General features: G+C 33.3%; 3 protein-coding genes across 3 annotated transcripts; 1 reads left to right on the top strand and 2 right to left on the bottom strand.

Annotated features, from left to right (window-relative positions):
* Positions 1 to 12,925: 12,925 nt before the first annotated feature.
* LOC108484750 (sphingolipid delta(4)-desaturase DES1-like) lies at positions 12,926 to 15,089 on the bottom strand. The gene is made up of 2 exons (XM_017788652.2): positions 14,734 to 15,089; positions 12,926 to 14,040 (listed from the first exon to the last, which is right to left on the bottom strand). Exons 1-2 carry the CDS (start codon positions 14,902 to 14,904, stop codon positions 13,219 to 13,221), a joined length of 993 nt encoding a protein of 330 aa, XP_017644141.1. The 5' UTR covers positions 14,905 to 15,089; the 3' UTR covers positions 12,926 to 13,218.
* Positions 15,090 to 40,880: 25,791 nt separating this feature from the next.
* On the top strand, positions 40,881 to 43,933 carry LOC108483908 (uncharacterized). Its single transcript, XM_017787441.2, has 3 exons — positions 40,881 to 42,879; positions 43,093 to 43,183; positions 43,596 to 43,933. The coding sequence occupies exons 1-3, from the start codon at positions 40,960 to 40,962 to the stop codon at positions 43,784 to 43,786; spliced, it is 2,202 nt and encodes a 733-aa protein (XP_017642930.1). The 5' UTR covers positions 40,881 to 40,959; the 3' UTR covers positions 43,787 to 43,933.
* A 278-nt stretch (positions 43,934 to 44,211) lies between these two features.
* On the bottom strand, positions 44,212 to 45,865 carry LOC108483909 (CBS domain-containing protein CBSX5-like). Its single transcript, XM_017787442.2, has 2 exons — positions 45,373 to 45,865; positions 44,212 to 45,260 (listed from the first exon to the last, which is right to left on the bottom strand). The coding sequence occupies exons 1-2, from the start codon at positions 45,729 to 45,731 to the stop codon at positions 44,396 to 44,398; spliced, it is 1,224 nt and encodes a 407-aa protein (XP_017642931.1). The 5' UTR covers positions 45,732 to 45,865; the 3' UTR covers positions 44,212 to 44,395.
* Between the last annotated feature and the right edge of the window lie 26,224 nt (positions 45,866 to 72,089).

The raw sequence follows: 72,089 nt of genomic DNA, 5'->3' as shown, positions 1-72,089 counted from the left end.
CCCATTTTCATAACTCATGTAAGCACGCACATTTTCACAGCTCGTGTGAGCATACATGTATAGGAATTGACGAATTACAGTTATATGAGTTAGCACACAATGTATGAGTTATACTGGGTACCCAACAGTATTCTAAACGGTTTAACGGACATTATTCAGATACGAAATTGTAACATTCTGAATTTGGGCCTAGTCAGAATAGTGGTTTCGAGACCATAAATCTGATATGGAAATGTTTATTTTATGATTATTGTAAATTCTATGATATGTTTCTATGATTGTATGGAAATTTCATGAGGAAATTTTATGTGAAAAGTGCCTAATTGAACTTTAGGGACTAAATCAAAAAATTTGTAAAATTTGAGTTATAGAAGCAATTTTCATGAAATTGAATTGGATTATTAATTAGAGGTCCTTAATGAGGAATTTGACCAAGTTCTAAATATTTGGACAAAATGGGCTTGGAAGGGTAAAAATTTAAAGAATAGTAAAAATGGCATTTCATTTAGGGGTAAAATGAGCTAAAAGACAAAATAAAAGCCAAAAATCTTTGTCCATCTTCTTCCTTGGCCAAATTTTTCATGGAGAAACCATGTCTAGGGTTTTTTCATCTTCCAAGCTCAATAGTAAGTGTTTTCGAACCCCGTTTTTAATGTTCTAAGCATTTTTGAAGTCCCGGTAACATGGTCTATCTATTTCTACCATTATTTTGAGCTAGGGTTCATGTTTAAAAATTTACCCATGCATGAAATGTTAGTATTTTGATGTTTAATGGTAGAATATGAAAGACTGGAGTGTGTTTAACATCTTTTACTAAGTGATTTTTCATGAAAAAGCCTAAAAAGGACTAAATTGAAAAAGGTGTAAAATGGGTAACTAAATATTTGTTTTAATGAGAAATGTGGGCTACCGTAAGCTTGAATATGGTTCAGCTAGGCTTAGGTAACTAAGAAATTGAACACATTTCATTTTACGAGCCTAGGGACTAAATTGCAAATATGTGAAAATTTAGGGGTAAAATTTTAAATTTTCCAAAATATGATTTTTTGGTCAATTTGAGTAATGTGAGTCCTAAATAGGCTATATTTGAAATGTTAGATCAAGGAAATCGAGATTCGGGCTTAAATCGGAAAAGTACAAGGTTAAGGGCTAAATTGATAATTTTGTCATTTTCGTATTAATAATAATAATGCACTATTATGTATGAATTATATTTCTTGTTATTGTGGCATAAATTGTATAATGGACTATATTGAAAAGTTGATGGAATGAGTATATGGTGTGAAAATATGATATGAAATAATAATACATGACTAGTAATGTATGGAATATATGATAATTGTATGATTAATGTGTTATATGATTATTTGATGATATAACATGTTATGCAAATGTGATGAAAGTTATTTCAGTGATTTATGAATATGTGATTATTGCCTTGTGAAATGAGGCCTATATTCCGAATACGTCCGATTAAGCTTTGTAAGTCAGAAATCTCGTTTGAACATTAGGAATAGTTAAGGATACGAGTGACTGTCACTAGGAATGATCTGTCTGTTATGAGCTCAATTGATACCTAATACATGCTAGGGTTTGGGTGCTTTTGAGTAGCGCCGTTGAGAGGCATGTGATTATGTAATACATGCTAGGGTCTAGATGCTTTTGAGTAGCCCCGTTGAGAGGGATGTGAATATGTGATACATGCTAGGGTCTGGGTGCTTTTGAGTAGCCCCGTTGAAAGGCATGTGATTCTATGATCTGTGGCACTTCGATGCATTGTTTCTGTGTGTCCGATTCATATTCTAAGTGTTCAACGGGTAAAAACGATATGAAATCTGAAAGTAAAATAAGTAAACTATATATGTGTGAGCGGGCACAGGTACATAATTGAATTCATGTGAGTACCTTGGCAAATGATGGTTTTGTGGAAGGTATGTATGTATGTATGTGCTTTTGTGTATATGTATGGATGAGTTCATGTATATATGGGTATGAAGGTGCATAAACTTATTTAACATCATTTTGACACTAAAATAGCTTTGGAACAGTAGCAGTAGTCCTATTTTCAGGAGAAACAGACGGAAATATTATTTGAGTCTCGTACTATGAGATATTTGATTTTTAGTAGATAAAGGTCGAAGTTGTCGGATAGCGAAACAAGGGAGAGTTTAATGAATAAACTGTGCTAATTGGCTAAACCAAAAATTTTGAAAATTTTATGGTAAAAATATATGTGAGTCTAGTTTCTGGGAAAATTAACGGATCTTAATTTGGAGTTCTGTAGCTCCAGATATAAATGATTTAGCGACCGAGACTCGAGAAAACAGCCTAACTGGAATATGAATAATAACGAGAATTTGGCAAGAACTCGTTAATAATTTGCTTATTATTTTCATACAAACTTACTAAGCGTAAAGCTTACTCCCTCTTTCCTTTTTCTCTTAGTGTTGTCAGGTCGGCTCGGGGTTGGAGATCGTTGGAGGTAGTATCACACTATCAAGTCACCACTTTTGGAGTAATGATGCATATGTTAGTAATTTCAAGTGAGTGGCATTTATAGGGACTAAGCAAATGATATGTGTTATTATGATTTAGTCAAATATGTTGGCTATATTGAGTTATTTGTATATGGCCATGAGATGTGGCTCATATTGATTATGGTTTGTAAGTTTAGCTAATTATGCTATGTTTAATGCTTATGATGTGATGATGAAATTATGTGGTTGCCTTGCATGATTGATAGTATGTCATGTGTGTTGGATGTATGCTTTATGACCATTCGAGATGGTCATAATTTCGAAGTAATTGCATGATTTAGAAACAAGATGATGATGGTTAAACATGAGTGTTTGATGGATAAGTTGGTAACCTTGATTTAATGGTAAAAGTGGGCATCAAAATGACAAGTCTTATTAATGGGGATTAATGAATCTGGACTTGGTATTCCATGAGTAAGTGCATTATATGAAAAATGATATGTTAGTATGATAAATGTGTCTTAATAAAGAGTGTTTAATTATTAAAATGATGCCATAAATTGTGATTTGGATGTGTGCAAGGTTATAAGGGATTATGAGTAGCATAAAGGCTTGGAAAATAGCCTAAGTGTTGGCCACACGAGCTGAGACACGGCCGTGTGTCTCAACCGTGTAAGGGATACAGCCTGGAGACACGGACGTGTAGCCTGGCCGTGTGGTTCAATTTGTATGCTGACGTCATAAACAGAGAGTTACACAGCCTGAGGACACGGGCGTGTCAAAGGCACACAGGCGTGCCCCTGTGTCCACACGGGCATGTGACTCTATTTTATGGTAAAATTTTTTAAGTTTTCTCAAAACTTTCCAAAGTTCCCGGTTTAGTCCCGAACCCTCTCTAAAGTATGTTTTGGGCTTCGTAGACCCAAATAAGGGACAATATGTATGTGTATGAAAAGTTTTGAATTAAAAGAAATTTTATGGATCGATTTTGCATGTTTGTTTATGCTTAAGTCCGGAAATACCTCGTATCCTGTCCCGGCATCGGACACAGGTAAGGGGTGTTACAGAGATGGTAAGAGTTCGATATGAATTATGACATGGACACATGTGAATTTCATTGAAATGGTAATACATGATATATTGAGATTTGGGATCGATGATATATGTATATGATACATGATTAAATGTTGTGCTCATCCATGATTATGTTGCCTTTGTTATATGTTTAAATGGCTAATATGTTTGATGTACATGCTTAGGCTTTGGTCAATTTGTGGTTGGATTATGCCATGTTTAACTTACCTATTATGTGTTGAAATGGTAAGTTGTGTTTTACATTATATGAACTTACTAAGCAGTTATGCTTACTTTGTATTATTTTCCGTGTTTTATAGTGAATCAGAAGCTCGTTTGAGTTGGAAACTTGTCGGAGTTATATCACACTATCCATAAACTATATCAATACTTTTGGATGTTTCTAAGTTTGGTTATAATGGCATGTATAGGTATTTTGGTTATTAAAGTAACCATTTGTTTTGGCTAATATATTTTGGCTTGAGAAATTCGTATTTTGAATGTTTGAAATGGTTGAATTTATAGTTTATGGATGCTTAGATGATGGAAGTGAATATAGTCATTTTGGTCTGAAAATGTAGTCGACATATATGAGTTATGATGCTATTTGCTAAATGATAGATTTGGTATTTGTGAGTGTGAATTTAGTATGTGATCAAAGTGATAATTGTTGGTTAAATGATGCACATGGTTACATATGTTTATATGTTGTCATTGATGTGCCTTTGAGCATATTGGTTGTATGCAAATTTATCATATTTGGTTATCTTGATTATGCATGGTTTTGGTGCATTTTGAAGGCTTGATTTTATGTGGAAAAGTGATTGTAGGTATATACATGAATGGGTGAGAAAAATGGCTTGAAAATGACTTATTTTTGTCCACACGGGCGTGTCTCAATTGTGTGTAACACACGACCAAGTAACACTGCCGTGTGGCCCCGTAGCTATCAAAGGGTTGCAAGTCAAGCTATTACACGTCCTAGCACACGGCCTGACACACGGGTGTGTGAGGCCATTTCGAAGGGAACACAGCCTGGCACACGAGTGTGTGGCCTGGCCATGTGACCCAAGTTAGTGAGTTACACGAGCATGGACCCAGCCCGTGTGATCCCTACAGTTTTGAAAATTTTCATTGCTTTTCTAAAAAATTCTATATGTTTCTGATTTACTCTCGACTTGTTTCTAATGTGTTTTTAGAGCCTCGAGGGCTTGTATAAGGGACGATATGCATATTATGGTTTGGTTTTGATATGATTAATGACATGAATTGAAATGTTTATAAATTTTGTTCGTTTTGAAATGAAAACTTCGGTAATGCTCCGTAACCCTATTCCAGCGACGAATACAGGTTAAGGGTGTTACAACTTGCATTCAATCTCACTTACACTTAACCCTTCATTAAAGCTTTTTATCATATCGTTTTATTTCACACATCAGCTTTGTACACTTTCCAATCTAGTTCTTTTTACTTTAATTTCACGACACTTAGTCTATTCACTTTGTTATTAAAACCAAGCTCATATATCTATTTTTTTATAATTAATTTCATAATAAACATTAACTTTTTCACATATATATAATTAAATCTTAATAACTTTAGCATAACAATTTAATTAAAAATCATACATATCTTAATTAAGTAAGGTAAGGTTCTTGATGTACTCACTTCTCTTTTGTTAAAATTTCACTATTTTGCTTTGAATTCTCTTTCTTCCTCACTTTTGTCGCCACCTGCACTTTATTTCCAACACTTTCATCATTTCTTTTATTTTTTTACTTCATGAGCACATCAAATACATAATCAATTTCTTTACTAAAAATCGCTTTCTCATATCTCTACTTCAAGTAAACATAAATTTCATAAGAATACACTTGAATTCTTACCTTGTCTCTTTAATCTATTCACTCGCACCTCTAATTTCTTGCTTCCAAGATGATTATAAAACTCTTTAGATCTCTACTTCATTTTTTCTTTTTGGTGACTATGGAGATTCTCAAGAATTTTTAGTGAAAATTGTGACATTGATGAAAAAGGACTAATTTGTAAAGAAAAGAAAGTTTCTCTCCTCTCCCTTTTCTCATTCACATTGGAAAGATAAGAACTTTCTCCATCTTTCCTTTCTTTTATACTAACTTTACATATTTAAAATATTCATAAAACATTTAAATAAAATATTATTAAAATAATAATTAAATAATTAAATAATGTAAATATCGCCAACATTATGATTACAATCTAAGAGCTCGTATTTTATACTACAAGGCTAAGCAAATCCAATGGTCACAATTCATCCACATTTCCAAGGGCATTTTGGTAAATTTTTCCAAAATTATATTTCTTGCTAAATGACCATTTTACCCTTGGTCAAATTTTATATTTCCATTTATGTCTTTTCCACGTTTGGTTATTTTCTTTTTAGTCCTTCAAATTTTCAAATTTACACTTTAACCATTCAACTTTTTAATATTTACACTTTGATCCCATCACTTTTTACTTTTTCACAATGTAGTCAATACCTCGGACTTATATCTTACAATATAGTACTTGTTTCAACTTTCTCCAATATCCAATGCCTTCCTCTATGAACAATAATGTTTGTTATTTCATTTATGTGATAATTCAATTATACACATTCCGAGTATTACACTTTATAAATTTAGCATGATGATTTTAGGGGCATTACAAATTAATTTGTCCTCATGTGACATGTCACATGATTGATGGGAATAAATATGTTAAAGTTGACATTTTTAACAAAAACAATCAATGACAATAATGACTGAACTAAAACTTTTAAATTTTTTGGATTGAATTTTTAACTTTTAAAGAATAAGGATTAAATCTCAAATTCTATAAAAGCACAAGGGTCAATAGCATATTTTAACCAAATTGAAAATGTTCATTATCCAAACAGCTTTATTTAACCAATTTGGATAATAGATGTTCAAATCTACTTTTTTATATTTATTTAAAAATATTTTTGTATTTACTAAGACCCTATTTAATATAAAGTGTTAAAAAATTTTAATTGACTGAAAATTAATATTTTCAAAAACTTAAAATTTTTAAACACATTTGATAACTCACAATGAAATTTATTAAATATAATTTTTACACAAAAAGTGTAGAAAATGATAGGTAGATAAGACCTACTTATCACTTAATAAAGAATAAATTTAATTGTTTTATTTATTCTATTTCTTTTAAGATTATATTATCATTTATCAAACAATCTAATTATAATTAATATTTAATTTTAAGTAATACACCAAACATATTTTATAACTTATATTCAACACTTAATTTTTAATATTTATTTTTCAACACTTATTTATCTTTTATTTTTTCAACTCTTAATTTTTTAATCATCAAAGAAATTGAAAAATTAAATCAATTGAAAATATTGATTTTCAGTTGATTTAATTTTTACATAGGTTTGATAATTTAAATAAAACAATATGTTAGAATTTTTTTCTATAAAAAGTGTGGGAAATTATAAGTAGATAAGAGCTACTTATCACTTAATGGAGAATATTTTCAATTAAATCTATTTTATTTTATTTATTTTAATATTATATTATCCCATATAAACTTTATGATTAAAATTTAATTTTGTTTAGAATAAAATAAAATATTTAAAAATTAAGGATAAAAATTAGAATATGTTATAAAATAAAGAGAGATGGAGAGAATAAATAACAAAGAAAATATTAAAGCAATAAAGAATGTACTTTATTGATTAAAAGTGGTGATTATAATACTTCATCGAGTCTCTATTTATAGGCATAAAAAGTATAAAAAAGTAGAGATCTAATTCTAATATCTATTAGAATTTAAAGTATATTAAAATTTTATCTTGATCATGATAGATATCCACTTAATAAAATATTCATAACAGTCCCCCTTTGATGTCCGTTGATAGATAAAGTGCTTCGTTAAACCTTATTAGGAAAAACTCTGTGGGATAAAAACCTAATGAAGGAAAAAGAGTACACAATCTATAATACGCATAATATGATGCCTCATTAAAAACTTTATCAGGAAAGCCCCATGGGACAAAACCTCGGGTAAGGGAAAAAGAGTACAATGTGTATTTACTCCCCCTCATAAAAACATCACATACTTTCTCATATTCCACGTATTCAATCTTGAATACTAGTTTTTAAAATGACTATTTGAATGTATTGCTAAGCATTTATAGCACCATTCTTTTGAAAATCATGAGTGAGGGAAAATTTTGGGGAAATATATTTTGATCTCTTCAGGAGTTTCAACAATAATCATAGCATACTATAAATATTATCCTTCTATAAAAATACAAATAAATGTTTTGGATCATTTTATAATTCTCTTTCAACTACTATTAATTAAATCAAATTTACCACATATGTTCAATTATTTCAATTCATATAAATGAACAATTTCTCGAGAATTTCAATATGCTTCTAGCATCCTAAATCATCCAAGGATTTTAATATATACTTTACTATATAGTGATTCATAAAAGGTTGTAACAATAACCATTAAATGCAAGTTAAATCTTTTATGAATTGTCAGTTTAATAATATATCTAAAGGTTATTGCGTCCACCACAAAAGAATATTACATCTTTTCAGAATCAATGCCAGGACTTAGCAAAATACTTCATATTTTTATTCCGCTTTTGCACAACCACTTCAATTGGACCCTTACTGGCTTTATACCTTTAGATATTTAGACTACTAGTCCAAAAACTCTATGAATTTAATTGTACTTAAGTTGCATCTTTCTATTTTGATCAATTTATTCGATATCTATATTTCTCAATAGATTTATTTAAGATCCTCATTTTATTTCATTATTTAAATAATAATAACATTGCATGCAAAATCATTGTCGACCACTTTTATTATTCAGTTTCACATTTTTTCGAATTAACATAACTTATCGAGATCTCTCATTTTCATTATTTTAAAAATTTAGTTTCAGGTACTTGAATCTCTTCTGAAGTTTTACTTATTAATTACGTCTTGGGTCTCTTCTGAAGTACCTGCCTCCACTATATGGCCATCTAAAAGAATTTTCATCTTTGGAAGCGATCAATCTATTATTTATTCTAACTGATTGTCCTACTAGGACTTTGATTCAAATTAAAATATTAGATGGTATATAACACTTGGTTATTCTCATTAAGTTTGTAAATACATCTAACAGTTAACTTGTAATGAGTTATCCTTATTGAATTTCTGGTTCAAATTACTCTCCCCTTAATTCATTACAAGATATTATTTCTCTCCCCCCTAATGTTGGGAAAACTATTGAATCAAAATTGTAATCACAAATCATGTTATAATTGAATCTCGAATACATTTAAAACATCTAATAATATAAAGAAAATTGTAATTAAGATATATTCCCAACTTTCTTTGAGGATTCACTCATCTTTGTGCGTTGTGGTGGAGCAATTGGAACATATACGCACATATAAAAATTCAAAGATGAGAAATATTTAGCTCTTGGTGAAAAACCAATTGTAATGAAGAGTATTTATAACTTAGTGGCTTGATGCATACAACACGTAAATTAATATAATCTCATGTTAAATAGGAAGTTTAGTTATCATAAGTAATGGTTTAGATATTAATCAGAGATGTTTAATCAATAATTTCTCTAAATTATTATGCGTAAACTTTTACAAAAGTTTTTCAAACTCAATCAATAAAAGATTGAGATATAAACTCATCAGTATTAGAAAGATGAATTGTCTTAATTGCATGATCTGAAATTAATTATTTAAACAAGCAATCTTGCAAATGACAGGTTGTAAATTGATAACACATATGTGATTATTTTATAGATGAATCTACCAAAATCATATAATATCAAAACCATCCACATGATGGATGAATGGGCTCATATTCGTTTCAGAAATGCAAGACATTAAATCTCAACTTTAGCTAGTGAGTTTCTAATAATCAATTTTCATTGAGAATAAGTAACATATGATAATTCTTTTAAATTAAAGAATCTTACGGTTCTTTAATAAATGTAAATATGGATTCTTAGTTAATTTTTGCATCATATATGATCCATGATAGTCTAACTAGTTATGCCAAGTAGTAAAAGCATTTGTATTAGTAAACTTCGGTTTACTTTAACATGTGTTTCAATTATACTAAATTGTAACAAATTAATAATTTTACTATCATTCATTTTAGTTTGTATCCACATATAAGTGCTATTGTGACATTTACTACTAGAAATGTCTAAATCAATGTGAATATTATAATGTCACTAAGTCAACAAAATAAATATAATTTCCAAACAATTATATGCAATATTCGCTTTAGGAATATACCAAAATCTTCAAATATCTAAAAAAAATTGCAACTTCAAATGCATCCAACCATAATGAGTTTTAGACAAAATTATCATATTTTATTGCTCATAAATAGATCTTTCATAGTCAAATATTTTTCTTCCAACCCTTAATGGGGATGATGACAAAAGGTCACAAAGATTATAAAATAAATATAAATTAATAATACAATCGTCTCTTTTTCATCATTTCAAAATAGATATTTATAGCAATAGTGATTCATATGAAATATAATATTTTCCTCATTCACAATCTCAGTAGAATATTTTCCTCATTCATAATCTCAGTAAATATCTTTTAAAACCAATGGATTAATCATCATAAGATATTAATATATTAGCTCTTTTAGAGCTTTCGACTAATTTTGTACTATCAAATATTGGAATAATATTTGTTTGTTTTAGTACCATAAAGCGATAAATACTTTCTATCTATAATGATAGAATTTATTACTACATTTTCATATCCTTCCTCAAATAATATTAATAGAAACAAAATATCTATGCATATGCCACATATGTGGCCAGTAATCTTTCATATCACATTGGTAATATAATATGAATATGCCACATATGTGGCCAGTAATCTTTCATATCACATTGGTAATATAAGTTATCTTTATCCTTTGAAGAGTTATCTTCAGAACTCTCATTGTTCTCTTATTTATTACTATGTTTCCACTTTTAGTTGTCCATGATTATATCTTTTATTTTCTTTATTTTTGCATTCACTTCAGGGGATGCAATAAATGTAGTAGGATAGACTTCTAAACGCCTCCATTAATTCTTTATTTCATAGTCACCATCGCAAAATATGCATGGATTTAAAATCAAAATTTATTTATTCATGTTGTCATGATTAGTCTCCAATCATATCCTCAATTACAACAACAATCATAATCTCTATATTTTCATTTTTTATAACTATTATGTACTGCTACATTCACTTTAGGAAATGAAGCAAAACTAATGGGAAGAATTTTATAGGTTTTTTGTTAGTAACTTACTATTTTTCTTAGCCACTAGAATGAATGAGATCGTTCGAAAATACTGTTAAAGTCATTTTCACAATATTGCTACTGCAAGAGCACATTAGATATTTCAATCATATAGTGTAATGTATTCCTTCGGGAATATATATAATCCAAATACATGAGTATCTCATGTTATTTATATATATGATTTTAATGTAAAACACATGAAAATTTTATTCAACATATATCTTCTTGATCTGAAAAAGAATATTATATTTTACAAAATTTTACATCACAAGGACTTAAAATATAAGCTCTTAAAGAGCTTTTTACAGTTGATGCAATATTAGCTCTTGGAAGCATATAATTATTTTATTGTATAACCTTAATAAATGCTTAATTTATTTTAAATAAAATTTTATTTATTCATATAAAAATAAAATGAAAAGGTATAAATAAAACATATATTAAACGTAACAAATAATAAATTCATGTCACAAATAAATCATTGTGGTTAGATAATATATATTTTATATATCATACCACAAAAAATACAAAATATTATAATGTCAAATTAAGATAATTTTACAGTTATAAAAATTTAAACATAAACATTTTCTCTTATGACATAATTTTATCTCAAATTTTACAATGATATGAAATTATCACAAGCAGGTGAATATCCCAAAGTTTATAACAAGTAAGTATTTTTACTCACATTCATAATAATCATATAATCAAACCAATCAATTCTATTAAAATGAAAAAATATTTATCTTCACATAAAAATCTCAATAACTAAATGCTTGAAGGGTTTTATAAATTCATAGAGATACGGGTAGTGAATTATATAAATTGAACTTTTTAATAGAAATCAAATCAAATTTCAAAAGAAGTTGATTAGATTGACTTACGTTACCACAAGAAGTGGTGATTATAAACATCATTTGTAATGAAGACAAAGAGATCATCCTCAAGCAAATTTCGAAAAACAAAAGCTTTGAGAGTGAATCTTATTTCTTGATTTCATATAGAAAACGGTATCAAATCTTTCACCATCCTTAAGAACAAAAAGTAAAATAAGTTAATCAAAATAATGATAACGTATAATAAGAGAAGAATAAAAAATAATAATAAGATATGGAACATTAAATAAAAGAAACTTCCTATAAAAATATTGCATCTTGCTGTCGAAGATATTGAAAATCATGAAGGATAAATTTGATCGTCGATAAGAAGAACTATCACTTTTGAGCAAGATTGTGTTGAAAACATGTTATCAAATAAAGAGAGATGAAGAGAATAAAAACAAAGAAAATACTAAAGCAATAGAGAATATACTTTATTGATCAAAATGGGTAATTACAATACTTCATTAGAGTCTTTATTTATAGGTATAAGAAGTATAAAAGAAGAGAGATCTAATTCTAATAACTATTAGAATTTAAAGTATATTAAAACTTTATCTTAATCATAATGGACATTCACTTAATAAGATATTCATAATAGAATATATCTTTTTATAATTTAAAATTTATATTTATTAAACGATTTAATTATATTCCGTAATTAATTTTAAGTAATATATGAAACAATTTTATAACTTAAGTTTAATATTTAAATCTTCAATATTTATTTTTTAGCACTTATTTTTCAACTTATTAAATAGCACCTATCAAGCATAATTAATTTAAATTTGGATAATAGTAATACTTGAATTTTTGTGGATAATAAATTGATTTCAATTTTAAAGTAAATTTTCAGATTTGAAATTGGTTTTATAGTAATAGATAGATAAATATATATTGTTAGTCCTCGTACTTTAATATAATTTGAGATTTAGTCTCTATACATAAAAACTAGAAATTAAGTCTAATTGTTTTGATTTTTGAGGAATGAATTATTTTGATTTAAAACCTCAATCTAATCAATAAAAGGATAAGTACTTATTTCAAAATTTGTTAAATACTACCAATGACGATAATGATTAGACTAGATATTTTAAAATTTTAACTTTTAAAATAAAAGGACTAAAACTCAAATTCTATAAAAGTAGATTGAAAAACTTCAACCCGCTACCAAAGGAGAGAAGCAGCGAGTCTGATATTATTTGCAAGAAGAGATATGAAGAAATGAAAGCAGAACCGAGGAAGGGGAGCCCTTCGACCCATATAGCATCAATGCTATTATTAGCTTGAATGATTAATCAAGTTTATCGTCTAAATTCTAAATCTACATAAAAGAAATTTGATTGCTCAAGAATTTTACAAAGAATACTCCATAATTTAACCAAGAAGGGTGAACAACAAAAGAGATACCAAAATGGGAAATGCCTATGCGGATTTTTTCGAGAGCTTCCTCTTCATTCGGCTAAAAGGGCCGATGCTCCGATCCATTATATACATGTAAATAACCTGGCTCCATGATTTATACGAATCCAAGCCTTCGTAATATTCGGAAGCAATCTCCTTCACCTTGTGCAGTTTGTTCCCAGGGATCCTTGGGAAATCATGGTGTTCATTATGATACCCAACACACCATGTCATAAGATTGAGCGGACCATAGTAAGAATACGTCTCTTGCTCAGGATTGAATACATAATGCTCGGAGATGAAATGACCGGCCATCGGATGCATTCCACCACCAACGAACGTTGAAAGGATCAAATAAGCAAAAGATTTCCAACCCCAAAAGTAAAGTAAGATCCCATCCAGAGCGACCTGAATAGCTAAGTTGATGAACTCCCAATAACCAGGGGGTTTTGGTTTGAGAAACAGAGGGCGGAGCGCGTAGAAGAAGAGTTGGAAGATGACCCATATGGCTTTCGAGATAGTATTAGTCACGAAATGGGCTTCGGTGCAGCTTGGGACATCCATGTCGATGCCATCTACCCCTTGAAAACGATGATGCTCAAGATGATACTTTTGGAAAGTAATAGACATCGGCACACCAATGGGGAGGTTAGCAAATATCCCGAGCCAACGGTTGTAGACGGGGGTGGAGAAGGCAAGATTGTGGCTGAGCTCATGGATGGCCAAGAAGAGGTTGTGGTTGAGGAAAGAACCGAAGAAATAGGCAATTGCCAACATTTTTAGCCAGCCAGCATCATGGAGAATAATTGCGGTACATAGCTGAAGTGAAACCACCACAGCAATCTGAAAAAAAAATTAACTTCATTTGAATGTTACCATAATAGAGGGAAAGCAATAATAATGACACCAAATAATCGACATACTTTTCGTAAAAACTTGATTTTGACTCTAACTAAACCTAATGTCAACCTCTGCACTTGTACACCTGAACAACATAACAAGAAAGAAAATAATGGAGCTAAATTACGCTCTTTCCTAGAATACTATTTTGGAGATGAATAAATCACAACTAATCAAAAAAAAAAAAAAAGAGGCAAAGCTGCTCAAGTGTTTGATATAAAATCTCACCCACTCAATAAGTTGGCAAAGCAAATGAAATTGAAAAGAGTGATATATTTAACACCATGTTTGATGTGAATTCCAGATTAGGAATATGAATTTCAAAATTAGTTGAGATTCAGTACACAATGATAAAAGCATGAATTTATCAAATCCAAAAATATTTTAAAATTTTCAAATCCATTCCTAAATAAGTATCTAACAAATCCACAAATATCATATTTTTAAATAGTTTACTACTCAATTTATACCATTTTTTAAAACTCAATCCAAATTCATATTTTAAATCTCGAAAAACCCAGTATCCCCATTGAGCTAAATAACAAATCAAAATCAAAACCGGATTAAATGTAGTCGCATTTGCGTTACCTCGGATCTAACAGCAGTAAAAGGAACAATTCAAACAATGTGGGATACCTTAAAGAAAGCAAAAGGATCAGGGCCAAAGAGCTCTTTAATTTGAGGGTATTGAGAGAGGATCTGACGTCTCCTCGAAGCATGAGGCTCATCTGTATATGACCAGAAAAAGTCATTCGCCATGACTACTCCTTCATTATCTTCCTCTCTCATTTCCCCTCCTTTCCTCATCTCTCTCTATCAACCTTTCCTGATTTGTTTTTTTTACAATGATTTTGCTTTTCTGTCAATAACAACGAGGGATATATTTATAATTTACTAATTTATCAACAAATTGAAAAATTTAGGAGCGTTTTATGTATGGACGTTGTTCGTGCAGTTCATGGTTCCAACTTACAAAATCTAGCTTCCAATTTAAACCTTTTATTTTCTTTTTCCTTCTTAATCTTTATATCATATTTCTTCTATAAAAAGAAAAAAAAGGAACTTAATATACTATTTCCAAGTCTGGGTCTTTCCTTTTTCTTTTCTTTTTTTTGGCATTTAACCATTTTTTTTAATATAAAGCCAAAAAATTCATTAACGAAAGAATAGTACAGGCAAACAAAGAGGTAAACCAAAACAATGTAAACACCTCTAAACAAAATCCTTGACTTTCGAGGAATTGACAAAGACCAAATAGTATGCCAAGAACCGTTAGCAGTGTGTAAAACATGGGTGGAAAGCCTTTTTTAAGTCTAGATAATATCTCAATTTAACCCTATAAGCTCCATTATTATAATAATGTGATCTTGCAGTCTATGGGAAGTAATACGAATCTTAATATTTCTTTGAAAATCATATGCAGCCATGATGCCCTCAACTATATACTGTCCCACGTATGACAATCTCCATGTAACATATCCTAAATTCTCAAGTGTTCCATACCCGACAAAAGAGTGCCTTTGACAAAACACTTGTCATCATTGCATAAGCAAGGGTCATTAAAAACCTCAATAGAAGCGCAATTGCCAATTCTCCAACGAGTTTCCAAATCCCTTCTTCTTGAAATATCGCCATGCTTCTCATTTTTGTTTTTCAAGTTTCGGGGTGCCTAATCAGACCTGAAACCTGTCATCATTTGCCTCAAGAAGCTAGCCGCTCATCCCTCTTGTTTGGTCAAGAATCCTCACCATTCAGATCTTCGACAGGACTCAAATGGTGGATTCTAAGAAGGAGATTTAGAGCTTTCCAAGGCTATCATGGTGGTCACCCACTTGGCTGTTGAGTAGCTAGTCACAATCCACTCTTATCATCTTTGTCATACCATCACCCGACCATCGACTAGTTTTCAAGTGTTATAAGGACCATGTGTGAAATAATAAGTTTTGGACTTAGATTCGTCCTTTGCCTTCCTCACTAAATGCTATTATCTTGGTGTTCGCTCTTCGCTCATCCTTTTCTGAGATTATGTCTTTTGCTCAAGCGCAAAGTCTTTTTGTTTTGCTAATGATGGTCTTTGCTCGGCAAGTCTTTGATGACTCGTGTTTTGTTTGATCTCTTTTAGGTTCCATACAATTGTTGATTCTGGTTTTAAGGCCAAGACTTTATCACTACAGAAGCTACGACATACGAAAGGGATTCATCGCATCAAGGTGATTATTCACTTTTTGATTTAGAGGTTTTTTTCATTCTAAGGCTTTGAATCCTCCTTAGCTCTTATTCATGTTTAGTGATGGAGGCTTGTATCAAGTGTAGGATCCTCCTGAGTTGGTCGACTCAAGCTTAGTGTAGAAGAGATGATAACAGTTAGTTAAATTGTTGGTGATAGTAGTTAGTAGTTAGCTATTAGTAGCAGTTAAAGAAAGAATAAATGCATGCACAATGTAACTTAAAAAGTGTGGTTTTATTGTCTATAGCAATAAAACTGATATTTTCTCTAAGCTTCAATATTAGTTACAGGAGGTTGCAGGAGCTTAACACCTCGTCACCGCTAGTATTTCAACATGGTATTAAAACCACCATCAGGCATCTGTTTCTAGCCGTGGTAGTTGCTCGTTCTTCTTTTTCTTGTCTAGTCATCGCTGGTGGTAGTTGTAGAAGTTTTCTGTTTGTTTTTTCTACTGTTTGTTTCTAGAGTTCTTCCCATGGTGAATTCGACTGATTCTTTAGTTGATTTCAACAATCCGTTGTACTTGCATCCTTCTGACACTCTAGGTGCGTTGCTTGTTTCCCATCATTTTTATGGTATCAAGAATTACAGTGTTTGGCGTCGATCTGTGTGGATTACATTGTTCGCCAAAAATTAGTTAGGGTTTGTGGAAGGAACTTGTTCTAAAGAGTTTTTATCGAAGGTGTTTCATTTTCAGTGAGATTATTGTAACAGTATCTTTCTATCTTGGATTTTGAACACGGTGAGCAAAGAAATATCAATTGGCATAGTTTTTGCTTCTAGTGTAGTTGTTGTTTGGAATGATCTTGCTGAAAGGTTTAACAAAGTTGATAGTTTGCAAATTTATTTTTTGCACCGTGAAATCACATCTCATCAACAAGAAACATATTCAATCTTTGTATATTTGTTAAACTAAGTATTATTGGATAATATGTTTTGATATAACAAATTAAAGTAATTTTGAATAAAAGTAAAGTTCAGCAATTTGATAAAATCAAGTTGAAATGGTTTCAATTGAGTCAAACATTTTCAAATATGTTTTAACCATTTTCAAACAAGTTAGAATTGCTCCAGGACAAAAATTATCGATACTTTTTGTCTAAGTATCGATATTTTACAAGATATCGATACCCCTCTGATAATCGATACCAAATTGACATCTATTTCTTTCAAACCCTGGTAGGTATCGATCCGGTATCGATACTTTTCTTAAGTTATCAATATATTTCCTAAGGTATTAATATTCCTGCTCCAATGGTCACTGAAATCTACATTAATTACAAAAAAATATCAATACCGTTTTAGTAGGTATCGATACTTGTTGCTACAGGTGCAGTTAATGACCTGGTATTTCATCCCCAACGGATATATTTACTTCCACAACAACCACAACGGTTGGAAATCAATTAGAGGGTATAAATACGATCTTCCAAAGATCTAGCAACAACAAGAAACATGTGCAAAACTTAAAGATCAATCAAACAACCTAGAGCTTAATTCTTTCATACCTTTTCTTGTAAACACTTGTAAGCTTTCATTGTAATCTAACTCAAGTGTTCTTATTTGTATTTGTGCTTCATTGACAAACATCCTAATCTTGTAAGGATTATTTGTTTGTTTGCTTATTTGTTTCTCTTTGAGAGAGAGGGTTAATCCTTAAGGCTTGGGTAGAAACCTTAAGGGAGTTATATCTTAAAATTTTGGGGCATAAATCTTAAGAAAGATTGTAACGTTAAACCTTGTCCTGAAAGGTCGCCAAATTAGTGGATTTGAAGAAGATCTTTAGTTGTGGAAAGCTAAGGTAGTGGAGTAGGCAATTGGGGCCGAACCACTATAAATCCTTGTGTTCTTTATTGCACAATCTTTATTGCTTCCACCACAACATTTCAAAGGCCGATTCAATCTCCCTATCGACGATCTCAAGTTAATCCTTTCAAGCTAACAATATTTTACCAAGTTACGCTTGCTCTGGGATGAGTATGATGTTCTTGTTCCATTTTCACCTTGTGGTTATGCACAATCTAGGTCGAATGTGTCACACCCCAAAATTGGGCCTAGAAGTTTCGAGGGTAAAATGGGGATTTTAGCTCTAGTGAGCTTGGGAATTTTGTTGGCATGGTATTTGAAAATGTTTTTGTCTATGGCATTTTGGAAATTAAAACAATTTTTGAAAATAATGTTTAAGAGACTTTCAATTTTGAAATAAGGACTGATTTGTAAAAGGGTCTAGAATTATGAGTTTTTAAAAGACAATTAAACCAAATTTTAATTTTCACCCTATTTCTACCTTCATCTTTCTTTATAAAACCCACATTAGTCTCTTTTCCACTTTTTTTTTGGTCGTCTATTGCATTCCAAAGCTCCTCTCATTCAATTTTGATTCCCAAACTTAATTCTTATATTTCTATCATTCCCCAAGCCATAAATCTCCATAATATTTTAAGAAAAACATCCAATAACACCATAGATTTTTCCATTGTTGAATTTTTGTATTTTTTGAGTTTCCGATAAAATGTTTGGTTTTTCGTCAACTAAGGTAACAATTCAATTCATTATTAGTTTTTGATGTTATTTGATCCTTTAAATTGAGTTTTTAATTTTTAAATTGCATGTTTTAAATAAAAGTCGAAAATTGGGTTGTTAATGGTGAATTTCGGGATTTTAGGTAAAAAATTGGTTTCAAAGTGTTTTTCAATTAGTTTTGATATGATTAGAAGGTTTCTAATATTATTTTAAAGTTTAGTTAAGGATTTCTAAGGATTTAAAGAATTTTCATGAAAATTGCCATGACTTCTCGAAAAAAATTTGATACCATGAATTGGGTAGTTTTGCATAGTTTAAAGGTTGAGAATCTGTCCCATGAATGAAATTCGTTTTAGGAAAAAATATTAAGTATAGACCGAGATATTTGAATTTCAAGTTTGCTATGTCGGATTATAAGAGAATTTAGCTAAGGCTTGTGTTTTGATTATTTGAAGTGAGTCTTTGGCTGATTGTTGAATGTGTTGTTGTGTGATTTACCTTGTTGAAGCTTCAGAATCATTAGGATCTTCAACGATTAAAGATGAAGGCAAGGAAAAGCTAGTCTAAGTTTTCGACAACCAGGCGAAAGCACAAATGGTGAGTGTTTGGAATCGCTACTTGTAGACACGATTCATAGTGGTAATTGAGAGCTTAGGAATAGCCTAAATCCCTATCTTAAGTTCTGAGTGTAAGCTTTCTAATTCATTTGCTTTATTTTGGAAAATTATGTGATTATACGAATAATTATGGATTGATTATTATGATGGGATATTGTGATATGAGACATATGTGATGATTATTGTGAATTGTGTTATGGGCATGATATACATACCAAATAACAACGATAATAATATGCTAATAATGCACATATGCAGTGGAAGTAAACGATATTTTGATAAGTACATATGTGTTAAATTGTGGTATGTCATATTATTATGAATAGGTAATATGTGAGAATACTTGTATGTGATATATGATATACTAATTTTAATGCACATATATGTGGTTGGATTTGTGATAGCTCAATGAGCATTATTGTGGAAGTGCACATAAATGTGAATCTAATAAGTGTGTAATGTGTAAGAGACAGTGATGTGAACTGATGCATATGAATAGAGATGATGTGCATTAAATCAGCAATTAAAATTGTGTAATTGTGGATATTTTGGCCTTGTGATCTCTTGAAACCATTGGATATAGTTGACATGCCATAGGATCGTGTTTTTGGTCATTGAGGCCTTGGGACAGATTGGAGAGATAAGGGAATATGAGCTACGCTCTATCTAATGGGACAAGTTTGGTGTGTTGGAGAGTGTTAGCTTTATGTTTCAATTTTTGGGATATGTTCGACTCTATGAGTCAATTGGTGTGTTAGAGATCCGTGTATCCGATGTGTTGTGATAAAGACACTTTTATGTTTCATAGCCTTAAGTGTCAAATTATCGCTTAAATGTGATCTTATATATTGTAAGATGGATGCATAAACATGTGAATAATATCCTAAATGAGTTTATTTAAGTTTCATGAAACTGTCAGTATGTTCTAATAGAAAATTTCGTATGTAATTGTGGTTTAGGTCTTTTTCATTTAACTTGTGAATGCATGTGAATATACATAAGCTAAACTTGTGAGTTATTAAAGCATGTATACATTGTTTAGTCTTGATAATTATTATTAAATTAATTATATACATAAGCAAGTTGAGTGCTGTTGCATGTAAGGGTATATGCTAGTTTTATAATTTAATGAAACGTGAATATGTTATTTTGACTAGGTTAGAATATGATTGTGAATGTGCTGCAGTATGCTCTTATTTAACCTTTGATATTTTGTTTACTTTGTGGTTACTCTGACATTCACTGAGCTTTTTTAAGCTCACCTACTCTCTTTAACCATTGCAAATTTTAGCGTTTGCAGTGTGAATGGTGCGGGGATACCAAGAAAGTGATCCAAGTTAGGCTTTAGTATTTGCGTGGGTGGTATTAATATTATTCTTTGAATTGTGGGGATAAGGCAATGCGGTTAGACTTGGATTGATTATTGTTGTGATCCTCATGATATTTTATGGGTTTAGTTTTCTAGCACTTTTGATGGAGGTTATAATTATTTCATTGGTATTGTTTTAGTTTGAATACTTACTATGTTGAAGTGCCATGAACTGTATGTATGGTCAATGGACGTTGAATAATGTGGTAGAACTGTTGCATGATATTGCCATGATGTTTTGGATATTTTATAGCTTAATTATTCCTAGGAACTATAGGCTTGGACCTTGGTATATTGATTCTTGCTCGGACTTATTTTCGATGTTTGAAATTGTTGTTATAGTCGTTCTGACATTTATTTGATATGGTAAAAGATGCATGTTGAATAGAACTGTGTTGGAATGGTTTGTATGTTATTATATGCTAAAGTTTTACTGTCTGAAGTAGAGGTATCAATATTCAGGTTATAAAAATGATACCTCTATGATATTATGATGTGCAGGAAGCCAGTATTGTAATTTGGTATCAATACCATATTACGAGTATCGGTACTCGAGGTAATAGAACTGATACTTTTCGAAATGTACCGATAAATTCTAAGATTTTGATTTTTAAGTGAGAAATAGAATGTTGTTTTGGTATCGAATTTCTAAGCAGTATCGATACCATTTGAAAGAAATATCGATACATTTGATTCAATATCGATACCTACGTGAATAACTCTAAATTTTTGTTTAGTGCTCTAAAAACCTATTTAATTCTCGTTTTAAGTTCGTTTGATGAATGTTGAGTACGTTTTAATGATGACTGGAATATATGTGACTTGTAATTATTCAAAAGCTAAATTGGAATATGCCTGCTTAATAACGAGACCATTTGTAATGTTTATGATGTGTGACAGTGGTGTGACATTCTGATATTCAGGCAAGGCAAACGGGTCGGGTATAGGGTGTTACAGAAAGTTGATCATGTCACTCAACAATGCTTGTTTCAGTTCCTAATGGGTTTAAATGAAACTTACAGTGTTTTTCAAAGACAGATCTTGTTGATGAGTCCGTTACTGTCTGTCAATTGACCGTCTCTCCCTTGATCGATGAGGAAGAGATAGAATCAACACTCAGGAATTAGAATAAAATGTAAAATTTGTTGCTTTACTGCAAGTGTGATAGGTCAGTTGTAATATTTGTAGTGTTACAATGGAACACTAGAGTATTCCAAGGATTGAACCCAAGAGAGTCAGCGATTTAGTGATTTCTATTCAAAAGCGCATGAAAGAAAGGATTTTAGCTAGCTACTCACTAATTGCTATAGTATGGAAAGCCATTAATTTGAGAGAAATTAAACTAGTTAATAACCTAAAATAGAAAATGACTAAATTGTAAATAATGCAAAATATAAAACTACCAAGTACAATAACTGTCAGTGGTTTGTTCATTTCCATATTGTTAATTAACCTTTGAATTAGGGGTCTAAATCATTAACACTCCTAAATTGGTTTCATTTTACCTTTCAATCTCAACTTTAACAACTTAGACAAGTTAGTCCAGTTTATCTCTTAATCTCACCGACTACCCCTGGACTAATGAATTGGTGCCCAATAAGATTACCTCTTGGTCTCACTTATCTTGATATTCCTTAAGGTCGTCAAATCCTAAGTTTTAAAGTCCATTCGATTTAGATCAGTTTTGTGATTTAGTAACCAGATAACATTTCTATTAACCAACCACCTAAGGTTTAGTTACCCATTACCATATTAAAGTTAATGAACATGAAAGAAACAACTATGGAAGCCATTAACATAAACTTGAACAAAAAGATGAAATCTTTGATTTTTAACTTAATAAACTTAAATGAAAAGCAACTAACACAAAGAAAAAGAAACAAGAACACTAAATATGAGAGGTTTAACATATGAAAAGAAAAGAAACTTAAATAGCGTTAAACTAAAGTTTAAAATATGATTACAACCAATTTTAAAGTACTAAACATGTAAATAAACCTAGCTACAGTGATAACTAAACTAACTAACTACCATTAACACTAAGAAGAACAAGAAAATGTTCAGGAAAAGTAAACCCTAAGCTATGGAAAAGAAAACTAACTTAAACTTAGACTAAAAGATGAAAGAAACCCTAAAACTAAAGAGCTTTCTAACCTAAAGTGTGACACCCCTAATTTGACCCTAGTCGGAAGTGGTTTCGGGACCACAAAATCGAGTCACAAAAATAATTAATTGTTATATTCTATGCTTATTATTTGTGAATAAGTATGTGTAAAAATTTCATGTTTTAATTTTGTCATTTGGATGTGAAATTAGCTAAAAAGGACATATTTGAGAAGCTTTAAAAATATGATAGGCAAATGTCCAAGTGATTAAAATGTTAAATTACTAAAGTTGTGGACTTGCATGTCAAATGGCCCACTTTTAACATTAGTGGATGGTAATGATGTTATGATTTTGGCATTATGTGTATATTATATTTAGTAAATAATATTTAATAGTTTATAATTTGAAAACATGAATTAAATAAAAGAAAAAAATGGTGATAAAAAAAAAAAGAAACTTTTCTCTTTGTTTTCTCTTATTGCCGTAACTAAGGAGGAAAAAAAAAAGGGGGGAAAAGAAGCTAGGCATTCGGTCTTCTACTTGCTTAATTAAGGTAAGTTTTAGGTAAATTCTTTGAGATTTTATGAAATTTTAGTTGATGGATAGGTCTTTGATTGAGCCCATGTGTGAATTTTGATCCTTGTGGTGATTTGGGCATTCGGTTAAGGTAGGAAACTTAGAAGATGATTTCTATTCCTTATGTTTTATGAGTTGGGAGCTTAAATTGAAGATGAATAAGGGGAATATGTGTATAGAGGTTTTAGTAGTATGGAAATTCGGTTATGAGAGTGTGTGTGTGGTCACTTGCCGAATGTGGGTGTTAAGGTTAGTAGGTTGGCTTAATTCTTGTATTAGAAATCTATTTGAGAAATTAGATAGGCTTTGAATGGTTGAAGTAATGAAATTAGAAACTCATGAACTTGATTTAAATACTTTAAATTTATGGTAGTTAAATGGAATAGAAAGGATCTATTCGGCCATGGAGGTTAAACACATTGTTAAATTGTTGAATATATGCTTTGGTTGTTAATGAATATTCGGTCTTGGTATGAATCTCATTAATAACATTTAGTTATTAGATTTGGTATAAAATACTTATTGAAATGGTGGAATTGGATGACTTACTTATGGATTTTAGTTATGAGAGTCTTTTGTAAGTAGAGCTAGAGGGTTTAAAGGGTGGTGTTTTAAAATAAACATGTATATGGACCCTATGTATGTACCTTGTAATTTTATTGTAAACTTTTGGTTTAACTTGTATCATATTAATTACTAAAATACTAGCTTGTGTGGAAAATTTTGTGTATGTTTTTATGTGCCGAATGTGAGTTAAAAAAAAAATGGAGCTCACTATGTGTATCATGGTCAACCTTTGATAACTAATATGTCTTGATTAAGTAAATTGAGTTAAAAGATTATATATGTTCGATCTAGCCTAAGCTAGGCTTGACTTGTAACATAGTAATGATTGACTGAACGTATATGTGTGAGATAGTGAGGATAATTGTATTTCTTGCTTTGATTAAGTGAAGTATATGAAGTTGATATACTTAATTTACTCAATTAAGCTTAAGAGCACATAGGGACAACTTCGGATAAGGTGAAAACTAAAGTGACAAAATAGCCGACCCGTAACTACTCAGAAAGATACGAGGTAAGTTCTTAAGTATTTGAGTTTGATTCCTTTGTAAGTTTTAAGTTTTTAAATGGGATGAATATGAATTAAGTATATATGTTAAGGTCAATGACTTTTCTAAATGATGGCATATATGATATTATGTTTTAAATATGTGAATGAGAACTTTATAGAGTAAATTTGTATAAATCTGCTTGGGACAGCAGCAGTAGTGTGTTTTGGAAAAATTACCATAAATTGTGGGAATTGAGTTAAAGGCTGAATGGATTATGTAATTAAATCTTGATGCGTCTAGTTTCGTATAAAAGAAATCGTGTAAGTAAAGAGGTTGCCGATAATGAGATTTTTTTAAGTTGTGTGAGACAGAGTCAGAATGGCTCCGAAATCCCCTATCTAGTATTTGGAAAATCATTATGAATCGTACAAAAATGATTATAAGATAAGATTTATATGCTTAGACTCCTTAATGAGTCTAGTTTCAAAAAAAAATAAACAAAAACATATTTTGAATTCTGTACAATGAGAAATTCAATTCTTAGTGAAGAGTAGTCAGAATAGTCAAGCAGTAAAATAGTGGAAACTTTAAGAAAAATCTGGTATTGATTAGCCAAACCAAAAATTCTGAAAATTTTGTGGATAGAAGATATACGAGTCTATTTTCATGGAAAATTAACGGCACATCATTTGGAGTTTTGTAGCTCCAGTTACAAATAATTTAACGACTGTTGCTCAGGAAAATAGCTTGTAGAGAATATGTGATTATGTTGTAAACATTGATAAAACTTGTTTTAGTTGCTCATAAGCTATTGATTAAACCCATACGTGAATTCTAATTTGTGACATTATAAAATGATATATGAGTGTTAGATGGATCTTTGATATTAAAATTGTGAAATTGTAAGTTTATAAGTATTCGAATATGAAATGATAGTATGGCTTGAAATTGAATTATTCATTGGAAAATGATAGATGTAGATTCAGCCAAGACAAAGTGTATACATGAAAGTTTATGTGAATATATGAAAATTTATATTTTGATTCAGAATTTTATGTGATGATGAATGTGTATATATGAGATAAGGCCGAATGGCCAATGTGATGAACGTGAAAGTGTATATATATACTGTGGCCAAATGACAAACTGTGGAAGGTGTGTTTTATTAGATATTTGATGAGGCAAATGAATTACAAATATGATAGTTGATGTGAATGCTGTAACATGTGAATAAATATGCATGAAACTTTGTGATGTAAATCCGGGATTTAAGACCCGATGACTATATGTGGTGACTATGTCCGGGTTAAGACCCGCTGACTTCGTCTGGAGATTTCATCTGAGCTAAAGGTCTTGCCTATAATCCGAGTAGAGTTTAAAGCTATAAGACTTTGCAATAAGAATTGCTTATAAATATATTCAATGCGAAAGGTTAAACAGGTATGTACTCTGAGTTTATATGTGAGCTTGATTTGAACTAAATCATAAGGTAGTTATGTGATGCATACGTGAGCAATCTATGAGACTATTCCTATGATTATGTGGCATCGGATCAGTGTGAAAGGTTATGTGAAATTATACAATATATCTATGTTACATGAGCTCACTTTTATGTGAAAGTTTATCTGCCTATTGTATATGATGAGATGTGCATATTCGGTAAAGGGATGATATACCCAAAGGAAGAGTGAAATAAAAATACGAACAACCATGTTATAATTTGATTGTTATCTGTTGACACTGCTTAAAACTTACTAAGCATTGTAATGCTTACTCCGTTTACTTTGTTTCCTCTATTTTATAGATCTCACTTAGAAGCTACAGACTTGGGGATCGTCAGCAACTTGTTACACTATCACTATCCACTGCTTGGTACTGTTATGTTTTGGGTTATTTTATGGCATGTGTAGAATAGACCAGTGGCAGAAGAATATTTTGGTTAATGTATATAAGCCATGCGAAAATGGCATCTTTTGAATGTGTACTTATAGAAGTTTAAATTGTATCCCTGTCTGTCTTTAGAATTTATCTAAAGGAATGTTCTTTATTTCAAAAAAAAAATTCAAAATTTTTACTGTTCTGATATGAGTTTCAAGTCCGGCAATGCCCCTTTACCTATTCCGGCGACGGATACGGGATAGGGGTGTTACATAAAGTAAAGCATCCCTTTCTTCAGCTGATCACAACCTAAGTTTTAGTGACCAAAATGCCCTTTGACATTGTATTTTGATTGGTGTTAGACAAAAACTACCCCTGCAGTCATTTTTCTCCACGTCAAACACATGATACCTAAGCTTGGGTATCGTAATACCCATGATGGTCATGAAATAGGGGTTGGATATCACAATACACATGCTTGGATATCATGATATCACAATGAAGGGCATTGATCCTCTTCAATTCAACACTGTATAGGGTATCACGACTTCTAAGCTTCGATGTCGTCATAGCCCTTTTCTAAATGTCGTTTTCGCTCAAGTTTAGGGGGCTAATTTACTTTTGTTTTTTCATCTTTTCAGATTAGGTTTGGAGTTGTCTTTTTTATTTTTAGGGTTTTCAAATATAAATTTGGGGTGTTAGTTATTAGTTAGTTTTATTGTAGCTAGGTGGCATTTACCTTTAAGTACTTGGACTTTGCATTGTATGTTCATTTTCATCCGAGCTTTTAATATAAGTCAGTCCTATTTTCAGTTTCTTAGATAAAAATATAATCTTTAGAGTTCATGCACATTATCTTTGCTACCATTGTCATCTACTTCAATCATATTTCAAGATAACCCTAAGTTTTCTTAACCTTATCTCTTACACTTAATTTAATGCATGCTTTAGGTGTTTATTTGATTGTTGTTTGCTTAGAAATGAGGATGAATGGCTAAATATTAGGTGGTTGGTTGATTGAACTGTTGTCTAGTTAGATTTTAGTACAGGGACTAAATCGTAAATATTAGACTAAATCGAATAAACTTCAAAACCTATGATTGATGACCATAAGGGAAATTTTTGATAAATGAAACTGAAAGGAGATGTTATTTAACACTAATTCAACAATTTTAGATTAGTTTGGTAAGGTCGAGAGATAAATCGGACTAATTTGTCTAAATTGGTAAAATGAAGATCGAGAAGTAAAATTAAGCCAAATTAGGAGTTTAGTGATTTAGATACTTAATCCAAAGGTTAATTAGCAACATGGAAGTCAACCAATCACTTCTTTTTATTTAATTGATATTTTCTTAACTTTGTCTATTTTGCAATCAAGTCCTTTTTAGTGCTAAGTAGTTAATTAGATTAATTAACCCTCAAATTAAATATTGTCGTAATATAGAAATTAGTGAGTAGCTAGCTAGACTCCTTCATTGCGTGTTTCTCGAGTAAGAATCATTAAATCGCTGACTCTATTGGGTTCGATCCTTGGAACACTCGAAGTGTTCCTTTTGTACACTTATAAATATTATGTCTGACCTATCACACTTGCAATAAAGTCGCTATAGATGTATTTGTAATAGTGTTTATTCTTAGCCCTCGTGCATGTACGTTGGGGCAGAGTTCAATATACAATTGAGGCTCAAATGATTTGTAATTAAGTTCCAGTTTTTCACCTATTAATTATAAACTCATTTAGTCATGAAGTCACTCTACTATAGTATCGTGACTAAGCTCTCTCCAACGACATAGTATTACAAAAGTAACTCAATCAATGCTTGTCCAATGACCTTATCATAAGTATGTTACACTACTAGGATATCCTTAATATCTTTGGGATAATATTCGTTCTCCTAATATAATTCTATTTTATCTCGTGGTAACCATTACATCTTCCTTCATGAAAAGTGAATTACTATCAAATAGTAATCAAATCTGATAAACATATTAATTTACATGATTCTTGTGCTTAATTTGGTTTATTTTTGAATTGATCCCTGCTTAATTGCCGTTTTTATGATTTAATCTTGCTAGGGATGTAATTGATCAAAAACGAGCAAAAAAGGGCCAAATTGAAAGACAAATCGTTGAATCGGGGCTAAATGAAAAGGATGGAGAAAGCCAAGGATCTATCATATATTTTGACTTTGTAAAAAGCTAAAAATAGGAAGATATTACTTATTTTATTTTATTTTATTATTTATTATTTATTTTATTATTTATTTTATATTAAATTAGTTTAGGCTAAATTTAGTAAACCCCATGTATATAAATAGGGGTTTTTAATTTTTAGAAAATCATCCCTTGTCTTTACATTCCTATTTCATTTTAGACTTGAATTACTCTCTCTCTTGTATTTCTTTTTCCAATTTGGAGTTGGAATATCTTTTTTTTTTCTCTTCAATTTGACATTGCATTTTGTAACTTTGTCTCCAATTTTTGCTTCTTTTCCATAATTGGGCCAATTACTCTCCAAGTCCATACCATTCATTTCTTCACCATAACCATCAAACTTCTTTCCAAGCTCACAAAGCATGAACAATTTCATGCTTAACTAAATTCCATCTTAGCTTTAGGCCGGTGTTCTTTTCGGTTGGGAATCAGGAGATACGAATTTGTGCTAAAAATTCGTCCTATCGGTATTCTTTTTTTTCCTAAATATCGGGATAGACCAATCATCCCTTAAAGTTAAATTCGGTTTCAAGTCAAAGTGCACGTTGGGTTGGAGTCGTGTTTGCTTATAGTTGGAGATTCGAGTCAGCCGTGCTGTATCCAGGTTTTCAAGAACAAATCGAGAAAGAGGTGATTGGGTTTAAACGACCCACGCGGTTGAGGCCGTAAATTCGAGTTGGGTTCTTCAGAATACAAGGTGTCGGGATCTTGAATCGGGAACACGTGTATCTCGGTTAAATAGTCAGTAAGGGTTGGTTTGCAAGTCGTACCGGAACCAGCTGCTAGAGGAAGAATTGGTGGTTAGAACGTTCTTAAATACGATAACCAGCTTATCGATTGGAGGAGAAGATTAATTTTCGAGGATCGATTCTCAACACGGAATTTGCCGAGTCTAAGGCTAAGGCTTATTACATTTGATTACAAATCCCAATTTATTTTCTAATTAATTATTTATGCTGTTTCAATTGTCTAGTTTCTAAACATTCCAAAAACCCCTGATTTACTTTTCTAATTTTTGCAGGTACAATTGGAGTCGTGGGCACGACTACTGCCACGACCTTCGACACGACAAACAATCTGATCACAAGCTATACACGGAAGTTGATTAAAGCATCCAATCCTTGTGGACTTGACCCTACAACCACTCTTACTACTAATTAGAGTTATTTTGTAGGAATTATATTTGGTGGATTCGACGCCCATCAAAATCATTCATTGACAATGACTTTCTAGGTCTACAACCTAAGTGCAGGTTATATTCAAGTAATAAAATCTCAGGAGTCCGAGGTCGATCCATAGAAAAGTTGATTAGAACTTACAAGATTACAAGTATTATGCTAAAATAGAAATTTAACACTTAACTTTGGGATAAGCATTGATAATGAAATTAGTAGCCAGAAGCACTAGAAAAAGTCAAAGCAAGAATTTAACTAAATATAATAAAAGGCAAATACCTGGAAGAAAATATGTTGAGGTTAGAGGATCAACTCTTGGTGTCATATTAAGATTAAATTTTAATACTCAATGTTATTACTCAATTAGAATGCACACATAAATGGAGGTCCTAATCGAATGATCTAGCAATGTACGTCCACTAATTAAGCATATGAATCCATGAGCAAAGGTATGTCCATAAATGGTGTTACACCCCCAACCCTTATCCGTTACCAGAATAGGGTTACAGAGCATTACCAGAATTTTCAAATAAAAAATAAACATTACATATTAATTAACATACATGTCATAAATCAATCATAGTGTCCCTTATATGAGCCCTCGAGGCCTAAAATATATGATAGAAACAAATCAGGACTAAACCGGGTACTTAGAAAATTTTTCCGAAAACATCAAAAATTTTCAAAGAAATAGGGGACACACGCCTGTGTGAAAATACCTGAGCATTCTATTTTAAAATTTTAAAGTTGCAGGGGACACACGGCCAAACCACATGCCCATGTGTTAGCCGTGTGTCTCACACAGTCCAGTCACACGCCCGTGTGTTTGGCCATGTGAACTCAAAATGAACCTTAAACATTAAGTTTACCATTCCCTGTAATCTTGAATACTAAACAACTTAAAAATCAATTGTTCAACCAATTCGAAACAAAATCAAATATCTTCAAAACATGTCAAAATAATCAACCTAAATGTCTAACCAATGTACCCTCATAGGTACCACAATTATATTATCAAAACATATTAATGTAAACATCATTCAAATCAAATTTGTAAAGATACCAAATTCAACCTAATTTTTCCTATATCATGTTCATTTATGCAATAATTTAAAACATGCCATAATATGATCTCAAATATAAACACATATTTGTATGTGTATAACCAACCAATATTAACTTATAATCTTATTTAAAATCAATCCACAAAATGATTAATATTTAAACACCCTAGGTACATGCCGACACAAAAGGAAAAATATCACTACGTTTGAGTTCGGGATCATTGTAGGATGCTGAATCAGCCATCAAAATTTAGTACTTAACCTGTGCACGGAAAACAAAACTGTACGCTGAGTAGAAACTCAATGGTATTTCTATAATTTGAATATAAAAAAAACATGAAATCACAAATATACAATCTAAATATTTCAACAACCATATCACATTTCATTTGTTTCACAATATCTCAATTCTCATATTTGCTATATAAATAGCTTTTCATAATATAATACACATATCATTTAAACAATAATTTTGCTCATTCCATATCCAATTCATGAATACACAATTCATGTGTCTCAATCCATATTTCAATTCACTGTCCCATTTTCATTTAACATACAATATCATCTAACATCAATCATAATGCAATTTCAATTAATTATCCCTATTAACGTCACTCGGACTTGGACGGATACGCGGATCCAACCAAACACACCAGTTTGGCACCCAATGCCTCATCGGATAATTCAGAGTAATAATTTGACACCCAGTGTCTCATCGGCTAAACCGAAGTAAATTGGCATCCAGTGCCTCATCAAATATATCCGACGTAATAAATTGACACCTAGTGTCTCATCGACTCGAAGTCAAAGAAATCCCTGAACTCTTCCAATCCTGTGGCATGTCATCTATATCCTACTCAGCCTGATACAGTTAATTGGGTTTAATTTCACATTTTGAATATAATCAATATCCTATACTGATTTTTCATATAATCACATACTTACACATATATTCATTTCAATTCAAAAATCAATCCATTCATATATATATATATATATATATATATATATATATATATATCAATTCAATCAATTCTCATCAATTTAAAATCAATTCAATATCAAAATGTCAAAGACTCCCTTCAACTACTTACATAAGCATTAAATCAAAATTTAATAATTAATAACTAGATTCGGATTATAGAAATACAAACCAAAAATTTCTGAGCTATTCCTTATCGACTTTATCTTTTCCCTTTTTAGTCGAGGGTTCCAGTACGACATTATCTACAGAATTAAAACAATTAAAATTCATAAATACAACACAATTCAATCTCATATTTAATATTTTAAATTTTTACTCAATATTTACTTAAATTTCAATTTAGTCCCTAAACCGAGACTAACTTTATTTATTTACAACTAAACCTATATTTTCATACAAATTCCACTTTAAACTAAATCTAAATCCCTTCACTTAAATCCCTAAATTTCAAATTTTTACAATTTAGTCCCTATTACTCAAAATTTACAATTTATTCTACAATTAAATCCTTTTTCATTTCTAACTTAAAAATCTATCAATTTAACACTTAAAAACTCAATAATTTCTAAAATTTTGACATGGGTCGGGTAGTATTTAATACCGGAATTCTAAAAATATAAAAATTACAAGAAAAATGACTAAATTGACTCACCAATTGAGCTTTGAACTTTGAAACCCTAATTTCTCCGTTCTTTCTTTCTCTTTTTCTTTTTCTTTCTTTCCCTTTAATTCCAATGGCATAATTGCTTCTTTAGTCCCTTTAATTTTTCTTTAATCTATAATTCAACTTTCACTCTTTATGCAATTTAGTCCTTTTACCTAATTGCTCTTAATTCATGCAATTTCACCTAACCAAAACCTAATTAACCACACAACTGACTTCGTAAATATTTCTAATAAATATTTACGAGTCTAATTTTGTGAAAATGGAGCCTCAAAAATGCATTTTTCGACACCCGTGACTAGCGGGTTGTTACAAATGGAGTGTCCAAAATGATTGTCCAATAATTCCAAGAGTTTAGCAAATGAATCCATAAGCAAAGGATGGTGTAAGATGACAGTTCAACTGTTTAAGTTCAATCAAAAAATATAACATATGGTATTATAATCACTTGATAATTTCATATATTTATTATAACAACTTTTATGTATACAACAAATCAAGGTTAATTTATCCAAGCATTCATTGCGCCATATATTGTCTATAACAAATAAAATATCTTACTTTACAAGTATGATTATAACAAGTGATTGATAACTAATTTTAGCTCAAATGATGAGTATGGAATTTACCTTAATATGTCCCAAGAGTTTCACCCTTTCATCTTAGTATTGAAAACCTAAAATTACATAATAAAAGTAAATAACTCAAACTTAGATGAAATAGAGATATTAGATATAAGAAACTTGAAATTTTACATGAACAAACAAAAACTTAATAAGAAAATGATCTTGAACTCAACTTCAAGATGCCTCTTATGCTGAAACCAAAGGTTATTTATAGATATTTGTGATGAGGAAAATGACAATACAAAGGACTTGCAAATAATAAATTTCCAAGCATACTTCTTTGTCATCTTTTGAGGCAATTTTCACATGTTAAAAGATGGCTCCTTTTTTCCAAGTTAACGGCTTTCAATAGGAAAAGTCCAAGAGAGTTGATTGATGGTGTAACACCCCTAACCTGTATCTATCTCCTGAATAAGGTTACGAAGCATTACCGTAAAAACGTAACTTAAAACATTCATTCTCAAAACATTTCATAATTCATATCATAGTCCATTCAAACACATGCATATCATCCCTTATTCGAGCACTCGATGCCTTAAAAACACTTTAGAAACATTTCAAGACTAAATCGAAGACATTTAGAACTTTATGTCAAAAAGATAGAAAACTCATACTATAGGGGTCACACGCCCTTATGACTCACACGGCTGAGATACACGCCCATGTCTCAGGCCGTGTGGGCATTTGAAGTAAGGGTATGTAGCCGTGTCCCCTGTGTCCGTGCCCATGTAACTCTCTGACTTGGTGCATACAGCCAAGCCACACGCCCGTGCGCCAAGCTATGTAACTCTTGAAATGCAACCTTTCAAAAACTACAGGGGACACACGGTCATGTCGCGTGGCTGTGTGTCACATACAGTTGAGACACACGCCCTTGTCTTAGGCTGTGTAGACAAGAAATAGGCCAATTTCAAGCCATTCTTTTCACCCATTACAAACTCACACCTAAAAGAAATTTGCACATACAATCAAGCTTTCAAACATATCAAAGCATGCATATTAAAACCAATTCAATAGGTCATTTATCCATACAACCAATATGCCAAAAGGAACCTCAAACATAATCAGAAAATCAACCTAAACATGTGCATATTTACCATTTATCAACTATTTTGTTTCTATGCCAAAACATATCACAATTGATACATATCAATCATACCAAATTAATGTCCAAATGGTCATAATTCAACTAAACATATTTGATTTAAATTCTATATCAATACATGCCATAAATGATCATTTTGCAACCATGCCAACAATTATTGCTTTGGTCACAAATCATACATCAATTTAATCTTATAAACACCAATCATCAAGGCATCAAAATAACATAAGTTTCACAAATTCAAAAGAACATTTCATGCCAATATCACACATAGGCATACTAATTTGGCCATTCCAAACATATCATCACTAAATCAATTCAACATTAGCGATCAAGCCCAAAAATGCCAAAATGTCATCAATCATAAACCATATTTACAAGCCAAACATAGTGGCCATATCATCAAGCACAAAACACCTATACATGCCATTATAATTGCGACCAAAGCATAAAAATCTACTGATAAAATCGATGGATAGTTTGATGGATTTTCGACTAGCTTCTAACCCGATTGAGCTTCTGATAATCTATAAAATAAAGGAAAATAACTACGTAAGCAATGTACGCTTAGTAAGTTCGTATAAACTTTAAACATAATATTCTATTTCAATAATAAACTTTATAGAATAAACATAAATCTATGCCAATGCCATAAGATTCATAAATCGATATGATCATCAACTCACAAATGAGTAAGTTCATTAATGTCACATACATTTATCAATCTCGACTTAGTTTATTTATCCATGATATGAGTATATTCATCTATAGCATATGTAAACTTCTAACATATAGTACATCATTCAAACTCATTGCTCCCTTTCGATCAAATTTCATTTCAACTATGAAATTACCATTTCATTACCTTTCCTCACCCGTTTCATATGCATGACACACAAGATATATGCATAATATCAACCATGACTACAAACTAACGCAGTTAAACATAGCTCTTTTGGAATCAACTACATAATCAACCATTGCATAAAAAATTACATACTTTGATTTATTCCACCTTTTCATGGACATAAGCACGTTACCAATTGAGCACTTACCATTTCAATGTATTTCATTAAGATTAAACATGATATAATTCAATCATAAACTTGGCACAAACCTAAGCACCAATAACAACAAATTTTAGCATAATTGAATATAATTCATGTGAATTTAACATAGATAACCATTATACTTGAGCATGATCCAATTGGATTTATCATCCTTCATAACATATCATGTTTTCCATGTATCATCATTTCAATAAGTTTCATACATACATGTCTTGGTTCATATTGAACACTTACCATTTCATTTGCATAACACAAAAGACATAAACATAACATTTACCATAATCACAAGCTAGTGATTAAACACATAACTTAGCAATATCATCACATGGTAAGATATGGTACATAAACATAGCATCACTTAAATCATACTTTTCATAATCATGAATATTCATACTTTGATCATTGGTACATCATACCTTTCCATATTTGTCGTAGTGAATTCAATCGAAACCCTTATCGGAGCTCACACAAGTGTCCTAAACAATGGTCGAAACTATCTCTTTTCTTTAATCAATGGTCGAACCATCCCTTTTCTTTAATCGATGGTCGAAACCACCCCTTTTCATATTTGATGGTTGAAGCCATCCCCTTTCATATTCGATGGTCACCACCATCCCTTTTCATATTCGATGGGCATTGATACTTTGTTGGATTTTTATGTCGAGACATGATATGATAATATATCATGATAGGATTTAAAACAAAAATTTAAAATGCTATTTAAACGTACGAACTTACCTGGCTAAATTGTAGAAAGGACAAAGTACAAGGGCATTTTGGTAATTTTCTGTTCTCTTTAATTTTCCACTCGATCTTTATCTAAATTAATAACTTCATTCCATTTATTAATTTAGACAGTAAAAAAAATTACTTTATGTTTTAGTCTTTTTGACATTTTTACAAAATTACCCCTAACATATTACTTTTATTCAATTTAGTCATTGGGCCTAAAACATGCAAATTAACCATTTTTAATGCCAATTCACATCAGTTGAATATTCATAGGCTCCATTTCATCTCATTTTTGCAACAATTTTACATTAAATCCTTTTACTTTTATTATTTCAACAATTTAGTCCCTAATCAGAAATTCATCAAAATTACTTAACAAAATACTTTTAAACAACAACTAATATATAAAAATCATCATTTAACATAAAAAATCATTAGATTCATCAATGGAAACATTCACAGTCTTTAAAAGTTTCAAAATCAGAGGTACGGGTTAGTTGCACCTAGTTGCAACGATCTCAAGAACATAAAAATTATTAAAAACGAGTGAAAATGGCTTACCATGCATGAAATGAAACATGGACAAACCTAGCTTGTTCATAGCCATGACTTTCGATTGAAACAAATGAGAAAGGAAGATGAAAACCATTATATTTTACTTATGTTTTATTTAATTTAATTAATTATCAAATTGCCATTTTAATCTTGGTTAATAAATAAATAAAATACCAATTTCATGCCTAAAATTGTCCACTAACTCTTTGAATGGTTTAATTACCATTTAATTCTCTTTTCCTTTATTCAATAAACCATTTAATCACTTAGATCAACTAGTGATCAAATTTTACATCTTTTACGATTTAGTCCTTTTTAATTAATTAACTATCGAAACGTTAAAATTTTTCAATGAAGCTTTAATACCACCTTAATGACATTTCGTAAATATTTATAAAAATATTTACAGCTCAGTTTATAGAAACGAGGTCCCGAGACCTCATTTTCTAAAACCATTTGACCTTAGAGTCTTACCACTTGAACTTAATAAATCACTTATATAACATAAATTATCAAATCAAAAACCTTTTTAATAAATCACTTGAACTTACTCGTCAGATTTGCTGGTCCCAAAACCACTATTTCCAACACCATTGAAAAACAGGCTATTACAGATGGTTTGCATCTTATCTATATGCTGTAAAAATTTCAACTCCAAACTCCAATTCTGTTAGGAGATATGAGCCAAACACGAAAATACATCAAAACTGTCCATCAATGTGAAACTTGTAACTTTATCTTTACTTTGGATTTCTTTCTGATGCATTTTCGTGTTGGTGTTCCAATATTTGAATAGATATTCAAATACCTTTTTCGACAACATAAGGTACACCCAAAATCGAGTCCTGAAGATCGACACATGATTGAAACACTAAGAAGTGTTCCGACTGAAAGTTCTGAAAGTGTTCAAATTACAAATTTTTAATCTTTTGAGTTTTGAACTTTCAATCATCATCTTGGATCAACTTTAGGCTTAGTGCATTTAATCTAATGGTTCCATGTATTGGCATATTCTTCCTAAGCCTGTTTTATCTCCAAATTCCACATGGAATATTTTATTCAAACTAAATGCATGAAAAACACTAAAAATACATTGTTTACAGTACAAAAAAATTTCAAATCACTAAAATGAATTTAAAACATAGAAAAATTCTTAGGAAACCAAGCAAATGTAAGTAAGATATAATCCAAAATAATCATATGATGATGACTCATCATTCATTGCAAAGACAAACAACCTGTGGTCATGTTACTTTTTATTAACTATGTAATGCCAATAAGAGGATATCATTTACCCATTCTCGGGCTATGAATTCCATTGTTGTGAATGACACTACATAACGCAAAAGTCGTATACCCAACGCACCAACTTTCAGTTCTTATCTATTTGAACTTAAGCTTTTACTTACATGAAAGTATATGAGTCACGCATATATAGTCCATCATCCACTCAGGATTTAGGTATGCCACACTATGAACGTCACAAGTGAATAAAATCATAAACGGATTTATTCTTCTTGGGTCTAGTCTAATGTCCAGTTAGTCTAGTCTGATGTCCATTTAGTCCAGTCATCACATCTATATCTTTATCTTCTATGAGCCATTCGCTTCGATGCCCAAGACAAAACATCTCCCCAATTGGACTTGATAGACAACATATTAGTCTTTCAATCGGTTTGGTCATTTTCGATTAGACTAATGACATGTTTAGGTTTGTCTACTAATATAAGTTGTATTTCTGTATTATGATCCAACCGTGTAATACCGTTTAGTATTAGTTTAAACATTAGGCAACCACTGAACCATGATTTGCTTCTATTTTTCTTTGGTGCAAAAACCATATGAGGACAATTATACAAAGTATATTAATGTAATCCATGAAGTTGTTTTATTAACCAATTTGTTTGAAAAATTACAAGTTTACAAATGAATATGCTACACTCAGGGCACAAGATCCAATATTACAATCTGACCACGTAACACTGCTTAGTATTAGTTAAACATTAGATAATCGGTGAGCTAATATTTTCTTCTATTTTGCTTTGCGTGCAAAACTAGTTGAGGACAATATACAAAGGATATTAATGTAATTTATGGATAATTTATTAAACCAATTTGTTTGAAAACTACAAGTACAGATAGAGGAAAATACTATACTAAGGGCACTAGATCTAACAAGAGGCATATTTGGTACTTTTAACATGAGATGTTTGAACATTTCCTTTGCATGCATGCGTATAGATCTCCTTTGTCATAAGCTTGGTTTAGTTGAAAATTTAGCTTGTTTTGAATTATATCATGAAGTTTTATTATGCTCTCATTGATTTATAAACGATTTGACGAATGACATTATTTTGAACATGTTTTATGAAGAAATTTTACTTGTATATGGTCATTGTTTAAGCATGCTTTTTTATTTTTATGTTTAGAGGTGTATCGATGGATGCTTATGGTGTTTTAAAATTTATTTTGAGTCATCAATGTCCAAGTTTTTGTACTAGGCTTCCAAGTATGGAAACAAGTAAGTTTTAAGTCATTTTTTTTTTGGGGGGCTCTAGGGCCTTGATATAAATACTTGGCCCTTGTTGTATCATAACAAGTAAAACATGTAACAAATTTCTACACTTGTAGAGACTTGTATCAGTACTTCTCAAGAGGTTTAAGAAGTATTTATAATTCTCCAGAGGTACCTGTGCTTCTCCCATGAAGTAATTGTACTTCTGCAAAGGTACCTGTACCATTGTTCCAGTTTGCACGCTACACTATTTGGGGTTATTTCGACTTTCTAGGATCTATTTTGGGTCCCGAACACCTTCAAAATGATTTTAAGTTGTTTCTAAATATTGCCTAACATTTGGTTTAGTGATTTTATAAAAAAAATAATTAAATTTCATCTCCTAAATACTTTTAAGAATTCTTGCTTGTACATGCTCAGGTGGCATCTTCCATCCGTACTGATTGTCGAGGTAAATATGGGGTGTTACATTATCTTCCATATTAGTGACTCCACTTTGTAGTAAACATGGATAGTAACAACTAGACATGGTAGAATTTGAGAAGCATTAGGATAATTCAAGATACAAACTACATTCAAAAAATGAATGTTTAGACATTGTGATACAATCAAGAAATCAACTAATGTTCCTGATAATGATATGAGTTAACACAAAGCAACAAAATATAACCATGTTAATTAGTATTCTTAACAGTCCACTACACCAAAAATACGAAGTGTACAGCTGGGTTGTACAACATTCTCATTTGAAGACATGCACCACCGTACTCCCTCCAAAAATTTGAAGCCATGCAGCTTGCATTGCACACTGAGCATTTAAGCATAGGGACAAAATATATCAATTATTTAACTCTTGCAAGTAGTTGTTAATTTTTTGGGGTCGTTTTATACGTTGTATATAGTTTGTGTGGAATCCATATGTTCAATGATGATAAGCCCGTAAAAAAAGATGCTTGAATTGTCTTCCTTTTTTTAACTTTCAAAATAAATTTTCAAATTTTCTTTTAAATTTTGATGGGTGTGTCTAGGTTGATTCTATAATACATTTTCAATAATTTTGTACATTTTAATTTTAAAAATATATTTTTAAAAATCTCAAAATTTTAGGCTTGTTTTATAATTTTAGGTAATTTTAAAGAAAATTTTAGAATTTTGAAGTTTTATAGTATTTTATAGGAATTTTTGTAATTTTTTACGACTTTTTATTGTATTTTTTGAATTTTAAAGAATTTTAATTTTTTTAATTTGGCAGCGTGTGATTGGCTTAGGGGATTTTTTAAGAGAAAATGTAGATGGGGTAATGAGGTAAATAGAAGGAAAATACAGGGGCCAAAGTGATAAAAATTCTCGAGGTACTAAACTAAGAATTTATGTATAGTAGATGGGCTAAAATAGATATTAAGCCTTATTTATATAAAAAAAAGAATTAAAAGAAAACAATAAAACTATCCAAAATTTAAGATTTTGGAACGTAAAATTATTTAAGGAAGTGATGGAATTGAAATTATTCCCAACATAAAATAAAAATACAAGATAATCATAGAGCTTGTGAAGCAAATTTATAAATTATTTTATCTAAGCTGAACTCGAAGGGACCAAGCTTATTGGTCCTTGGATACCTAAGATCCAGGCCCATTCCATTTTAACTATTGTAAATTACCAAATTATTCAAAAACTCTATTTTTTATTACGAAAATAGCCTTTTAGTTCAAAATCCTGCCGATGCCCCGACGTTACTACTCCAACCGTGATAATTGATAACTACTAAAACTGTTCCAGACTATCATTTCCTCTCTCCCCCTCATGGAAACCTTAATTTTTAAAACTCCAATCAAATTCAAAATCTCAAACACTCGAATTTCACCTTCCATTTTCCCTTCGCGAGAAAGGATAGGGTTTCGTCACTTCTCCCGTACAAAATGCTTCCAAATCCCTGGAAGCCTCAATGTCTCTTCCGCCAAGGCTTTTTTATCAGCTGAACCCTCGAGTTATGGCGGGTGGGACGATTTTGAACCCGGTACTTGGTCTTCTAACTCGGGTGAGTCGATTCGGTTGCGTGATTTCCTTGTTTCTATCAGAATCGATGATAAGAAGCATGTATTTGTGTTTTCTTCGGGGCTTGTTTGTGCCTTGGTGATTTCTAGGGTTAGAGTTTCTGCAATTATATTAATTTTGGCTTCTATTTTGGTTTTCGGTGTTGGGTTTTCATTTGGGTTTGTTAAAGGAGGGAGTTTCAATGATCTAAGTTCAAATAAAAGGAGGTCAAAGGAGGAATCTTCGAGAGTTTATAGCGAGAAATTGAGGAGTTTAGTGGATTTCTTTTATGGGTTTGATATTAAAATTAATAATTTGAAGAATAATATACAAAGAGCTATTGATTCTAACAGGATTAATGTAGCTGATTTGGAGAATTATGCTAATTTAGTGGAATCAATGAGGTTATCAGCTTCAAATGCTAAAAATGTTGTTGAAGCTTCTATGGATAACGTTGGGAACCCTTATAGAGAGAATAAAAAACCATCAAGTAGAAAAAAGGACGCTGGAGAAGCCAGGTTTGAGTTGTTACACTTTCTTGGGGCTTTGTTTGGTGAAAAACAGGTGGCTTCGAAGCCTAATAAAGTAACAGATACTATTCAGTCAGAGAGTGTGGATACTGATTTAAACAATAAAACTCTTGGAGATGTTTCATTGCCCGCTGTTGAAGATATGGTTTTTAATTCACCTAATAACATCAAATGGGTTTCAAATCAAGGCTTTGCTCGAGATTCTTTAAATAAGTCTGATTTGAATCGAGAAAGAGATAGGAAAATAGATGTTGATTTGGAGAATGAGAAAATAAGGTCTGATCTTCTAGGTGGAAGTGCTACAAGATCTGTCAATAGTGAAGAATATAATTACGAGAGCAAAAAATTGCAGTATATGAATACTCATGACATTTCTTTCAGCTCAAGTCATGCGGATAAGAGGAAAAGATGGAAATCGGATGATAATCTACGTCATTCCATTGATTTCAGTGTCAGATTGGAACATATGGAAACTGAAGCTTCGTTTATACATGAGCAGCTGCATCATGAATCTAGTAGATCTTACAGATTTTCTAACAACCAAGAGAAGATTGAAAATGAGGCATATGGAAAGAGGCAGCACTATGAACATGATTCTGACCTAGCTGATCACCTAACTACAGCTGAGAATGAGGTCATTTCACCATCATCATCAAAGGTTGTTGATGATGTGGTCTTCAACAAGTATCTTACAGAAGCTAGTGGTCTTCTTAAAGAAGCCAAAGAGTGTATGAAGGGAAGACATGATGAAGAGCGTGTAGAAGTCATCTTGAATAGGTCTGCCTCATTACTCTCACAAGCCATCTCAATGAAGCCCATGAGCCTATTGGCTGTGGGCCAGTTAGGCAATACATATCTTCTTCACGGAGAATTGAAACTACATGTCAGTCGTGAGTTGAGGACTCTTCTTACTAAAAATGATCCCATAACTTATGAGAGGCCGCAAGGAAGAGTAGTTAACAGACTAGATCAATTTTCATGTAGAGATAAAATTATTCCTCTCTTAGTTAGTGCTTGTGAGGAGTGTGAAGATCTCCTTGTGAGAGCTGGGCGAAAATATCAGGTGGCATTATCAATCGACGGAGATGATGTGAGATCCCTATATAATTGGGGTCTTGCTCTGTCTTTTCGTGCACAGTTGATTGCAGATATAGGACCAGTAAGCACTTTTTGCAACTGAAAGTTATTTTGTTGCTTATTGTATAATTATTCTTAGTCAAAAGGGAAACAATTGATCAACATTATGATGGGTGACCATCTAGCTAAAATCACTTGAATATTTGGGTGTGTGGGTCGGGGGTTGTTTTGGTGGGGGATTATAGTTGTTAATTGCAGAAATTTTAAATGTTGGATTACATCTTTCCATTTTCAGGAGGCTGCGTATGATGCTGACAAACTATTCTTGGCTGCAATCGATAAATTTGATGTCATGATGACTAGAGGCAATGTTCACGCACCTGATGGTATGTCTAGGCTTTTTTTTTTTTTTTTTTTGGTCTCAATTGGGAAGTGTGATGTCAAAATATTGAGATGTTAACTGAATTGAACTCATATGACCATTGACAACTGATATTTAGCCACCCAACGATTTAACTAAATCATGACCATGAAATTGATTGGGGTCTGCAATGTGCTAATTCAGTGGAGTCGTTTTTGATTGAGCATTAATGTCTTACCTGGTGTTCCAAATGGTATTAAATGTAGAAAGGCCCTAAAATTTATCTAAGCACATGCCCTTGTCTACCTGATTATGTGTTATGTTTGTATATTTTGGATTACGGGAATGGAGCATTTCTATTTGTTGAATGATGAATATGGTTTAACATGTATATTGAATGAATATTGAATATGGAATCCCCCTTATTTGAATTACAGCCTTCTTTAGATTGGGAGCCATCTTGCAGCAAAGATCTCGCTTAAGGCCTGGTAATGATAAAGAGAAGATGAAGTTGCTACTTCAGGCAAAGAGCTTATATGAAGATGCACTTCATATGGACTCCAAAAATCTGCAAGTAAGAGATGCCTTGTCATCATGTATATCCGAGCTGAGGTATAGGTATTTTTAGTCATTATAGAAGTCATGAAAACTTAAACGATTCCTTAATTTTTGGTGCGTTCTTATTCATTCGTGCAAATTGCTTCTTGTCATCATTGTGTAAGATAACAATGATATTTGCCGATATTAAATAAAATGGAAATACATCTTTTGATAATTTCCTTTCATCTCAGAATTGTATCCAAGTTTATTTAAACATGCGATTTGCTATTAAATTCTGTTGAACAGTAGGAATGCTTCAAAGGATCCACTGCTCCAAATATTCATTTTCGAAGATCTGGTTAATTGTATTTCACTCTAGAATATCAAAATATTCAGTTTCTTATAATCCTCAAATTAGATTTATAATATTATAACAACCTTGAGTCTGTTTGATTGATGTTGAAGCTTGGAAAACAAGGAACAAAGCAGTGAAAAGCATCAAGTATAGAGAAATTTGTTCTCCAGAAGCCTCAATCTATTCCCTTCTTTTAATTCATAAACATCTGCACTTAAGTTGATTTCTTTCAGGTTGAGTTTCTTTTAGGATTCTGGATCTCCCTGAATTAATACATCTAAATCACAAACACCAAATATATGGTTTTTATTATTATTATGGATTTCTTAAATTTTTTGTGTTTTATGTTGGGGATTTCTTCAAAGCTTTCCCCAAGTCATGGTCCTCAATTGTTTCACGGAAAATTTTCATCATTCCAGCAAAGGTAACAATCCCGAATAAAGTTTGATCTTCTTCGACAACCCACACATAATTCATGCGGTGTGCGAGTGCTTGAATCATCACTGCCACCAACGAGCTCCATGGAAGACATACAATGGCCTCTGATCTCTTCACCGACCTTGCTGAATACCCTACTGACTTCACAACGCTCCTCCCGACCCCAAACTCATCATCTGATGAAGTTGAGCAAGATGATGAAACCGATGAATTCCCTGAATCATCTTCCATTAATTCCAAGGCCTTCACTAGTTTCCTCTCTTGCAATCTCTCTTTCACCAACTGAATCAAATCCTCTGGGGGTCCGCCGAAGTCTATATAAGCCATCAACTCACCAGCTGAAAGTGTAGCAATGGCTGCTGCAACATCCTCATCACAAGAATTCAATGTGTACGGCGAAATTTCTCCGATCAACTTGCCATCACCATCAATGATAGCGACGGAAGTTTGCATCTCAAGGCACTTAGCAAGGAGTGGCAAAGCCGATGATGCGGGGTCATCATAATGAACGGCTGGGATGTCTTGAACATTGATGATGTCAAGGGAGTTGATTGGATTAACAGCAGCTGAGCTAAAAAGGCTAATTGAATTCACAAGGTAACGAACCATATCTTCTTGAGTTAGCCAACAATATTGCCGGCCATTATGAAGGGTTGATTTCGAAAGATTATTTTGGAGAAGCTTTTTTCTTGAATTTTTGCCGCCGATCTCCATTGGTATAACAATATTTTGCACTCCTTCCAAAATCAAATCCATGGCTTCCACCAAACTGAAAATTCATTAAACAATTGAGTAATTCAAATTTTCAAATAAATACCGAGACAAGGGAAATGAAAACACGTTATTTAAGAACAAAATGAACAGAAAAAAAAAACTCCAACCTTGCATTAGATTCTAAATGTCGAACAAAGTCTCCTGTTTTAGGAATTAAAACGGAAACTGGAGCTTGAAGAGCAATTCCAGGATTCGACAGGTTTTCTTCCTTACATAAGAAACCGATGATATCCGCCACACAAACTTTGCCCACACAACGGCAGTCATCAAGAGCGGCGACGGCGTCAACCTTGTCGACTTCCGAAAAATGACCATGGTTGCAGTTCCAAAAACTAATATAGTTGTCTCTGGATCTCTTCAAAGTCGTCAAGGCATCGCCGACGGTGGCAGAGACAGAGAGGGACCTCAGCGCAGGCTTTCCGAGACATAGGTCAGATACCTCACGCGCCAAAAGACTCGCGGCCATGCACCAATGAAGGATCGAAGAGATAGAGAAAAAGGAGAGAGAGGGCTTTTAAAGGAAAATTGGAAGTTCGTAGTTGAGAAAAAGTGTTAATATTTTTGAACAAAGTGATATGAAAGGAGTGGAGAGATTTACGGTAAGATTGTGTGTATTTATAGGAAGTTGTTAGCCGAGAAGAACCGGTCAGCCCGCGGATCCCACAGATTATTATTTATCTCTTCTTTAGCATTGATAGGTAATTACATCCAGACGTGCACGGATGGAGCAGACTCAACCTTCGCAACCGCCGGACGAGTTATGCGAGATCGGAATGAGAAGTGGATCTTAGACTTTAATCGGTATTTGGGAACATGTTCAGTCTTGAAAGTTAAGTTATAGGCTGTCTTTGATGGATTAACCCTTAGAATGAGTCACGACAGAGTACTGATTAATACAGACTTAGAATGAGTCACGACAGAGTGTTGATTAATACAGACAGTATAGAGGTAATTCAGGCTATTCAAATCAATACTTAAAGATTTAAAATCTGCTCTGATCAGACAAATTCACCAGTTGTTGACAAAGGCACACTAATGACAAATCTAACATATTTCGAGAGAAGAAAATAAAGTTACAGACTATCTAACAAAAATGGCTTGTAGTAATAACAATAATATTAAACTGTTTGAACAACCTCCTAGTGGGGTACTAGATTAGGTTTAGCGTTTCCTTGTTATGTTTTTTATCACCAAGAAAAAAAAAGAAACTTTAGAGGTGTTGAAACGGTTAACCGAACTGAATTAGTAAATATTGATCGAATTAATCAAAATTTTTAATTTTTTAACAGTTAAACGAATCGAAATCCTTTTAAAAAAATTAACCAAACCGAAATATCTCGGTTAATTCGGTCGGTTAACTGAACTAACCGAAATTTATATGTTTTTGTGTTTTTAGTTAAAACAAGTATAAAACATATATAAAAAATAAATTAATAATGTTCATTTGACCAAATTAAAACAACATATAATCTGTATCATTAATTATGAAGTTTTGTTAATTCGATTAATTACTTGATTTCGAATTGAAGGACTTCCAAAAAAATCATTAACTAACACCCGACCGAATTAGATCGATTCGATTCGATTAATTCGGTTTTAACCGAAATTTGAATATCCTAATTAGATTTGCCCTTAAATTATAATTTTTAAAATATTATTTTAAAAATAATTATTTTTATATTTCTATAAATTTAAAAATATATATACGAAAATCATTCATTTTAATTTAACTATTTTAACTAAAATCACATTTATTTTATATAAATTTTTTATAAATTTATGTTTCATAATTCAACTATTTATAAAAATTGGTTAGGCAGATTAGATAAATCTAAGTTTATAAACTTCTTATTGAAAATTTAGCTTCTACAGGAAATGTCTTTTAAAAGAAACCAAACTAATTTAATAGTTTAATCTATGGGTTAATGGTAAATTATTTTTAAAATTTGGTCAACTTGGTTTTGAATGTTTACTAAAATTGGCAAGTTGTTTTATTTTTCATATTTTTTACCACTTTAATTAACCATCTTTTAGGATTAGCAAAGTTTGAGTTTGAAATATATATATATATATATATATATATATATATATATAAGTATTTGAAATACCGTTAGTGAAATTTTTATTTTATAAGTAAGGTTATTTTATTATTTAATAAATCCATTTATATATTAATATCTAAAGTAAAATTCAGTTTCGTAGATTAGATAAATCTAAATTTATAATATTTTTATTGAAAATATATTTTCACAAGTAATGTGATGTGATATTTAAGATTTGAGAAATATCAAATCTTTAAGTTTAACAAATTGATAAGAAAATATGTTTTAAATCTAAAAAACAAGACATGGAGAACATATCGATAAGATAACATGATTTTGTCATTTAAAAAAAAATTATCCCTAGGTAAATAAACAAGTATATTAAACTAAAATTTCATTACTTGATAATGTAAAATATTTATAGGTTTTCAATAGGTAAAAGTTTAAAAGAAATATAATTTTTTTAAAACTAATTAAAAATCCGACTTTATAAGTTTATGGCGAATATACTACGACAAAGGATAGAGGGTTTAAAATGTTTATTTGGAAGGTCGAGATTTCTAAAAATCTGCCTTTACTGACAGTAATGCCTCGACAAAATCATACTCAATCTACTACTCAGAAGAGTTTTAAGATGGTCTTCTTTTTTCGAGAGCAAAACCTCAAGTTACCTTGCCTTAAGCAATATATGTCTATAGGTCTTTAGCTTGATACCCTGCACTATTTTGTTTTCTTTCTGTATGAATGCTACTCTATGTTTAGAGGCTGCTACAAGTATTCGGTCGAATACTTGCTCATAACATTCAATTTCAATCTCATTAACCTAACCTTGTCAGAATTAGATTAATTTAATGGATATGTTGTACATCCATATATGTCTAGAGTTTGCAAACATGCAATTTTGTAAAAACTATTGAATGAAACAGTGTATTAGAGCAGATCTACGCTTCAATCAATAAAGAAAATAAGAGTTTCATCAAGTAATCCCAACCCTATGAGATTTAGCTCATGGGTTAGCAATTAAAATTCAAATCCAAAGTATCATTCAAGATCGTTTTCATCAAATCAATTCACAAAGAGTAATCAAGAAATAATGGAAGAACTTTGAGAAGATAGCTTCCACTTATCCAACCCACACTCCAACGATGTAGTGTCCTATGGTGGCTGAGAGGGACTGCCTTTGTCTTCCTCTTCCTGTAACAGCTTGTTTTTAGTGAAATCAGAATAGTGGTTTTGAAACCAAAAATTCGAAGTCAAAAAAATTATTTTTTTATTATTTTATTTCCTAAAGCATGATAGTAGTACTGTATAAAAATTTCTTAAGAAATTTTACTGTTTACATGCTCAATTTGATAAAAAGGACCAAATCGCGAAAAAGTTGAGTTCTAGTAGCTAAAAGTATTAAATAGCTATAAAACCTTAAAGTATGAGTCCTTATATGGCAATTAAATTAGACCATTAATGTTGATAGTGGATGCATATGGCTTGACATTTGTGTAATTTTTAAAGTTTTTAAAGGTTAATTAAGTAATTAAATAATTAAGTAATTAATGATAAAAACGAATGAAATAAAACAAACTATCATCTTCCATTATCATCATCAATCGAATTTAGAACAAAATAAGAAGCCATTGGAGACCTAGGTTCAGCCAACTTTAATTTGCCAATAGGTAAGTGATTTTTGTCCCATTTTTAATGGTTTCTATGTTTTCGGGATAGTTGTAGCTTAATCTAGCTAGCCCGGGGACTAATTTGTGAAGCTGTTAAACTATTAGGGTTTTCCCATTGTTGAATATACATGATTTTTTATGTTTGATGATAAAAGATGGATAGTTGTTGTTAGATAAGCTACTTTTGTAAAGAGATTTTTGACAAAATTGTCAAATAAGGATTAAATTGAAAAATAAAAAATTATACATGGTGAAATTGTAAAATAAATGAAATATAGGGTATTCTAAGGACCTATTTGATATTCAACCATAGTGGGTTGTGATGGAATTTCATGAATTTCCATTTTTATGAGTTAGGGACTAAATTGTAGTGAAATTAAAAGTATAGGGGCAAAATGATAATTTAGCCAAAATATGATTTTGGGCTAAATTGAATGAAAAATATATTGAATTGAGTTAAATTTATTCGTATAGATCAAGACAAACCTCGTATGGCTTTAGATCAGGCCAAAGAGAAAGTCTCGGATTAATCGCCTCTGTATCTACGTAAACTCATCGAGGTAAGTTCGTGAGTTTAAGTTGTGATTATATGTTTTATTTTGAAATATGCATGAATTGTAAATTTGTTATACATATACACGGTTCCATATCTAATGACATATGACAATTACCGAGCCCCGTTTGAACCTTAGGAATTCGTAGGATACAAATAACATGTCACTAGGGTTTACATGATCTGGGTACTGGGTACAGGGTAGAACATGCCGAACTCTTGAGAATCATTTTACAAACTCTGAGGGACAATCAGTTATATGCCAAATTTAGTAAAAGTGAGTTTTGGCTTCGAGAAGTCGGCTTTTTGGGTCATATTGTCTCATGTGATGGTATCAGGGTCGATCCTAGCAAGGTTTCTGCTATTGTTGAATGGAAGCTGCCAAAGAGTGTGACTAAGGTTAGAAGCTTTTTAGGGTTGGTCGGTTATTATAGATGATTTGTAAAGGACTTCTGTATCATTGCAACTCCTATGACAAGGTTGCTTCAAAAAAGAGTTAAGTTTGAATGGTCAGATAAGTGTCAGCAGAGTTTCGAGAAGTTGAAGATGTTGTTGACTAAAGCTCCCGTACTAGTACAACCCGAATCAGGAAAAGAGTTCGTGATTTATAGAGATGTTTCTTTGAATGGGTTGGGATGTGTACTTATACAAGAGGGCAAAGTTGTGGCTTATGCCTCGAGACAATTGAAACCTCACGAGAAGAACTATCTGACACATAACCTAGAGTTGGCCGCCATAATATTTGCTCTGAAGATCTAGCGACATTTTTTGTTCGGAGAGATATGCCATTTATACTCCGATCATAAAAGTCTTAAGTACTTGATGACCAAAAAGGATTTAAATCTGAGGCAACATAGATGGTTGGAACTATTAAAAGATTATGAGTTGATTATATATTACCATCAGGGAAAAGCGAATGTGGTCGCCGATCCATTAAGTAGAAAATCATTGTTTGCTTTGAGAGTAATGAATGCCTAATTGACCTTGTTAGAGGATGGTTCGGTTCTAGCAGAGCTAAAAGTTAGACCGATGTTGCTTTAAGAAATTTTTGAGGCTTAGAAGAGTGATAGCGAATTACTATCCAAGAAAACCCTTTGCAAATTGGATGTTGAATTGGATTTTCAGATTGGTTCCGACGGTTTCTTGAGATTCTGGGATAGGATTTGTGTTCCTAAGGACACCGAATTGATTCGGAAGATATTAGATGAGGCACATAGTGGTTATCAGTACACCCCGAGAGTAAATGTATAACGATTTGAAGAAAATGTATTGGTGGCCGGGAATGAAAAGAGACATTTTAGAGTTCGTTTCCAAGTGTCTTATGTGTCAGCAAGTGAAGGCTGAACACCAAGTACCTTCAGGTGTACTTCAGCCTATCACGGTCCCCGAGTGGAAATGGGATTGATTACTATGGATCTCGTGACAGGTTTGCTGGTAGCCCCGAAGAAAAAGGATGTTGTTTGGGTTATTGTGGATAGGCTAACAAAGTCGGCACATTTTATACCAGTGCGTACTGACTACTCCCTTGAGAGATTGGCTGACTTGTACGTTTCTGAAATTGTGAGACTACATGGGGTGCCCTTGTCGATTATTTTGGATAGGGACCCGAGATTTACCTCGAGGTTTTGGAAAAATTTACAATAGGCATTGGGAACAAAGTTGAGTTTCAACACGGCATTTCACCCGTAAACCGACAGTCAGTTGGAAAGAGCGATTTAGATTTTAAAAGACATGTTACGGTGTTGTGTTCTAGAATTTCATGGTAGTTGGGAAAGGTACTTATCATTGGTTGAATTCGCCTAAAATAATAGCTATCAATCGAGTTTGAAGATGGCGCCTTATGAGGCTTTATATGGGCCAAAGTGTCGAACGCCCTTATATTGGATCGAGCTCAGAGAAAGTCAGATTCACAGGGTCGACCTAGTTAAGGAGACTGACGAGAAAGTTAAAGTGATTCGCAACTGTTTGAAGGCCATCTCAGATAGGCAGAAATCCTATGCGGATTTGAAAAGGAAAGAGATCGAATTTCAAGTTGGCGATCGAGTGTTTTTGAAAGTATCCCTATAGAGAAAAGTTCTCAGATTTGGTAGAAGAGGCAAGTTGAGTCCTCGTTTCATAGGACCCTATGAGGTTACCGAAAGAGTAAGGCTGGTTGCCTATCGATTAGCCTTACCACCAGAATTGAAAAAGATTCACGATGTGTTTCATGTGTCCATGCTACGTAGATATAGATCAGACCCTTCGCATGTGATTGCGCCAACAGAAGTTGAGATTCATCTGGATATGTCTTATGGTGAGGAACCTGTTAAGATCCTAGATCGAGAGGTTAAACAACTGAGAAATAAGAATGTTCCCCTTGTGAAAGTGTTATGGCAGAAACATAGGGTTGAAGAGGCCACATGAGAGCCCGAAGAGATCATGAAAAACCAATACCCAAACCTTTTTATCGGTAAGATTTTTGAGGACGAAAATCCCTAGAGGGGGAGAATTGTAACAACCCGATTTTGGGGCTAGTCAGAATAGTGATTTTGGAACCACTAAACTGAGGTCGAAGAAATTATTTTAAATATTATTTTATGTATTGTAGCATGATTAGATAAGTACATAAAAATTTTGGTGAATTAATTTTAGCGATTGCTTGCCTAATTGTGAAAAAGGACTGAATCACATAAAGTGCAAAAGTCCTATTTTGTTAGATAAAAGTGTCAAGTAGCTAAAGAACCTAATTTGGGGGCCTTAAAGAATAATTAGACCCCCCAATTCTTGGGTTGGCCTACCATAGGGGACAAATTGATGGGAATGTCAAAATTAGGTGGTGTTTGGTCACTAATTTTGACTAGTTTGAATAAAATAAACAACAAAAGTTTTCATCTTTTTCAATCTTTCTTCTTCCACCGAAAAATTGGCTATTAAAGGGGTTTTTGAAGCTTGAAAATTTCAGCTACTTTAAGCCTTCATAAGTAAGTGGTTTTCAGGACTCTTCTTGATGATTTTTACATTTTTGGACCCCTTGAAGCAAGAGCTTTTAAATAAGGGGACTATTTTGAAAAATGGTTGAAAGTCTAGGGCTTTTCCATGACAGCATTTAGGTTGTTTTCTAATTTTTTTTGGAAGAATATGATCCTTTGGTGAATAATAAACAACTTTTGTGAAGGGATTTCTCATGAAAACCCTAATAGGGGCTATTTTGCATGAGTTGTAAAATAGATAATAAATGTGTGAAATAATGGAAATTTTGGATTGCTTATGGTATATAAAGTAATTAGCTAGGTTTATAATATGAAGAAATTCGATAAAAATTGATTTTCGAGCATAGGCATAAAATGATCATTTTGTGAAAGTCTAGGGACAAAATAGTCAATTTGCCCAATTATGAATGTTCGGGCGTTTAAATCGATATGCTGATGAAATAAATGAATTTTATTAATTTAGATCAAGAGAAACGTGATTCAGTTCTTGATCGGGGTAAGAACAAAGTTTATGGGGATCAAGCTCGTCTTCATCATTTGTATCGAGGTAAGTACATATGTAAATAATGTATTATCGAAGTTTACTTTGGTATATTTTAATAATACTCATGTATAACTAGCTTATTGTTGTTATGTACCTAAATTCTAATTGTTTTCATGAATGTTTAAGTGACATGTTATGCGAGTAAATTACAATGTGAGCAAATGCGATGCTATTCGATTAGATATGAAGCCCCGTTGAACCTTAGACATAGCATAGGATACAAAGGGGCATGTTATGAAATTACGTGGTCTGAACTCATGAGTTGAGTCTGAGTTCATGAGATAAATGCTACAGGTAACGTGGGTCTGAGTACTGACTTTGTGTACAGACCCGTGAGTGGCTCAATGAGCATACATTACATGATAGCTATGGGGTCCGGGTCCTGACTTGATAAAAAAGCCCGTGAGTAGCTCAAATGTGAGCGTTTCATAGCATGAGGTAGCCTTGATTTCTTATATGGCATTTAGACGCAAATTCCTCGTGGATCCATATGTATTTTGAGAGTTCAATGGGTAACCCGAAGATTTAGTTGGTGAATACTTTGATGAGGTATGTATACCAAACTCATTGGTTAGGACTGAGTAAAGAACTAGGTGCATTAAGTATACATGAATGAAAAGAAGAGTAAGATAGAGACTTTAAGTGATTTTTATCTTTTAAGCATGACAAGCTACTATTGGATGAATATGATTTTCTTATAATTACACTTCATTTGCATATATATACTTACTAAGCTCCCACACTTACCCTCCTTTCTTTTCTTTCCTTATAGTGCCACCAAGCTAGCATCGAGGATCCAGTGACATCAAAAGCTTCAATCACACTATCACTCAAGACCTTGGTATAGCTAATTTCCTTGTTTTATTTTCTGGCATGTATAGGGACTCGAGTCTTTGTTTAGTGTTTTATTAGTTAGCCATAATGTGTTGGCTCATATGATGAATGCGATGCTAATTTTCTATAAGGCCATGGATGATGGTCAATACTCATTTTGATTTGTAAATGGAAGATGATATTTTCATGGATGAGTAAATTGCATGAATGAAATGTTGTCCATTGTGGTTATTTTGGCTATGTGATGTGCCCTTATGTTAGTATAGAGTGATTTTTGTGCAGGTTACATAAGAAAGGGTGACAAAAAGGCTTGGTAACTAGCCTTATTTTGTCCACACGGGTAGGCACACGGGCGTGTGTCTAGGCCGTGTGTGACACACGGTTTACTACATGGGCGTGTGATATGGCCGTGCATCCCCTGCACGTAAGAATTGTAAGTCAATATGCATGGTAGTAAACAAACGAGTAGAGACACGACCGTGTGTCTCAGCCGTGTGAAGGGCACGGCCTAGCACACGGGCATATGCCTTGGCTGTGTGGCCTTTAAGGATTGCTGACGTCAGAAACAGAATGTCTAAGCTTTTGCACACGGGTTAGGATATGGGCGTGTCATTGCCGTGTGAAGGACATGAGGCAGAGATAGGTTGTGTTCCAAGTCGTGTGAAAACCCCTGTAGGTGTGCATTTAGAATTAATTCCACATGGGTATAGGGCATACGTGTGTCCCTATATTGCTTAGGTCGTGTGAGCTACACGAGCCAATAGCACGACCATGTTGATATGTCACACGGGCGTATTGCCCCTCCCACACGAGCGTGTGCCCCTGTGTTAAGAGTTATTTTCAGAGTTCTTTAAAGGACTCAGATTGTTTCTGAATGGGTTCCAATGGATGTTTTGGGCTTAGTAGGCTCTTATTAAGGAGTTTATAAATAAAATTGAAAAAGTTTTAATTTGACCATGTTTTGGTGTTATGAAAATGTCTATATGCATAAGTTTAAGTTAGGTAATGCCTTATATTCCGACCCGACGTGGGGCACGTAAGGTACAAGCCACATGAGAACCCGATGAAGCTATGAGAAAGCAACATCCGAACCTCTTTTTTGGTAAGATTTTTGGGGACGAAAATCCTTTTTTAATAAGGATAATTGTAACAACCTGTAAGATTTTCGGGAACAAAAATCCCTTTAATGGGGAAAGTTATAACAACCTGTTTTTAGTGAAATCGGAATAGTGGTTTTGGGACCACAAATTTGAAGTCAAAAAATTTATTTTATTATTATTTTATTGCCTACAGCATGATAGTCATACCATATAAAAATTCTGTTAAGAAATTTTACCGTTTACATGCTCAATTTGATAAAAAAGACTAAATCATGTATAGTGCAAAAGTTGAGTTTTAGTAGCTAAAAGTATTAAATAGCTATAGAACCTTAAAGTATGAGTCCTTATATGACAATTAGACCATTAATGTTGATAGTGGATGTACATGGCTTGACATTTGTGTAATTTTTAAAGTTTTTAAAGGTTAATTAAGTAATTAAGTAATTAAGCAATTGATGATAAAAACAAATGAAATAAAACAAACTATCATCTTCCATTATCATCATCAATCGAATTTACAAGAAAATAAGTGATTTTTGTCCCGTTTTAATGATTTTTACGTTTTTGAGATCGTTGTAGCTTAATCTAGCTAGCCCGGGGACTTATTTGTGAAACTGTTAAACTATTAGGGTTTTTCCATTGTTGAATATACATGATTTTTGATGTTTGATGATAGAAAATGGAAGTTGTTGTTAGATAAACAACTTTTGTAAAGAGATTTTAATGAAATTGTCAAACAGGGATTAAATTGAAAAATAGAAAATTATACATGGTGAAATTATAAAATAAATGAAATATAGGGTATGCTCAGGACCTAGTTGATATTCCGCCATAGTGGGTGGTGATGGAATTTCATGAATTTCCATTTTTATGAACTGAGGACTAAATTAGAAAAAAATTAAAAGTATAAGGGCAAAAAGGTAATTTTTTCAAAATATGATTTTGGGCTAAATTGAATGAAAAATATATTGAATTGAGTTAAATTTATCCGTATAGATCAAGACAAACCTCGTACGGCTTTAAATCGGTGCAAAGAGAAAGTCCCAGATTAATCGCCTCAGTATCTATGTAAACTCGTCGAGGTAAGTTCGTGTGATTAAGTTGTGATTATATGTTTTATTTTGAAATATGCATAAATTGTAAATTTTCTATATGTATACACAGTTGCATATCCAATGAAAAATGACGATTACCAAGCCCCGTTTGAACCTTAGGAATTCGTAAGATACAAATGAAATGTCATTAGGGTTTACATGATTCAAGTAATGGTCCTGAACGTCCTACCGATGGCTGAGGTCCTGCATGTGTTATAGATACTCCACAGCTTGTGTGAGCAGCATCGTGTAGTTACGTTTCGACCCACAACTCATGTGAGCATACCGATTTACAGCTTGTGAGAGCATACCAATCTACAACTTGAGTGAGCATACTGATTCACAACTCGTATGAGCATACATGTACATGATTTCATAGATTACAGTTATATGAGTTAGCACACTATGTGTGAGCTATCTCAGGTATCCAATGGTATTCTAATGGTTCAATGGGCAATATTTTGATATGAAATGCTAAGAGTTCAATATGGATTATTACAAGGACCCATATGAATTACATGGAAATGTTGTTACATGGTATATGGAAAATTGAATTGGATGATACATGTATATGAAACTTAATCAATTGCTATGCTCATCCATGATTATTGGTATATATATGTATTTACGTGGCTAACATGGTTGATGTATATATGCTTAGGCATTTGGCCAAATTATGTTAGGATATGTTATGTTTACTTACTTATTATGTGACTAAATGGTAGGTTTTATTCTATGATATACGAACTTACTAAGCTTAAATGCTTACTCTGTGTTATTTTTGTAACATCCCTAACCCGTATTCTTAGCCGAAATAAGGTTACGAGGCATTACCGATCAATCACAACATAATTCATGCATATACACATTCATAATCAAAATACATTCATATGAAACACATTGTCCCTTATAAGGCTCTACGAGACCTTAAAACATGCTTAGAAGTGATTTGAGACTAAATCGATAACATTAACAAACTTTAGGAAACTTAGTAAATTTTCAAACTTTTTAGGGTCACACGTCCGTGTAAACAAGCCGTGTGTCTCACACAGCTACCAGACACGCCCGTGTCACAAGCCATGTGAAAACAGGGCATACGTACTGACTTGTACCACACGGCTGAAGACACGCCCGTGTGCCAAGCCGTGTGAAATGTAAGGGGGGTTACTGACTTGGGTCACACGACCAACCACACGCCCATGTGTCAGCCCGTTTACACACATGGCCAATAGACATGCCCGTGTGTCTAGGTCGTGTCAAAACTGTAGGGTATACTGACTTTAAATCGAAGGGTACCCCAGGGGACATACGGCCATGTAACATGTCCGTGTGTCGCTCATGGCTGAGGCACACGTCCATTTCTCTGCCCGTGTGGACAAAAATAGGCCATTTGTAAAGCCAATTTGCCACCTTTTCCCCAAGCTCACCTAACCATTAAAATGGTATCATTTCATCACAAAAATGGACATCTAAAACATGCCAATTCACAACATTTCATACCATTTCATAGTCAACCATTTCACTACTTAAGTTCTCAAACAAATTCATAACAAAACAATATACCAAAATCATTAATCTTGCATAACTTCTAAATATGTTTCATCATCACCTTATCACATATTTCTTGCCACAAAACTTACCATTTCAGTATCACATAAGCAAGCCACAACATGCCATCATTCCAATCTTACTACTCCAATTTATATCTAACCATAACATCAACCACATACCAAACCAAAACAAGTCAACACATAAGACATTATATACAACTCATGTATCACATATTAAACCCATAATTCAAGCCAACTTAAATGGTCATATTTATCAACATTTACAAGCCAAATCTCATGGATAATATCATAACTTAAAACATACCAACATGACACTAGTCTATGCATGAAATATACCATATTTATAAAGCTTCAAAAGTACCAACTAGATGATAGATAGCGTGATGATGCTTCCTGACGATACCTGAGTCTGAGCTAGCTTCGATAATCTATAAAACATAGAAAGAACACACAAAGAAAGATTTAAAAGCTTAGTAAGCCATATACAAATAAATCTATACCATAATCAACATCATTCTCACCAACTAAGCATATTATAACTAAACACATTTAGTTACACAAACCTTTCTCAAAGTACATCTATTCCAATTCACACATAATTTCATCAAATACTACCTCTTTTTAGTTCTCGTATGAATCTCGTACATACCTAAATCACTTACTCAATCTCATATTCAATCTTAACTTGACTTCGCCCATTGAACCCTTCAGAATCACTAAGGATACTCGGATATCTCGTAAAGCTCATACAATGCCATATCTCAGATATGGACTTACATGTTTTCATATACCGATGCCAACGTCCCAGATGGGGTCTTACACAAAATCATATAACAATGCCAATGTCCCAGACATGGTCTTACACGTAACCACAATACAATGGCTATCTCCCAAACATGGTCTTATATGTAATTTCATCTCGATAAACCTAATGTCATGGCATTAGCATCCTAAGCATTCATAAGGTTCATATCGGACTTTCGGATGTCGTAACTCTGTCATTTCTTGCTCGTAGTTGCTCTTTCATACTCATTGAAATTAAATGAAAAATAATGCATATCTAATTCAATTTAAAAGTATGTATTTGCATATGAACTTACCTCGTAGTCGAAATAAACGGACGGAATCGACTATTCTTGTTTTCCCCCAATCTAAATCTGATTTCTTTTGTTCTTGATCTATATACATTCAAAACTCACCCTTTTATTCATCAACACATTCAATTTCATCCATAAACACATATTTGGGCATTTTTACACTTTAGCCCCTAAAGTTACACATTTATTCAATTTAGTCCCTATTTCATAAATACACAAAATTACATAATTTCTTTCCAATTTTGTGCTAGCCGAATTTCATATAGCTTCATATCAACACATATTTTCATTTATTTCACAAATTTAAACACACATTTTACACTTTTCACAAATTAGTCCTTTTTATTAAATTTCACTAAAAATCACTTTACAAAACATGATAATCTATCAACAAATACTCATTTTCCATCATCAAACATTCAAGAACAATGAATTCATCAATGGAAACTTTCAAAATCATCAACACTTTCAAAAATTGAGGCATGGGCTAGCTAGATTACTAAGCAACGATCACAAAAACGTAAAAATCATCAAAAACCGAACAAATTTCGTACCTCAATCAAGATGAGCAATGGAAAAATGGTTAAAATCTAAAAACCCTATTGATTTTGCTGATATTCGATTGAATATGGTGATAATGAAGCCAAATTTTTGGTTTTCTTTTATTAATAATAACTTTAATAACTAAATTACTAATTTAACCTTAGTTAAAACCAATTTAAAAACATCAAATATAAGACCATTTATGTCCATTCCCACTATCAATGGTCTATTTAAAACATAAGGACTTCACATTTAATAAGTCATATCAAATATAGAATACAATTTTTGCATTTTACGCGATTAAGTTCTTTTCTCAAATTAAACACTTAAATGATAAAATTAACACACGAAACTTTCACACCTATCAAATCTCATACCGTAACACATAAAATAATATTAAAATAATTTTTTAACCTCGAATTTATGGTCCTGAAACCACTATTCTGATTTAGTTAAAAATCGGACTGTTACAATTTTCTTGTGTTTTATAGTGAATCGGAAGCTCGTTCGGGTTGGAAGCTTGTCAGAGCTATATCAAACTATCTGTCGACTCTTTTGGCACTTTTGGTTGTTTAATTTTGGTTATAATGGCATGTATAAATATTTTGGCTAATGTTGGCCTATATGTTTTGTAGTGAATATGGTCATTTGGTTTGGCTTGTGTTTTGGCATATTTTGGTATGTATATAAGTAGCCTTGACATGGTTGATATGTGGCTTGTTTCGTGTTTGAATAGTGAAATGTAAAATGATAGTTAAATGTGTTTTGTGATATGATGAAATTGTGGTGAATTGATACTTTAGTATGTATGACTTATATGGTGATTTGGTGCTAGTAGTTGAATGGCATGTTTAGTACCATTTAGTATGTTTTGGGCAAGTAAATTCAATGGTATGTTTTAGAAAACTTGGTTAGAAGTTAGTGGATCATTTTGGACAAATTGAATACATGATTTTACATGTTTAAATGTTGTCATTTAAGGTGCCTAAGGGCATCTTGGTTGTATGATATTATACCATATGTATATGACTTGTTTATGCATGATTTTGATGCCTTGTTATGGCTTGTGTATGTGGGCAAATTTTGGTTGTAGGTATATGCAAGTTGGGTGAGAAAATGGCTTGTAAAATGGCATATTTTCGTCCACACGGGCAAAGACACGGGCGTGTGTCTCAACTATGTGTAACACATGGCCAAACAACATGGTCATGTGTCCCCTGTAGCTTTCAAAGGGTTGCAAGTCAGGCTATTACACGGCCTAGCACAGGGGTGTGTGAGGTTATTTCAAAGGGTACACGGCCTGGCACACAGGCGTGTGGCTTGGCTGTGTGACCCAAGTCAGTGAGGTATATGGGCACGGACACGGACACGGCCATGTGTCCCTACTTCGAATGCCCATATGGCCTGGCTACACACCGTGTGACCCCTGCAGTGTTAAAAGTTTTTATTGTTTTCTAAAAAATTCTCTGAGTTCCCATTTTAGTCTCGACTTGTTTCTAACGCGTATTTAGGGCTTCGAAGGCTCGTATAAGGGACAATATGTATGTTTTGAATTGATATTAATATGTTTATTGATATGATTTAGAAAGTTTGAAATTTAGGTCCGTTTGATTTAAAAACTCTAGCAATATTCTGCAACCCTATTTTGGTGACGAATACGAGTTAAGGGTGTTACACTTCCCATTTCTACTCAGCCGCTACCCTCTATTTTTTGCCTCAGTTTATCTTTTTTTGCACCCTTTAGGGTTTCCTCCTTTGGCTTTTATAATCATTTTCCCTAAGTAAATCCAACAACCCATGATTTTCTTCCCTCTTTTTCAAGTAGATATATTTGGTACAAGTTCATGTGAGCCTAAGACTTGTATGCTTTTAGTGCTGACTGGACATCTTCCCAGTATTGACACAACATTTGTGTTGAAAAACTGTCCAACCCTTTGCCTCGACAAACCTTTACTCATTCACTTCTTATTCCTTATCCCGCACCTGTCAATCCACCACCACACACAACTCTTCCACGAGCAATTAAAAATAACTAACATTTAAGTATAATTTAAGCTCCTAATGTAATGCTAAAACAAAAAAAAAATACTAATGGAATGTCCTAAAATGCAACTAAATGTACCTAAGTATAGGCAATTAGCTATATCTAAAGGCGCGAAATATAACTCTTTTTAAGAGTTATCAATGATAGTTGGCAGCCACCAAATTTTCTAAATATGTTTACTATTGATTTAATTAAGTTTAAATTAAAAATTAATTAAAGTATATAAAAATTAAATACGAAATGAAGCCACTTTTTCTTTATCTTCAAGAAACAAAAGGGAGGAAATAGGGTTTCAAACTTCAATGATTTAATATCTTAATTGGTAAGTGTTTTCTAATCTGTTTATTGTAATTTTTATGTTTTTGAGGTCCCCAGGAGCTTGATTTAGCTAGTCCATATACTAATTTATAAAATTGCTAAAGTTTTCAAAAGTTACATTTGTTGATTTCTTGAAGTTCTTTAGATATGAAAAAGTAATAGTTTCTAAAGTGAAAATTGCTAATTTTGAATATAGGGACTAAAAAGTAAATATTTCAAAATCTGTATAAACTTTTTTGTAATTATGGATAGTAGAGGGTCTTAAAAGGATGTAATTGAGATTGATTTCGAAATCAAGGCTCAAATTCAAAAGTTATAGTTATTTCGATTTTAGGGACTAAATTGAATAAAATACAAGAATTTAAGGGCATTTAAAAAATTAAATTAAACTTATAAATGCTTGTAATAGGATGAAATAAATGAATTGATAAACTAAACTGAATTATTGAATAGATCGATAATTGAACCAAACTAGGGATAATCGGGAAAAGGTGAAATTACTGATTAGCCATTAAAGATTTGGTTGTTTTCTATTTTGACTGGTAAGTTCATATGATATGTTTGTGCTAAATTTTTATGTATGTAAAATTATAAATGTAGATATGTAATTGAAATTTGAATTGTTTACGATTTGATACAGAAATGTGAGATATGGGCTAAATCATAAAGAAATGACAAATTGATTGATAAATTGAATATAATGAATTGCAATCTGAGATTGATTAGTTGAATTGAATCAAATCAATATGGTTATGTTTAATTTTCGAGATAGAGGACTAAATTGAATATAATTGAAAATAGTATAAATTGATGAAATTGAGAAATTGACTTAGTATTGTAATGAATATGTAACACCCCGAACCCGTGACCGTCGCCGGTGTCGGACACGAGGGGTTAACGGGCCAAATCCTCTCAAGGTACCAACCAATTTGGCATTTCCAGACAGGCTGGAAAACTGCGTCACTGTCGCCTTAAAAATCATATCTCGAGTTCCAAAACTTGGAAACTGATTCCGAAAATTTTCCCTAAATTTAGACTCATATATCAATCCATGGATTTATTTCTAGAATTTTTGGTCGGGCCAATTGGTACAGTTTATTAGTTAAAGTCACCCATGTTACAGGGGTCGACTACACTGACCTTCGCGAGTTACAACTTGAATATCATCTCGTTCAGAGCTCTAATGCTCATGACGTTTGTTTCTAATGAAACTAGACTCAAAGGGGAATCTATTCATGTAAGGAATGACTTCTAATTGTTTCTGGATAATTTATGGTAAATTTTCAAAGTCGCGACAGGGGACCCAGAAACCGTTCTGGCCCTGTCTCACGAGAACTTTAATATTTCTCAGTATACTGCTCATATGGTCGTTTCGTTTCGTCCATATAAAAATAGATTCATCAAGGTTCAATTTCATAATTTACTCACTATTTAATTCTACTTCTACTATTTTTAGTGATTTTTCAATCTCATCTCACTGCTGCTGTCCGCAACAGTTACTGCAGTAGACTATGCCAATTTCATGAATCTTTCCTTGGCCTTAATCATCCATCATACATGACACAAATTATGGCCACCTTATCAAAATTAAAGTTTCTAAGACTCGTGGCTATAGGTTCTAGCATCCCACTCGACGACCACATAGGCCATTTTCACATGGCTTAAAGTTTACAACCCACAGTTCAACAAAATATAATAGCCTATACATGCCAAATGTTCTTCAACAACGAAGACAATACCAAAATATTTTAGCGGTGTGATGACTTCAACGACGGTTCCGATCACGCAAACAATACGAGTCCGAGAGACCTAAAATGGGTGACAAGAAAACACCGAGTGAGTTTATAACTCAGTAAGTCATAAGCATTCATCAATCCACTGATAAAGTTACTACAACATGAACAATAAACGAGGCTAGGTACTCATCCATATCGAATCTATACCATAATTCCTCGGACCTTTTGGTCCAATCTCATACCAAGTCATACATCCACATTTCATATTCTACACAACAAGATATTTGAAGCATTTTCACACACTAACTCATTTCCACCACAATCATACAATTTCAATCATCACATAGATTTAAGGCTTACCAAATTCAACCCCGAGCATGAACGTATTTTCTATTCGTCATGAGCTCGAGGTACTTACCCGATCCGCTGTCCGGGATTAACTCGATAATGTCGCACACTCAGTGCCAATTGTAATACAAGAGCATATAGTGAATCCGCACACATAGTGCTATATATTTTCAGCTCGCACACTTAGTGCTATATATTTTCAGCTCGCACACTTAGTGCTATAGAATCAAACTCGCACACTTAGTGCTATACAATTTTAAACCCGCACACTTAGTGCCGAGACCAATACCTTATGCATTTTGCTGCCTTTATACATTCAACAACGGCATCATTCCATACACATACATTTTCATTTACACATCAACTCATTTAAACACAATTGTGTATATATTATGGTCATTTACATCAACACCAAATATATGCTTAATGACTTACCTCGGATGTTGTCGCACGTCTTCAACGGCTATTCAATTACTTTTTCTTTCCCCTTGTCCAACTTCGATCCTTTGAGCTCTTGAGCTAAATCAAACAAATTTACTTCCCAATCAAACACACACATACGGCAACCACATATTGTTTTTAACACATTCGGTCACTTGGGCGACCCATTTAACTTTTAAGCATTCATTTCTAATTTTTTAGTTAAACCAATTGAAAATGCAAATACCTTTTTAGGAAGAAATCAAGCTCTGCTTCCGTGTTGCCGAATGCCATTAGCTACTAATGCCACACACACACACATGCATAAAAATTTATTCATACATGACCCATAGCTCATTTAATCATTCATCTCTCAAACCTATCGAAGCTTCATATCATGCTTCCTTGGCCGAATACACATATAAGCACATTTAGCATTTGATACATTCGGCCTTAGCATAATTTCATTTAAAAGTCCCTATTAGCCACTTCCCCCATCAATTATCTCATCTACTTAATATTTCATACCTATCATGCTAGCCGAATATTACTTATTCAAGTTCAACATCCTCCTATACGACACTAGCATCAAAGATGATATCTAATTCTTCTCTTTTTCTTTTCATCAAACAACCTATATGAACATTTAACCAATCCAAACTTCACCCATTCACACTTATTCATTTAACATAAAGAAAATAAATCACCCTCTTCACTATCAACCATGGCGAATGCACCAAGCATTACCTAACTAAGATTTCACAAATTTTTAACCTTATATCGACCTCTACTTGTTCAATACAACATGAAACAACCTCTTCTCCTAACCTCTTGATACACGGCTTGATGTTCAAACCACCATGAAAGTTTGATTTTTCATGACATTGCCGAAATGCATTTTGACAATTAGCTCACAATGCAAAGAAGTTAAAGCCAACATCTCAAGACTTACCTCCAACTAGAAGAAAGGTTGCCGAATTTGCTTAATGAAAAGCTCTCTAATTCCTTCCTTTGGTTTTCGGCTTTGGCAAGATGGAGAAGAAGATGAACACTCCTCTTCTAATTCCTCTTTTATTAATCTTTATTTCTCCTTTATTATTATTATTTGTTTTCTTTGCTCATTCACGGCAAAATGAAGAAGCTAGTAGGTAAGTCTTCCTTCACCTTTATTTTCTTTACTTTATGTAACTAATATTATTTTATCTAAATTAATGCCACTTCTTAATTTAATATCAATTAAACATATATATTTGCCCATCAACATCCATCTTGGCCGGCCACTAGAGAATAAATTGGGCAATTTGACATGCAAGGACAACATTTTCTAGCATGCATCAATAGGCCACTTCAACATTTGCCTATCACATTTCTAAGTTTTCTCACACAAGTCCTAATTGATAAAATTCACTTACAATTAACAAAATCCAAACATGAAATTTTCACACATGCATAAATGCATATAATGAGCATTAATTATGATGGTTAATTATTATTATGACTCGGTTTAGTGGTCCCGAAACCACTTTCCGACTAGGGTCAATTTAGGGATGTCACAACTCTCCCCACTTAAGAAATTTTCGTCCCGAAAAATCTTACCGGTAAATAGGCTCGGTATCGCTCTTTCATAGAGTCTTCAAGTTCCCAAGTGGCTTCTTCCATTCCGTGTTTATGCCACAACACCTTCACTAACGGGATTTTCTGTTATGCAATTCTTTTACTTCACGCCTCATAATGCGAATCGGTTCCTCTTCATAGCTCAAATTAGGTGAATCTCAATCTCGATGGAGCAATTACGTGCGATGGATCAGACCTATATCGTCAAGCATCGAGACATGAAAACGCTGTGAATCTTTTTGAGCTCGGGGGCAAAATTAATCGATATCGATCGCCCAACTCGTTCGGATACTTCATATGGCCCGATGAACCTCGGACTCAATTTGCCCTTACGACCAAATCTAAGCACCTTCTTCCAAGGTGAAACTTTGAGAAAGACCTTGTCTCCAACTTGATATTCAATATCTTTTCTTTTCAAATCCGCATACGACTTTTGGCGATCCGGCGACTTTCAAACTTTCATGAATTACTCGAACTTTTGCTCGGCATCCTTAACCAAATCAACCTCAAGAATTTACCTTCACTAAGTTCAGTCGAGAATAATGGGTACGGCATTTACGATCGTATAAAGCCTCGTAAGGCGCCATCTTAATACTTGATTGAAAGCTATTGTTGTAGCGAATTCAATCAAAGGCAAATATCTTTCCCATGAACCACTAAACTCAAGGATGCAACATCTCAACATATCCTCCAGATTTGAATTATCCGTTCGGATTGACCATCGGTTTGGGGATGAAAGCGTGCTAAAATGCAGCTTGGTACCCAAAGCCTCTTGCAATTTCTTCCAAAATCGCGATGTAAATCTTGGGTCTCTATCCGACACGATAGAAATAGGCACCCCATGCAATCGAATAATTTGGGAGACATATAATTCTGCCAATTTATCAAGCGAAAAATCTGTGCGGACAGAATAAAATGAGCAGACTTGGTCATCTATCAACAATGACCCGGATCGCATCCTTCTTACTTGTCGACAATGGCGGTCCGGATACAAAGTCCATGGTGACTCGATCCCATTTCCACTCGGGTATCGTGATCGGTCAAGTAATCCCGATGGCACTTGATGTTCGCTTTCACTTGTTGACATATTAAACATCTCAAACAAAGTCAGAGATGTCTCGTTTCATACCATGCCACCAAAACCGACGTTTCAGGTCATTGTACATTTTAGTACTACCCGGGTGGATTGACATTCGACTACTGTGAGCCTCGTTCAAAATCATCAAAACAAGTTCCGAATTCCTTGGAATACATAATCGACCCTTGAACGTCAAGCAATCATGGTCGTCAATCTGAAATTCCAATTCCTCCTTCGAAACACATTCGGCTCGCTTAGCGACCAATTCGGCGTCGACCTTCTGAGATTCAAGTACTTGTTGAATCAATAACGGTTTGGTCTCTAATTCGACTACTAGCACCTCATCGGGTGAAACGGATAGATGAGCATCCATCGCTCTCAAAGCAAACAGTGCCTTGCGACTTAAAGCATCGGCCACCATGTTGGCCTTTCCCGGGTGATAATCAATGATGAGTTCGTAGTCTTTCAACAACTCAAGCCAACGTCTTTGTCGCAGGTTTAAATCTCTCTGAGTCATCAAATATTTTAGACTCTTGTGGTCCGAATAAATGTGACACCTTTCTCCAAACAAGTAATGCCGCCATATCTTCAAGGCGAACACTATGGCTGCTAGTTCAAGGTCATGGGTCGGATAGTTTCTCTCATGCGGCTTTAGTTGTCTCGACGCGTAAGCCACAACTCGACCTTCTTGCATCAACACACAACCTAACCCAAGCAAGGATGCGTCACTGTATATGACAAACTCTTTACCGGACTCCGGCTGTACTAGCACTGGGGCCTCGGTTAAACAAGTTTTTAGTCGATCGAAACTTTCTTGACAGCGTTCCGACCACTCGAACTTAACATCTTTTTGGAGTAGTTTCGTCATCGGTACAGCTATCATCGAAAAACCTTTCACAAATCGTCGATAGTATCCGGCAAGCCCCAAAAAGCTCCTAACTTCGGTAACATTCCTTGGAGGTTTCCAATCGACTATGGCCGAAATTTTGTTCGGGTCGACTCGAATACCCGATGCAGATATCACATGACCCAAGAAGCTAACCTCCCTCAACCAGAACTCACACTTGCTGAACTTAGCATATAACTGCTTATCCCGTAAAATTCGCAACACTATCCTCAGGTGTTCAGCGTGTTCGGTCTCATTTTGTGAATAGACCAAAATGTCATCAATGAAGACAACTACGAACCGATCCAGATATGGTCTGAAGATCCGATTCATCAAATCCATAAATACCGCAGGGGCATTTGTAAGCCCAAATGGCATCACTAGGAACTCGTAGTGACCATATCTCGCTCGAAGGCGCGTCTTGGGTACGTCCAATCTCGAATTCAGAATCGATAATAGCCCGATCTCAGATCTATTTTCGAAAACACTGAGGCTCCCTTCAGTTGATCGAACAAATCATCGATACGCGGTAACGGATATTTGTTCTTTATCGTCGCTTTATTAAGCTGACGATAGTCGATGCACAGCCTCATGGTTCCATCCTTCTTTTTCACAAACAACACTGGCGCACCCCAAGGAGAAAAACTCGGGCGAGCAAAACCTCTATCCACCAATTCTTGCAACTGAGCTTTCAACTCCTTTAATTCCGTTGGTGCCATACGATACGGAGCTATCGAAATTGGAGTGGTACCAGGTACCAATTCGATGCCAAACTCTACTTCCCGAATAGGTGGCAAACCCGGCAATTCTTCAGGGAAAACATCCGGGTATTCACAAACCACTGGCACAGATTCGGGTTTCTTTTCTGACTCCTTGTCATCGAGCACATACGCAAGGTACGCCGCACCTCTTTTACATATTTCGGGCCAACATTGCGATATTACGGTGGCAACCCTTTAAGTCCGTAGACTCAACCCGAATTATCTCGTTATTCGCGCACCTCGGATCGATAGTCTTGCTTTTGCAATTTACAACCGCATCGTGCATGGTCAACCAATCCAATCCAAGAATAACGTCGAATTCGTCGAACGGCAAAAGCATCAAATCCGCCGGAAAACAAGAACCTCGAAACACTAGGGACTTTTCTTACACACTTTGTTGACAAGCACGTAATGACCCAAGGGTTTGACACGAATTACAAACTCGAGAGACTCAATAGGCAAAGTCTTCTTGGATGCTAAGGTTTCGCATATATAAGAATGAGTAGAACCAGGTCAATCAAAGCAATCACATTAGTATCGAAAAGAGTGAAAGTACCGGTGATAACGTCAGGAGGATGCCTCCTCTCGTCGCGGATGGCATATGCTCTAGCAGAGCGCTGGTCTCGGATCGAACACCGTATCGGTGGCTCCTCTCGATTACCACCCCTACCTCCACGAAATCCTCGGGGTCTACCTCTAGTTGTCGCCCCACTAGATCTTACACCTTGCATCTTATTCTTCTCATCTAGTTCCGTGCAATCTCTAATGAAGTGGTCCTTGAACCACATCCGTAACAGTCTTGTTAACGGACTTACCCCAATATTCACCTAGGTGTCGTCTTCCACATTGGGGGCATTCGTGTCGCTCTTGACGATTATTGCCCACACTAGCTATCGATGTAGCTCGGAGTCCGTCAATGGTCGGGCTCTAATGGAAATTCCCGCATCGCCTCGACTTACTAGTGTCCTCCCCGAATTTCTTTACGGTCGAGAATGGAGCTTTACTCACGATCTTTTACGATAATCTCTTGCTTCAAATTCAGCCTTCTTCTTCTCCTTTCCAAGTTCTTCCGCCTTGCGTGCTCGTTCGACTAGTGTTACGAACTCCTTTATCTCCAAAATACCCACTAGTAGCTTTAAATCTTCATTCAATCCTTCTTCAAATCTTTTGCACATAGCAACCTCATCAGCCACACACTCCCGAGCATACCGACTAAGTCTTACGAACTCATGTTCAGATTCGAGATCTTGTCATACGGCCTTGCTTGAGCTCCAAAAATTCCTTACGTTTCGATCGATGAACCGTTGACTAATATATTTCTTCCGAAATTCGTTTGAAAGAAATCCCAAGTAACTTGTTCCTTTGGGACTATGGAAATCAAGGTCCTCCACCAATAGTAGGTGAGTCTCGTAACAAAGATATAGCACACTTAAGACATTCATCGGTGTGCATGACAGTTCATCAAACACTCTAATGGTGTTATCAAGCGAATTCGCCCTTTCGGCATCATCGGTAACTATGGCCTTAAACTCCTCGCCCCACGCTTCCTAATCAAGTCCACGGTGGTTTACTCAGCCTCACAGATCGAATCGATGGCATCACGGGCTCTTGGGGTGGATTATTTAAATTCGGGAATGGTTGGACAGCAGGATTAGTTCGGGCATACTGCGCGACCCACTCATTCATCATGGTGAAGAAGGCTTGTTTCGCCCCTTCATTTTGATTATTCGCGGATGACTGAGGCTCAACAGGCGGTGTCCCTTGTGCAGGAGCAGCCGCTACACTTTCAACGTCATCCGCCAAGGGTCTCTCTATCCCGGGTTCCATCGCTAATCAAAACAAAAATTTCAACCGTCAGAAGTCATCACATTATTAAGCACAAACAATTTGGCATGTATAGCTAGACTCACACGCTCTATGGTAGTCCTAGAACCGACTAAACCATAGCTCTGATACCAATAAAATTGTAACACCCCGAACCCGTGACCGTCGCCGGTGTCGGACACGAGGGGTTAACGGGCCAAATCCTCTCAAGGTACCAACCAATTTGGCATTTCCAGACAGGCTGGAAAACTGCGTCACTGTCGCCTTAAAAATCATATCTCGAGTTCCAAAACTCGGAAACTGATTCCGTAAATTTTCCCTGAATTTAGACTCATATATCAATCCATGGATTTATTTCTAGAATTTTTGGTCGGGCCAATTGGTACAGTTTATTAGTTAAAGTCACCTATGTTACAGGGGTCGACTACACTGACCTTCGCGCGTTACAACTTGAATATCATCTCGTTCAGAGCTCTAATGCTCATGACGTTTGTTTCTAATGAAACTAGACTCAAAGGGGAATCTATTCATGTAAGGCATGACTTCTAATTGTTTCTGGATAATTTATGGTAAATTTTCAAAGTCGCGACAGGGGACCCAGAAACCGTTCTGGCCCTGTCTCACGAGAACTTTAATATTTCTCAGTATACTGCTCATATGGTCGTTTCGTTTCGTCCATATAAAATAGATTCATCAAGGTTCAATTTCATAATTTACTCACTATTTAATTCTACTTCTACTATTTTTAGTGATTTTTCAATCTCATCTCACTGCTGCTGTCCGCAACAGTTACTGCAGTAGACTATGCCAATTTCATGAATCTTTCCTTGGCCTTAATCATCCATCATACATGACACAAATTATGGCCACCTTATCAAAATTAAAGTTTCTAAGACTCGTGGCTATAGGTTCTAGCATCCCACTCGAGGACCACATAGGCCATTTTCACATGGCTTAAAGTTTACAACCCACAGTTCAACAAAATATAATAGCCTATACATGCCAAATGTTCTTCAACAACGAAGACAATACCAAAATATTTCAGCCGGTGTGATGACTTCAACGACGGTTCCGATCACGCAAACAATACGAGTCCGAGAGACCTAAAATGGGTGACAAGAAAACACCGAGTGAGTTTATAACTCGAGAAGTCATAAGCATTCATCAATCCACCGATAAAGTTACTACAACATGAACAATAAACGAGGCTAGGTACTCATCCATATCGAATCTATACCATAATTCCTCGACCTTTTGGTCCAATCTCATACCAAGTCATACATCCACATTTCATATTCTACACAACAAGATATTTGAAGCATTTTCACACACTAACTCATTTCCACCACAATCATACAATTTCAATCATCACATAGATTTAAGGCTTACCAAATTCAACCCCGAGCATGAACGTATTTTCTATTCGTCATGAGCTCGAGGTACTTACCCGATCCGCTGTCCGGATTAACTCGATAATGTCGCACACTCAGTGCCAATTGTAATACAAGAGCATATAGTGAATCCGCACACTTAGTGCTATATATTTTCAGCTCGCACACTTAGTGCTATATATTTTCAGCTCGCACACTTAGTGCTATAGAATCAAACTCGCACACTTAGTGCTATACAATTTTAAACCCGCACACTTAGTGCCGAGACCAATACCTTATGCATTTTGCTGCCTTTATACATTCAACAACGGCATCATTCCATACACATACATTTTCATTTACACATCAACTCATTTAAACACAATTGTGTATATATTATGGTCATTT

The sequence above is a fragment of the Gossypium arboreum genome, chromosome 6, assembly GCF_025698485.1.
Source record: "Gossypium arboreum isolate Shixiya-1 chromosome 6, ASM2569848v2, whole genome shotgun sequence".
NCBI classification, from domain to species: Eukaryota; Viridiplantae; Streptophyta; class Magnoliopsida; order Malvales; family Malvaceae; genus Gossypium; species Gossypium arboreum.
The sequence above is the reverse complement of the archived record's forward strand: the minus strand, read 5'-3'. Positions and strand labels throughout refer to the sequence as shown.

What these genes read in the sequence shown, in the direction of transcription:
- LOC108484750 (XM_017788652.2), bottom strand. Translation starts at nt 14,904, where the DNA reads ATGAGGAAAGGAGGGGAAATGAGAGAGGAAGATAATGAAGGAGTAGTC. An exon ending in ATCCTTTTGCTTTCTTTAAG is followed by an intron (nt 14,041 to 14,733) that starts GTATCCCACATT and finishes TTTTTTTTTCAG; the next exon opens with ATTGCTGTGGTGGTTTCACT.
- LOC108483908 (XM_017787441.2), top strand. Translation starts at nt 40,960, where the DNA reads ATGGAAACCTTAATTTTTAAAACTCCAATCAAATTCAAAATCTCAAAC. An exon ending in TGATTGCAGATATAGGACCA is followed by an intron (nt 42,880 to 43,092) that starts GTAAGCACTTTT and finishes TTCCATTTTCAG; the next exon opens with GAGGCTGCGTATGATGCTGA. An exon ending in CAATGTTCACGCACCTGATG is followed by an intron (nt 43,184 to 43,595) that starts GTATGTCTAGGC and finishes TTTGAATTACAG; the next exon opens with CCTTCTTTAGATTGGGAGCC.
- LOC108483909 (XM_017787442.2), bottom strand. Translation starts at nt 45,731, where the DNA reads ATGGCCGCGAGTCTTTTGGCGCGTGAGGTATCTGACCTATGTCTCGGA. An exon ending in CATTTAGAATCTAATGCAAG is followed by an intron (nt 45,261 to 45,372) that starts GTTGGAGTTTTT and finishes ATGAATTTTCAG; the next exon opens with TTTGGTGGAAGCCATGGATT.